General features: G+C 44.5%; 2 protein-coding genes, 3 long non-coding RNA genes and 1 pseudogene across 10 annotated transcripts; 3 read left to right on the forward strand and 3 right to left on the reverse strand.

Annotated features, from left to right (window-relative positions):
- Positions 1–4,299: 4,299 nt before the first annotated feature.
- Positions 4,300–11,703, forward strand: LOC123157429 (G-type lectin S-receptor-like serine/threonine-protein kinase SD1-13; annotated as a pseudogene).
- Positions 11,704–13,274: 1,571 nt separating this feature from the next.
- On the reverse strand, positions 13,275–17,178 carry LOC123157427 (actin-related protein 2/3 complex subunit 3). Of its 5 annotated transcripts, none has more exons than XM_044575708.1 (7): positions 16,950–17,178; positions 16,234–16,308; positions 15,992–16,147; positions 14,999–15,107; positions 14,639–14,908; positions 14,113–14,281; positions 13,275–13,656 (listed from the first exon to the last, which is right to left on the reverse strand). In XM_044575708.1, the coding sequence occupies exons 3-6, from the start codon at positions 15,992–15,994 to the stop codon at positions 14,139–14,141; spliced, it is 525 nt and encodes a 174-aa protein (XP_044431643.1). In that variant the 5' UTR covers positions 15,995–16,147; positions 16,234–16,308; positions 16,950–17,178; the 3' UTR covers positions 13,275–13,656; positions 14,113–14,138. The 5 variants fall into 5 exon arrangements, with proteins under 5 accessions (XP_044431643.1, XP_044431644.1, XP_044431642.1 ...); XM_044575709.1 differs by having other exon boundaries at positions 13,275–13,678; XM_044575707.1 differs by lacking the exon at positions 13,275–13,656 and having other exon boundaries at positions 13,948–14,281.
- A 7,360-nt stretch (positions 17,179–24,538) lies between these two features.
- On the forward strand, positions 24,539–25,054 carry LOC123162460 (uncharacterized). Its single transcript, XR_006481289.1, has 3 exons — positions 24,539–24,691; positions 24,780–24,928; positions 25,018–25,054. It is a non-coding gene; the product is annotated as an uncharacterized lncRNA (long non-coding RNA).
- Positions 25,055–26,920: 1,866 nt separating this feature from the next.
- Positions 26,921–31,003, reverse strand: LOC123163103 (uncharacterized). Its single transcript, XR_006481718.1, has 3 exons — positions 30,796–31,003; positions 30,464–30,661; positions 26,921–30,349 (listed from the first exon to the last, which is right to left on the reverse strand). It is a non-coding gene; the product is annotated as an uncharacterized lncRNA (long non-coding RNA).
- Positions 31,004–31,254: 251 nt separating this feature from the next.
- On the forward strand, positions 31,255–33,273 carry LOC123163102 (uncharacterized). The gene is made up of 5 exons (XR_006481717.1): positions 31,255–31,544; positions 31,802–32,132; positions 32,232–32,299; positions 32,439–32,649; positions 32,871–33,273. It is a non-coding gene; the product is annotated as an uncharacterized lncRNA (long non-coding RNA).
- Positions 33,274–37,473: 4,200 nt separating this feature from the next.
- On the reverse strand, positions 37,474–42,681 carry LOC123161095 (BAG family molecular chaperone regulator 6). Of its 2 annotated transcripts, none has more exons than XM_044578949.1 (6): positions 42,532–42,681; positions 40,006–42,107; positions 39,593–39,883; positions 39,357–39,497; positions 39,100–39,243; positions 37,474–38,997 (listed from the first exon to the last, which is right to left on the reverse strand). In XM_044578949.1, exons 2-6 carry the CDS (start codon positions 42,025–42,027, stop codon positions 37,639–37,641), a joined length of 3,957 nt encoding a protein of 1,318 aa, XP_044434884.1. In that variant the 5' UTR covers positions 42,028–42,107; positions 42,532–42,681; the 3' UTR covers positions 37,474–37,638. The 2 variants fall into 2 exon arrangements, with proteins under 2 accessions (XP_044434884.1, XP_044434885.1); XM_044578950.1 differs by having other exon boundaries at positions 37,475–38,994.
- Between the last annotated feature and the right edge of the window lie 29,237 nt (positions 42,682–71,918).

A 71,918-nucleotide genomic window follows, 5' to 3' on the forward strand; every position in this document is an offset into this window, starting at 1 on the left:
GAGCTCTTTGTCACCCCCATAAATGAGAAACACATCCTTAGTCCTTGTATTTCAGGATGTTCTTGACCGTTGTCCAGTGCTCCACTCCTGGATTACTTTGGAACCCCCCTACTATAATATAGCAAGGCACACATTAGGTCTGGTACACAGCATTGCATACATGATATAACCTACGGCTAAAGCATAGGGAATGACTTTCATTTTCTCTCTATCTTCTGCAGTGCTCGGGCATTGAGTCTGACTCAACTTCACACCTTGTAATACAGGCAAGAACCCTTTCTTTGACTGATCCATTTTGAACTTTTTCAAAACGTTATCAAGGTATGTGCTTTGTGAAAGTCCAATTAAGCGTCTTGATCTATCTCAAAGGCGGCGGCAGGAGGGGAAAAGGAGGAGGAGGCGCTGGGGGGAAGCGGGGAGAAGGCCCCCGGTTGCCCCGCTCGGGGAGGCGACGCGAGGGTTTATAGTGAAGGGGTGGTGGGGGAGGGTGGAGAGGGCGAGCGGGGCGGGTCGGGCACGCGCCGGCGGCCGATGGCGGGTGGAGGGGAGGGGGAACCCTAGCGGGAGCTCGCTCGCCCCCTCGAAGACCGACCACGTATGTTTCCAACCTCCCAAATATAAGAGTTCACATAATACCTGAGATGTGAGCACTTTCAATATATATACACTCTAAATGGGTTAAAGACTTTTACTTTCTCTTATACTCCCTCTATTCCATAATGTAGTGCATATAGATTTTTTGAGAAGTCAAACATTACAAACTTTGACCAAATTTGTACGAGATGTATTTGCAAGCTCCCTGTGCACCTCTCCACCGCCACACCACATTTCCCTTCCTCGGGTAGTTTGTAATTTCCTCTCTGCTTTCGATATGCAGTCTGTTGGCAAGGGACATGTATTGAGATAATGTAATATGTAATTTGACTAATTTCTCTATGTTTAATTTCATATGGGTTAGCTAAGACAACATGTACTATACCTTATGTATATCTGATTTTCTTGTGGCATAACAAACATTTTTTTTTACTCTTTTTCCATGTGACAATTCTCAAGGACGTTGTTTCATAAAATTACAAACTACATACATGATAGTAGAATCTAGATAACAAGTTTATTTGAGTAGACTAAATGTGCTAATCTTAAAGGCAAAATCAATCATGCTTAACTTTTTAAAAGAGTTCAAATGTGCTAAAATAGACAAAATGTGTGAAGGTTTTCAAAGGCAGGAGTAATGTTTATATCATTGGTTCATTCATGTCCTTAATATTCTATGTATTTTGAAAATTATTCAAAGAATATAGGATCGAGCCACCCAATAATGTAATTTTATGGTAACTCAACTTCTAAAGCAACTTCAAATCACATGATCAACTGATAATATTTGTGCCATACAAGCAATAAACTCTGAAGGTATGGTCATGCAAAGCATTGAGTGGCAACAACAAGGAAAAGGTAAGCAGCAAGGAACCTCTCTGATAATGAAGAAACTATTAATTGTAACCTTTATTTATTTATTTATTAGAAAACTTTCAATCTATTCATCTCCAATCATGGCAGTACAACGAACACTAGAAATAATAAAAATTACGTTCAGATTCATAGACCACCTAGCGACGACTATAAGCACTGAAGCGAGCTGAAGGCGCGCCGCCGTCATCACCCCTCCATCGCCGGAGTTGGGCACAGCTTGTGGTGATAGACAGTCGAGAAGTCATCGTGCTAAGGCATCATAGGACCAACACATCAGAACAACAACCGTCGCCAATGAAGAATAACGTTGTAACTTTTATTCTGTTCATTACTTGTTGACTTGTGCTTTAAGGCTCTTGTATTAGTGTTTGGGCCGGTAATGGCAGTGCACCTGTGCTATTAGTTGCCTGGCTGATGATTTTTTTTTTCATGTTGATTTCAACGTTGGGTCTATTTTCTGGGATGAAGCATCTTGATGTGTCTTGTTTTATAAATGGAGGAAATAGAATTGCCTCATCCATTAATTAAGCAGAAGACAGTTGCCCAGTTAATTGATGGAAAACCACGTGAAAACCATCACAGACTGTTAAGCAGCACTCGCTCAATACCCCCCCCCCCCCCCACACACACACACACACTTACACTTCACATGGAGGGCCTCGCCAAGATCGCACACCGGCATCATCATCATCGCTTCTCCCGACAGGCATCATCAACCTCCCTAATCTCTTGCAGGGGTTGTGCGGAATCACAAGAAGACATGTGCCAACCTCATTCACCCGCACCGAGGGCATTGCAACCCTGGCTCTGAAGGATAATTTTGAAGGAGAACTATGCAAGGCGGGCGCCGTGAAAGACCACCAAACTGACCATCTGCTGATGTCATCGTCGCCACAGGGGGCCCGCCGCCACAGCTACAACTTAACGGCAATGAAACAACCCGAGGCCGACAAACACGTTCCGACTACCACAACCATTGTCACGTCTCTGACATCATACAGTCCCATCATCGTTACCACAGAAACCCCGACGCCAACACCGCCATGTTCATCGGTCCTGCTTGCCAATGACTAGCTCCAAAAAAATGAAGCCCTCGAGAGGGGATACGATGCCAAAGCACCGTCAACGTCCGAGCACACGAACCTAGAGTTTCCTCCGAAGCTACACGGATTGGGGTTGCGAGCACCTCAGCGATGCCCCACAAGAAGGAAACGGCGATCAAAAGCGTCGCCGTCGCCGGCTCCAGACATGTTCATGAGAATATTTCGCCCTGCAACCTCTGAGGCCTGTGAGGCAGGTAAAAAAATAATGTATCTTCATCTATACCCTCCTTAAAATAAAATATCACGTCTATTGTGATGATATACCCCCCTTCCTAATATAAAATATCACATCTATTGTGATGAATAGACTGTGAATTGATAATTCTGTTGCAATGACTAATATCACGTCTATGATGCTTCATATGTTGTGAAAGCAAACTGTGGGCTATTTTCAGCTTTTCGTGTGCTGCTTATCCTGTCTATTGGGCCTGAGATGGGATTTCCGGCCATGGGCTTGCACTTTTTCTGAAGCAAAATTACAGTCTTATTTTTTTCGCATTTTGGGAGTTGGGTTTTTGACTTTTGGTTTTTATTTTTCTTAATGTTGGTCTTGCAGGCATATTCTTCCCGGTCATTTCCATGGTAGCGACCCTGTTTCACTCGGCCTTGAACAATGTAATGTTTTTTACCATATGTTTTGTTGTTTGTTGTTCTTTTCTAGAACTAGAGTCTTCTTTAATTGTTTGTGTTTTGACCCATTTGTGTTCTTTAAAGTATAATAGCAGTTACGATAAATGAGACGGAGTCAATGGCGTGGCCAGGGCCTTGGCCCCGTGCACGTCAGAGACGCAGCCGAGCTAGTAATGAAAAAAGAATGCCATAATGGTTAGAGCATGCCAAAAGCGCAGCTGTACAAACAACCAGAAAAAATGCCTTAAGTTCTTGTCATCATGCATCTTTTTTTTCCTTTTGGATCAATGTCTTTAGTTTGAGATTTCTTTCATTGACTGTTTATGAATTTGCTGCTTTCATCATTCACGCACGTGTTCACTTTATTTTATTTTTAAGGAAATGTGTTGAATTTGGTGGTTTAGTTGCCTGTGTGTGGTTGACATTGAAAGATGCGGCCCACAGCCCAAAGGCCGAAGCAGAATCTAGTCAACTAATTAAGGAGGCCAAAATTCTCAAAAAAATAAATTAAGCAGGCCATAGCTTCAGCAACGTAATAAAATAGCTAAAACAAGACAAATTCCCTAAAAAAATTGCTAAAATAAGCCAAAAATACGGATCTGCTGAGAAAGAAGCTTTTGTTCTCGAGAAGCAGGATCAACGTTAATTAAAAACTAACGGCTAATTGATGGGTGACTGAGAAAACGTTGTTTCTCAAGCACCTGAGCAGTAGGTAATCTTAAAGTATAAGAGGCAGTTCGAGAAGTGGTCAGACCATCTATGCACTGTATTCCCTCTGTTCCAAAATAAGTGTATTTAGTACAAAGTTAGTATACTAAATCAGTGACACTTATTTTGGGATGGAGAGTACAAAATTATTGCTTAGTTCTTCAGTAATGTACAACTGTCACCTCCAAGAAACAATGGTGGAAATATAGTCTGGATTAGATTGGTACCTTGACCGAGACTGATGGATGAATGCAGCGACGACTTGGAGCGTAGCATTGACCGGACACTCAAGCCATGAGGAAGTTTCTGGCGCTTGTTGAAACTTCAAAATCATGTAATAACTCCGTTGATAATACAACCACGTCGACTTCACAGCGACGGAGAGAGGGTGCCCCAACCACACATTCATTCAACCCCTGCAGCCCAACTGTGTTGGCAAAAACCGTGTCTGGTCAGTCGTACTCCCTCCGTTCCAAATTATTCATCGCTGAAATGGATGTATCTAAAACTAAAATACATTTAGATACATCCATACGTGCGACAAGTAATTCGGAACGGAGGGAGTATCTATTATCTGTACTCTGCTATTTCGTCGACTTACACACAAGCAGACCAAGAAGACACTATCCTTGAGTTCATTCTGCAAATCCGATATGGCCTGCATCCCCATTTTGATTCTACTATCGTTGAGTTCATTCTGCAAATCCGATGACCAGCTCACATATGCAAAGCCACTCGCCTCAGGCGACACTCTCGTCTCCAAGGGCAGGGACTTTGCGCTTGGCTTCTTCTCCCCGACCAGCTCCAACCGTAGCCTCTACCTTGGCATATGGTACCACAACATCCCCAAACACACGGTCGTGTGGGTTGCAAACCGCAACAAACCAATCACCTCCTCTGTTTCCGCAGAGCTTGCCATCAGCAACACTTCTGGCCTGATCTTGTCCGACTTCCAAGGCCAAACTGTTTGGGCAACCAACAACAAATCACCGCTGGAGATACCGGAGTTGCTGCGGTGATCCTCGGGACGGGGAACTTGGTCCTCCGGTCATCCAACGGCACAGTCATATGGCAAAGCTTTGATCACCCGACGGACACCCTCCTTCCTGCCATGAGGTTCGTGCTGAGTTATAAAGATCGTGTGGTTGGGCGTCTTGTTACTTGGAAGGGCCCTAATGACCCTTCCGATGGAGATTTTTCTCTTGGCCTTGACCCCAGTTCAAACCTTCAGGTAGTAATTTGGCATGGAACTAGATTGTACTGCCGCACCATGGTTCGGAACAGTATGACTGTTGGTGGAGGAACATATCGGAGCAACACCAGCTCCATCCTGTACCAAACAGTCACTGGCATAGGAGACGAATACTACGCTGTGATCACAGTCTCCGATGGCTCACCGTATGTGCGTGCGATGCTTGACTACACTGGAAAAATGAAGACATTGATTTGGAGCAACTCCTCGTCTTCATCGACAGTCCTCGGCGAGTACCCCACTGCCTGTGACTTCTATGCCTCGTGTGGCTCATTCGGCTATTGTGATTTCAGTGGAACTGTCCAAAAATGCCAGTGCCTTGATGGGTACGAGCTTGATGGTCTTGACTTCTCCAGAGGATGTCGGAGAATGGAACCTCTGAAATGTGGAAAGCCGAATCATTTTGTTGCTTTGCCTGTGGTGATGGTCCCGGACAACTTCTTGCACATCAAGAACAGAAGTTTCGACCAGTGCGCGGCTGAGTGCAGCACCAATTGCTCGTGTACAGCATATGCATATGCCAACTTGAGCAGTGATGGCACATATGAAGACCCGTCAAGGTGCTTAGTCTGGACAGGAGAGCTTGTTGACACATTGAAGCTTAGCAACAATGGCGAGAATCTGTACCTCCGGCTTGCTGACTCTCCAGGTATGCACCATCGAGCCCTAGCATTATTTTCTTCGTGCCCTTAAGGTGCTGTGTAACTGCACTTGACAGGTTTTATGTCAATCAAGTAGCATTCACATCATTTGACACCAACTCTTTGGCAGGGAGTGCTAAATGTAAATTTCTTGTGAACTTAACAGCATAACAGTAAACCTTGAGGTGTTTGTAGAATGGGTAAATTTGCAAGTATTCGGTATATGAGAGGGAGACGCTATTTCAGTAAATCTCATACATGTTTTCATGTGCACTCAGTTAGTAGAGATCAGTCATGGTACTATGTAGTCTCGCAAGTAATGCTTGATGTCTATCCCTGAAAAAGTAATGCTGTAATTTTTGCAGATCAAAAGAACAACAATTTGGTAAAGGTTATAACCCCGATTATTGGAAGCCTGGTGATACTGTCATGCATAGCCTTTGTAACGGTATGCATATACAGAGGTAGAACAAACATGAGTTCCTGATTACAGAATTCAACTCTGTTGTCTAAGTGTTGACAAAAAAAAACATGATGTTTATTAGGCAAGTGGCGAAACAAGGAAATCAAACAAAGACAGATGTTAAGATATGTCGGCTCTTCAAATGAAATTGGAGGCGAATATTTGGAGTTTCCCTTTGTTAGCTTCGAAGACATTGCTACAGCAACGGATAATTTCTCTGACTCCAACCAAATTGGAAGGGGAGGTTTCGGCAAAGTTTACAAGGTAACATAAAGTTTTACTAGTGTGCTCATTTTAAGGATAATTGTCCCAGTGAAAAACGCTCACTTTCAGCATCTTACATTTAAAAATGATGCAAACATGTAGGGATTGCTGGAAGGTGGCAAGGAAGTTGCTGTCAAAAGGCTTAGTGAGGGTTCTAGGCAAGGTATTGCGGAGTTTAAGAATGAAATAGTTCTATTTGCTAAATTGCAGCATAAAAACTTAGTCAGACTTCTTGGCTGCTCCATTCACGGAGATGAGAGATTACTGATCTATGAATACTTACCCAACAAAAGTTTGGATGCTTTCCTTTTTGGTATGTCCTTATTCGATTACACATCACTAAAAGTTCTTACAACGTAAAAAGGTATTTTCAAGATGACTAATGGTATACTTCATTTGATATTTATTATTGAAAGGTGCTGCAAGACAACTCCGCCTATGTTGTCTCAACATAGCCGGTCCCAAGCCCGGGTAAAGGAGGAGGGTTGTGATAGGCTTGGCGAGCCAACGTAAAAACTCAGCCACTCTTATGGAGATGAAACCCAAAAGATTCTCGTTGGGGCGTAACCCTCTCAGCGACGCGCCACATCGGAACCCGGGTGTGGTGGAAAATGGGCAAGGGCCGGGCCGTCACCCCCCAAGTGGCGCGCCGTATCTTGATCCGGATACGGTGGCAAGTGAGCGAGGATCGGGTCGTCACATCCTTAGTGGCGTGCTACATCGGCGCCCGGATGTAGTGGAAAATGAGCAAGGGTCTTCGCATTTGACTCGACGAGTGCGAAGGGTAAGGAAGCTAGCCGAGCCTAGGAGGATTCGCTTAGGTAGCTGGAACGTAGGGTCTCTGACAGGGAAGCTTCCGGAGCTAGTTGATGCAGCAGTGAGGAGAGGTGTTGATATCCTTTGCGTCCAAGAAACCAAATGGAGAGGACAGAAGGCGAAGGAGGTGGAGGATACCGGCTTCAAGCTGTGGTACACGGGGACGGCTGCAAACAGAAATGGCGTAGGCATCTTGATCAACAAGAGCCTCAAGTATGGAGTGGTAGACGTCAGGAGACGTGGGGACCGGATTATCCTGGTCAAGCTGGTAGCTGAGGACTTGGTTCTCAATGTTATCAGCGCATATGCCCCGCAAGTAGGCCACAATGAGAACACCAAGAGGGAGTTCTGGGAAGGCTTGGAAGACATGGTTAGGAGTGTACCGATTGGTGAGAAGCTCTTCATAGGAGGAGACCTCAATGGCCACGTGGGTACATCTAACACAGGTTTTGAAGGGGCGCATGGGGGCTTTGGCTATGGCATCAGGAATCAAGAAGGAGAAGATGTCTTAAGCTTTGCTCTAGCCTACAACATGATTGTAGCTAACACCCTCTTTAGAAAGAGAGAATCACATCTGGTGACTTTTAGTAGTGGCCAACACTCTAGCCAGATTGATTTCATCCTCTCGAGAAGAGAAGATAGGCGTGCGTGCCTAGACTGTAAGGTGATACCTGGGGAGAGTGTTGTACCCCAGCATAAGCTGGTGGTTGCTGACTTCCGCTTTCGGATTCGTGTCCAGCGGGATAAGCATGCCAAGGTCGCTAGAACGAAGTGGTGGAAGCTCAAGGGGGAGGTAGCTCAGGTGTTCAAGGAGAGGGTATTTAAGGAGGGCCCTTGGGAGGAAGGAGGGGATGCGGACAATGTGTGGATGAAGATGGCGACTTGCATTCGTAAGGTGGCCTCGGAGGAGTTTGGAGTGTCCAGGGGAAGGAGAAGCGAAGATAAGGATACCTGGTGGTGGAATGATGATGTCCAGAAGGCGCTTAAAGAGAAGAAAGATTGCTTCAGACGCCTATACCTGGATAGGAGTGCAGACAACATAGAGAAGTACAAGATGGCGAAGAAGGCCGCAAAGCGAGCTGTTGGTGAAGCAAGGGGTCGGGCATATGAGGACCTCTACCAACGGTTAGGCACGAAGGAAGGTGAAAGGGACATCTATAAGATGGCTAAGATCCGGGAGAGGAAGACGAGGGATATTGGCCAAGTCAAATGCATCAAGGACGGAGCAGGCCAACTCTTGGTGAAGGACGAAGAGATTAAGCATAGATGGCGGGAGTACTTCGACAAGCTGTTCAATGGGGAGAATGAGAGTTCTACCATTGAACTGAATGACTCCTTTGATGAGACCAGCATGCGTTTTGTGCGGCGCATCCAGGAGTCTGAGGTGAAGGAGGCTTTAAAAAGGATGAAAGGAGGCAAGGCGATGGGCCCTGATTGTATCCCCATTGAGGTGTGGAAAGGTCTCGGGGACATAGCGATAGTATGGCTAACCAAGCTTTTCAACCTCATTTTTCGGGCAAACAAGATGCCAGAAGAATGGAGACGGAGTATATTAGTACCAATCTTCAAGAACAAGGGGGATGTTCAGAGTTGTACTAATTACCGTGGAATTAAGCTGATGAGCCATACAATGAAGCTATGGGAGAGAGTCATTGAGCACCGCTTAAGAAGAATGACAAGCGTGACCAAAAATCAGTTTGGTTTCATGCCTGGGAGGTCGACCATGGAAGCCATTTTCTTGGTACGACAACTTATGGAGAGATATAGGGAGCATAAGAAGGACTTGCATATGGTGTTCATTGACTTGGAGAAGGCCTATGATAAGATACCGCGGAATGTCATGTGGTGGGCCTTGGAGAAACACAAAGTCCCAGCAAAGTACATTACCCTCATCAAGGACATGTACAATAATGTTGTGACAAGTGTTCGAACAAGTGATGTCGACACCGATGACTTCCCGATTAAGATAGGACTGCATCAGGGGTCAGCTTTGAGCCCTTATCTTTTTGCATTGGTGATGGATGAGGTCACAAGGGGTATACAAGGAGATATCCCATGGTGTATGCTCTTTGCGGATGATGTGGTGCTAGTTGACGATAGTCGGACGGGGGTAAATAGGAAGTTAGAGTTATGGAGACAAACCTTGGAATCGAAAGGGTTTAGGCTTAGTAGAACTAAAACCGAGTACATGATGTGCGGTTTCAGTACTACTAGCTGTGAGGAGGAGGAGGTTAGCCTTGATGGCCAGGTGGTACCTCGGAAGGACACCTTTCGGTATTTGGGGTCAATGTTGCAGGAGGATGGGGGTATTGATGAAGATGTGAACCATCGAATCAAAGCCGGATGGATGAAGTGGCGCCAAGCTTCTGGCATTCTCTGTGACAAGAGAGTGCCACAAAAGCTAAAAGGCAAGTTCTACAGGACGGCGGTTCGACCCGCAATGTTGTATGGCGCGGAGTGTTGGCCGACTAAAAGGCGACATGTTCAACAGTTAGGTGTGGCGGAGATGCGTATGTTGAGATGGATGTGTGGCCACACGAGGAAGGATCGAGTCCGGAATGATGATATACGAGATAGAGTTGGGGTAGCACCAATTGAGGAGAAGCTTGTCCAACATCGTTTGAGATGGTTTGGGCATATTCAGCGCAGGCCTCCAGAAGCTCCAGTGCATAGCGGACGGCTAAAGCATGCGGAGAATGTCAAGAGAGGGCGGGGTCGACCGATTTTGACATGGGAGGAGTCCGTTAAGAGAGACCTGAAGGATTGGAGTATCGACAAAGAGCTAGCTATGGACAGGGGTGCGTGGAAGCTTGCTATCCATGTGTCAGAGCCATGAGTTGGTTGCGAGATCTTATGGGTTTCACCTCTAGCCTACCCCAACTTGTTTGGGACTAAAGGCTTTGTTGTTGTTGTTGTTGTAAAGGTGCTGCAAGACAGTCTGTGCTTGATTGGCCTACAAGGTTTAAGATAATTAAAGGTGTAGCAAGAGGGCTTCTTTATCTCCACCAAGATTCACGATTAACTATCATTCATAGAGATCTCAAAGCAAGTAACATTTTGTTGGATATAAAAATGAATCCCAAAATATCAGATTTCGGTATGGCAAGGATCTTTGGTGAAAACCAGCAGCACGCAAGGACTACGCGAGTTGTTGGTACATAGTAAGTAACCAAATGTCCTAGCCAACACTTAACTTACTTCTTTTTTCTGTGTACTGTTTTGCTAACACTGTGCACTTATTGGTGTTGAATTATGTAAACAGCGGTTACATGTCGCCAGAATATGTGATGCGAGGTGCCTTTTCTGTAAAATCAGACACCTATAGCTTTGGTGTACTACTCTTGGAGATTGTAAGTGGTTTCAAGATCAGCTCATCAGAACTCACGACCAACTTCTCCAACCTTATAGCTTATGTAAGTATGTTTGAAGCGCAAAATTTCATGGACCCAAGCAATATAATGATAACTTGATCATAACTCAAATCGGTTGCTGGTTCAGGCATGGAGACTATGGGAAGACGGAAAGGCCGCTGAATTGGTGGAATCTTCAGTCGTAGAGAGGTGTCCTCTGGAAGAAGCTGTACGGTGCGTTCATGTAGGACTCTTGTGTGTTCAAAACCATCCTGATGATCGCCCCCTAATGTCGTCCGTTATATTCATGTTGGAAAACGGAAGTGCACTGGTTCCAGCACCAAAGAAACCCGCGTATTATGCTCTAGGTAATTGTGAAGTCGGGGAGATGGAACAGATGGAAAATTCTGTGAATGGGATAAGCATCACAACTCTAGATGGCCGTTAGATGTTTGCCAGCTTTTAGTAGAGCTAGTTGTGTACTGTGATCTATTCTGTGTGGATCTTTAATGTGTCGGTTTGGACATCAGTATTATTCTCGGTATGTCTTGGTTGTTCTTATCTTTGATGTGCAAATACGCCTGCTAGAAGCTACGGCGAGCACCATCCTAACTCCCCAGTCCTAAATCCAACGCCGCTGGAGTTTGTCGTCAGATCCGTTCAGCAGCAAATCACCAAACAATGCGGGCCACTTCTGGGGCAGCTTCAGTAGGCGGCATGGACGACGGGAGTGCAGCTTGACAGCCTCTCAACGACTAGCGAAAGTGCAGCTTGCCGTGAGGTTTCCCTGTCGCCCTGTTAAGTCTTACATCAAGCTCCAATCTGAATCCGTAGTAATGGTTTTCCTTTACGCGTGCAGCATGGTTGGAGAGTCATGAGGTACCCATTGTTTAGCATAGGATTAAGAAAAAGTATAAGCTTCAGTTCAAGAAGTTGTCAGACCACCTACTGTAAGAAATGTGTGCTTCACTCTTGAAATGATGTACTCCTGGACATATACTTTCTGCTTTACTACTGATGGAGTACTACTTATGTCTGTTTTACCTGGAAGACATATATTGTCTGTTTTACTACTGATTGAGTACTACTGATGTCTGTTTTACCTGGAAGACATATATTGTCTGGAATCTGGATTGAGACAGCAACAACCTGGACCGTAACACTGATCGGGACTCCAAGTTGGCAGCAGAAACTTCCTAATGAGATATCCATGGTTCAGTATATACGGTTAATGAATAGTATAAGCATCAGCTCAAGAATTGGCCATGCCACCTACTGTAAAAAAATGTTTTCTATTCTTGAAATAATGTAGTACTCTACTGTTTTAGCTCCAGGAAATATACAAGTCTGGACTGAGACTCGTGGATGAAGACAGCAACGACTCTTGAGCGTAGCACTAACCCTGCTGCACCCACAAGGGGAAATTTTGTTACTACAGATTCAGATTGGAGAGGGCGACAGGGGAAACCTCTCGGTAAGAGGCTGCCTTGTTAGTCGAGTCTCGGACGCCGATGGAGCCCTCTAGGCGCCGCCGCCTGAAGCTCCCCCCTTATCTCTCCAATCATCATGCTTGAACCAATCATCATGCTTCTCCACGGCTTTTGCAATGGCCAGAAAGAGACTTGTGTGCATCTAAAATTGGCGGAGAAAATACTTCTCCGGATAGATTTGATTAGGGTCGAAATAATCTCTCATAATCTTGGCATGGCCCTCCGCTATCAAGGTTGAGTTGCATGCGGCCAAACAATCCTCTCCTCAGCTGCCATATATCATCGTTGAAGATCATCCCAACGACCATTTCGAAGTCATCGCAATCTTCTTCCTCCTCCGATGATGAAGAGTCCTCAAAGATCATCTCTCTCAGCCTCTTCATCTTCAATTTAAACCATCGGTTGAATTCAACGGACAAAAGGAAAAGCGAGAATAAAAAGCTAAAAAACTCACCTAGGCAAATCGTCGAACAATTGCAAGGCAGCAGAAGTGTGACTGCCGGCCAGCGACGTTGACTCGATACTAGCGTTCGGCGAGGCATGGAGATGACTGGCAAAGCACGACAAGGTGCCGGTGAGGCTACGAGGAAGATCCAAGGCGCTTTCTGAAGACGGGGTCGATGCTGCGGCGGTGTCGTTTCAGCTGGACTCCGGCGAAGGCGACGACCACTCGGACTAGAGCAGAAGGCGGCGAGGGCGAAGAGAAGCGGCGGCGAGGGCGAAGAGAAGCAGCGGGGTAGCGGCGGTGGCGGTGGGTAGTCGCCGATAGTGGGGGTGGAGGCGTAGAAAAGAGGCTACAACTTTTACTCGGCCAGGTGGAGGCCGGGTATATTTAGGAGCCGCGGTGCCCAAGAGTAAAAAATTACTCACCTAACGGTTTTAAGAGTTCGGCTAGGTGTAGGTTAGAGGAGAAAACCGGGATTTTACTCCTCTAACAGTTTTTATGGGATCGGCTAGAGTTGCTCTAAGACCCCTACGCAGTTGTCATCAACCTCTAGTCAGTGGAGCAAGTTCCAATGATGAGCCACCACACATGGCCCGTCATCGGATCTATTCACCAGTTAACCGTTAACAGCATATCTGGTGATTGGTGAAAGAATCAGGCACATATGGCATTCTACAGAGAACATTCAGGACAACATCTGCTCCACAACACAGGTTTAATAACATCAACAAGATCCATTGTTTTATGAGAATGCCTCGTCCCGAGCTTTATTGAATATCAGAGAGACATATCGGTCAATACTGAAATCAAAATAAAGCTAGGAGGGTCACCATCCAAATTAAAACTAGACTTGTAATCAAATGCATATTTATTAAGTGTGCGCCAAACGATTTGCATCCCTGGGCCAGTGTTTAAAGGAGATAGCACCCACCAAATTAGCACGATGGAAACAGCCGACCAAGATCGCCGTGTAGGGCTCTCCAGGAGTTCGAGACCTCTCTGGAGTGCAATGACTTCTACATCGCTGCATGGAAAAGTAGGTAAACCTGAACAAGGTCCAAATGTGCCTGTCAGGCCATTCAAAAGATTTAAGCAATTGTTTCTCCTGCTAACAGTAACATAGAGTAATACCAGTTTTTCACTTAATATACAACTGTTAACCTAGCCCCAAAGAAGAACTTGTTAACTAGCCAGTTCTTCGTATCTAAACTATAGCGTCGACACCAATCTTGAGAACTATAATCAGGATAGATTATTCACTCTGCACAACAGTGCATCGATGGCAAAATCGGTCCGATTTCGAGCCAGACAAACAGGAAGAGAATGAAGAATTAATTCAGCGAAGGCCGCAATAGCAGCAGTACATTGCAAGAAACTGTTTTTGGCATTTTATACTTCAATACTTCAGAAGAAAGATTATTTACATCATCATATAAATAAATGTGCGAGTGAAATAAGGATATACAAAAACACATCTAACCTGTTGCTGAAATGCTTAATTACACTCTAAAGGATGACAAGGTTCATGAACTTCCTCTTTGCAAAAGCCAACCACCATTTGTTTGGAGTGCCATTAGCTCTGTATGCACAGTTGAGCAGCCTCCCGCTTGTTTCCTCCCTTATCTGCTTGAGATAGTTCCTCAACAATTCTGCATTAGAGCGGAGAAATGCTTAATTGAGGATCACAATCCATGGGAGTAAGACTATTCTTCTGTTAGACTTGGCATCTACTCCCTCCGTCCCATAATGTAAGACGTTTTTTGACACTACACTAGTGTCAAAAAACGTCTTACATTATGGGATGGAGGGAGTACCAATTTATAGCTGAACTAGCCTACGGCTTTATTAAAATACTACTACTCGCTTCTCTCAAGAAGTAAATCACGTGAAATACCAAGCAAACAACTTATTACTTCTACAGAGAAGAGTTAGCTTAGTTGCTAACTTGCTATCAATAAAGCACATGCAAGTGCAAATATGCATTGAATTTGATGGGAGCTATATACCTGCTTCCTCCTGGGACTCGGGAAGAGTGAAAAGTCCAGGGAAAGGAAACCCCGGTTCCCCGGGCACAGGAACAGTTTCCAACCCAAGGTTAATGATTGCCTTAGTTCCAACAGCTAGTGTCCGGCAGCTTTCTAGTCTTTTCAATGCAATATTTATGTAAGATGTCAGATAGATAAGCAACTTGTCTGCTGGGCTTTTGACATGGAAGTTTTTGAAGAAAACATTTGCTCGGAAGAAAGTTATCGCTTCATCGACTATATCTGCTTTATCTGTAATAGCATCAACATTAGTACGCAGTTTGGCATGGTCGTGCAGGAATGGAAGTACATCATTAAGTGTGTCTGATGATGTACCAGTACCTGAATCTGAGGCTGGGGCTGGGCCCTTGATATGAGTTTTTAGTGGAAGCAAAGGACACCCACAGGCTTTTGTGATCCCATCATCGTCAGTGAAACTAGAGTGATAAACCTGTCCTCAAGGGAGAAATACATATTGTGCTCACATATCGCTAGTTAACATTAACCATGACCAAACTAGAACTAACAAAACTAGTATGGGAAACTAGAGCAAGCGATGAGCACATTTGATAGTTATTTGCTACCATCCATATTACATTTGTCAAACGCCTAAACCCATGAAAGGTGTCCCTAAAGGTGTAACTCTAATTGAAGTACTTTGATACCACAAAATTTATGTCGCTTTATTACCTTTCGCCAGTTTGGACTACCTTGGCTAGTATAAGCAGAAGGCACCATAAAACTATATGGCTTATATGTCTGACGTGCAAATGGAAGTGTCATATAGCTTTGCCATTTGATTTTGAAATAAATCAAGTGATAAAGTTGTACTTCAATAATGAGAAAGGGATTCCATTAGTATGAGAATCAAGAATGGAAATTTACATTTTTAGGCTTAAAGTTTTGCTTCATTTCAGAAAAGTTTTGTCATCTCAAGTATTGCTTCCTCTGCTAGTTATGTAGTATGGCTGGCAAAATGTGATGGCGTCAAACCAGAATTTTCTAGTTGTTGGGCTCTACTTTTAACATCAGCTTCCAGGACCTTCCCAAACTTTCTCTGTGAAGTAACTCCAAAATATGAACAGGAATTTTGTGATAACTAATGAGGCACTGAGGTGCACTGCATTGGTCAGTGGTAGTATCGCCTTCAGTAATGAAAAACAGAGCATTCAAAATGGCACCAATCTTTGTGTACCAACTTGTCCAACAATAAACGTTCAAAATGGATCTTCACTTTCAATTTGTCCTAGCCAGATTCGGTGGCTGCCCAAATTCGGCGACAATGGCATCCAGGGAATGACAAGGTCTGGACTAAGGAGAGGGCAAGTAATTCACCATGGCTATGGAGGACCGCCAGGTACAGTGCGCCGAAGACAGACAGGAATCTCCACCTGTGCAGATCTGCAGAGTGTCGTCTATCTGGTAGCGAGGCGGGATGGGATGGAGGCCAGTCGCCGGAGAAGGAGGTTCGCCCTAGTACAACCGTGGAACCTAAAAGAAATGACAAGGGGACTGAATACTGGACTAGTTTTTCAGCAGATTGCATACAGATGCAGGAATTTTAAGAAAACACTTACAGAAGAAGACTGGCTCCGAATGGTTTCCTCAGAAGCTGGTTAATGGCCCCCACCGGCAGCAAGCTATGCAGGACTCTGCATCCAAGATAGAAGCTACGTATGTTATAGGAATATAAGTTGGGAGCTGTGTGATGATAAGCACAAAAGCAGCAAATAACAGAGGCAAACTTGCCGGTGACAAATTGAATAGCTGCAATAGCGTCTACATCATATGCAAGACATTCATAATGGAAAGAATTGAAAGGAAATCAAGGTAATACTCCAATATTTCACAAGGATCCGTTATGAAATGTTTTTTCCTCGCAACGTCAAGCCCAAATCTCAAAACAAAATTCGGAGCTGTTATTTCATCCGATTAAAAACTACGTAACAGAACCCAACGGATACTTTGAGCAGACACCGGGAGCATGATGATCTCCACACGGAATAAAAAAAATGACAAGACTGTAACAAGATTGAAAGGAAATCACGGTACAATGGCTCATTTGGCTGTAGGGGCAACACATCGGACTCCCAGATCCACCGGCTGCAACCAAATCGAATCCCAGAGACGGCGGGATGGGATTGGATCGAACTGAACGGAGCAATGGGCAGGGACGGGTAGATCTGGACGGCAGGGGACTGGGAGGTGAGGTCGTGACGTCTCGCCGGCTATTGGGATGGACGGGGCGGAGGGTGAAGGGGGAGGGATGAGTTTGCGAGGTGAGGCTCCTCACCGGAGAAGGCGAGCGGCGGGGTCGCTGCTGGTGCCAAGGAGATGAGGCGGGCGGCGTCGCTCGTCGTAGAGGAGATCGCAGGAGGGAGACGGGGTCGGAGGGGAGCGGGTCGGGTCCGGCCGTGGCACAGGAGGAGGGAGGAAGAGGTCGTGGCTCGCGAGTGGGAGGCGGGGAGATTTGCGTGCGTCGTTCACGGCTCCCCCGATGTCACGGGCGTACTACACTTTACCGATTGGGAGATACTCCTAGCTTTGTTCTCGCATGTTGTTTCCTTTCTCCCTTCTCCTTGTAATTTTGTCCAAATTTTGGAGAAATCTGACCCTGGTTAATTTTGTCCAAATCACGAGAAATCTGACTGGTCTTGCGGAATTTCTGCTCTAGTTAATTCGTTGAGACGACTCTACAATCTTCACGGAGTGGTTTTGAAACTACATTCGAATGCGCTGGGAATGCTTTTGAAATTTGTGCGATGTGCAGTTTTCATCGGTACAAAACTCAACTGGAATCATGTCGTATTCGTATTCGGGTGGGATCCAACTGGAACCGTGTGAAATGTGCATTGAGTATGTTGAGGTATGCACACGTGAGGTACGAAATTCAACTGGAATTATGTTGACCTCGGCTAGGCGGTTGAAAACTTGATAGGGAATGGAAAATGGATGGGTCTTGCATTTGCTGTTGATTGGGCGCCTACATAGCTCATGCTATGGTCTTCTCTCTGCTTACATGTTGTTTAGCTTCTTCCCTCTTTCCCTCCCTTGAACTGGAGATTTTTTTTTTAAGTCTAAAGTTCTTATCTGGCCTTCAGATGTCGGATCTTGCATGATCCTGTCTTTGGCTGGTGAGTTCTTCGTGCCTTTCGGTTTGTAATGTTTTTGTTTCTTTTTTAGCTTCTACTCCCTCCGTTCCCAAATACTTGTCTTTCTAGGCATTTCAAATGGACTCAACATACGGATGTATGTAGACATATTTTAAAGTGTAGATTCACTCATTTTACGTCGTATGTAGTCACTTGTTGAAATCTCTAGAAAGACAAGTATTTAGAAACGAAGGGAGTATGTAGCAAAGCAGGTCATCTGGTTTATTATGTGAAATCGGAGAGGGTGGCCTCTCTTTTGCTAAAGCCTGCCAGAAGGCGTGCGGCACGAAGCTCATGTACAACCTCTGCATCCGCATGATGCGCCAAGGCCACGCCGACATGTCCCCGTCGCACAAGGTGAGGGCCACCGCGTACGCGTTCCTGGCGGCGCACTCCGCTTCGAATTCCTTCGACGACACGAAACTCGCCGGGAGCAACCAGCTTAGCCATAACTCCTCGCTCTCCGGCCAGCAGACACTATTGAAATTTTCACGTACGCCGGGTGTAATGCTCTTCGCCGAGTGCTAAAACACGGACACTCGGCAAACCCACCTTCACGGCAAACTACACTCTTTGCCGTCACTGCCTCACGGTAAAGAAGCACCGCACGGCAAACTCTCTAGACGCCGAGAGCCGCTCACGGCAAAGAGTAGTCATGTGGCATGCCCGTCCGCAACAGACGGCTCCGTCAGTTACTGTTAACTTTTCCGAGTGTGGCTCTCGGCAAAGCACATGCAACATCCTTTTTTTTTGTGTGTGTGTGCGTTCTTTCTAACTGACATGTGGTCCCACTGGTCACATTTATCAGTAAAAAAATGACGATATGCTTGCCGAGAGTGGCTCTCGGCAATCCTTCATGGGAGCTGACAGTTTACATAGCTTTGCCGAGAGCTAGGCTCGGCAATGCTCTCCTTTTCCGAGAGCTTCTCTCGAAAAAGTTGTGGCACAACAGTAGTGTCCCAGACGACCATATTTCCGAGAGTTGCTCTCGGTAGTCTGCCTTTTTCCAAGTGTAGCTCTCGGAAATCTTTCCCATCCATTCTGCTGTCAATCTATTTCTTTTCTGATCCCTGCAAATAAAAACCACTACAGTGCATTTTGAGCTAGTCCACGCATATATAGGCATAATTTGATCATATATAGGCATAATTTGATTTAGTCCATAATTTGATCATATATATATATATATATATATATATATATATATATATATATATATGCATAATTAGGGATAGTCCACATATTGTCACACACAAGTCGAATATATTATCAAGTAGACATCACACACAAGTCGCAAATTCATACATATTGTCACTACTTGCAAAACACGTGCACGTCACAGTAGAAGTACACTTGTTCATATATAGATCATCTTGAGGAGGAGAGGCCATCGGGTTAACATTCCGGAGGAGGAGGAGGGGCATCACTTGCACTGCTTCGAGATTGCATAAGAACCTATAAGAGTAGAGTCACGCGAGGGTGGTTCGTCCCTATGTAATGAATCTTCTACTCTAGTTTAGATAATGTTCTACCTGTAGTTGATCCTCAAGCATCTTCAACCTATTGTTAGTGTCTACCTGTTCCTTTTCTCTGGACTCCTCCTCAGCCTTCCGCCGTTGCTCCTCTTCAACAGCCCGCTGGGCCATTAAATCCTGTAACATGACATTAGGCTCATATAGGTTGGAACGGTGCTATTTCGAGGAATGGACATAAATAAAAGGTTAGGATGCTAACCTTGAGACGCGCTATCTCACGTGATGCGGCGGTTGGGCGACTCCGTATGGACGGAGTTGAGCTGGTGCTCGACGTGCATATCTCGTGCAGCTTGCGGTGCCCGGAGGTGGCGATCGCCCCGTTGCAAAGGAGGTGGCGGCCATGGCCCTTCCCCTCGCCAGCAATGATGAGAAGCTCAGGGTCAAGGGGCTTGGACGTAGGTTCGGCTTCCTCCCCGTGCACCTCCTGGAAGACCTCTTTGAAAGTCCACCACTTCTCCTCCGCCGACTCGCTGCAGAACTCGACGCCATCCTTCCCCTTGTGGCCTTCTTTTCAGGCTTCCAGGATGTGGACCTGTCGACCAACCTTCGCCTCCTGCAAAATTAACCATCAAGTTGAATGAACCAAGATGCACCGTGCGAAAAAGTTAACATCTTAATCCACATACCATGTGTTGCTTGAGAGCGGTTAGGTTCCGGCTCCCCTGGACATGAGCCGGGCCTGGCATTTTGGCTCATTCGTTTCCCTTCTCCACATGTTGCGCCTGCCATGCTGGGTCACACCACATGTCAACCAGGGCCTCCCAACAATCGTCCTTCATCCAGGGTTCCTTCACCTAGTCAGACAAAATCGAATAATTGAGGAACAAGAGGGATGAATCAAAGTACTAGCAACCGATGTAGTCACTTACCACTGACAGGTATTCTTCTCGCGACAAGTTGGTCTGGCAAGCGGTCTTCCTTGTCATCTTCTCTCCCTTCGAGTCCAGCGGCCGACACTGCATCACGGCTTTGTACCGCAGCGTGTGCTTGGTGTCAGAGAGTATCTTTCGGGCAGACTTCACGATGCCTTTGATCGCCTTCTGCTTCTCACCATCCACGCAAGCAAATGTTTGCTACAAGAAAGCATATGGCATCTTCTCACCATCCACGCAAGCAAGGATTTGGATATGAAAAAATACAGTGGTCGGCGCTAAGATACTTACAAAAAAGCATTGATGACCCGAGTGGCCATGGTGACATCGTGCTCATCCTTATTATGTACGTAATGCTCCCAGGTTAAACCTAGCGACGGCGGATCGTCATCACCCGGCTTGGACAATCCAGGGAAGTGCTTCCTCAAGAGGGAGCCGATGACGTGGTTCGGCGGGCGTACCCCCTTATGTTGTGTCGGGATAAATTCCCACTGACTGCATGATATAAAAGACAAGCATATGTGAGTGTCAAAGTTGTGGCATCCAAAATATGGTGCAAATGAAATGTTTGCTTACCCCTCTCCTATCGGGCAAATGACAGGACGGTTGCTGGCAGCAGTTGGTTCCGGGACCTTCCCCGGACCACGCCCGGATTTCTTCCTCTTGGAAATGTTGCTCGAGGTAGACCCCGAGCCGTCCGAGGCCTCCATGTCGCCCGACTCGGTGGCGAGCGGATCTAGGTCCACTCCGACATCACCATCCGATGATGACGATGCCTCGGTTGTGGCCTGATGGGAGGCGGACGACTCGGCCCTACCAATCAGGACTCTCCGGTACTTATTACGAGTGCTCTCATCAAAATCTGAAAAACAAAATATATATGGTTACTCTCAGTTCCAAAGCAGAATCTGAAACGAAAGGGGTTGCCCCCCTGCCCCAACTTTTTATTAAAAAAGCAAAAGCAACCAAAGATCATAGTTCACCACTGACAAGGAAATTAATAAGCACAAGTATATAGTTTCATTGATCTACTCTAGTATTTATCTAAAAAAAGCACTCCAATCAGGCATATTCTACATACCTGAGGGCATTATGCATATCTAAGGAGCAACAATATGCATCAGACATATTCTACATATCTAAAAAAAAGCACTCCAATCAAGCAATAAGACATGCATCTACTACTCTAGGCATTACTAAACAGGGCCATCTTCATCTACTAAATAGGACCATCTTCATCTACTAAACAGGACCATCTTCATCTACTACTTTTAATCACATTTGTTCATATTCCATACATTTGTGCAAACTATTCTACATACCTGAGGGCATCTCCAGCTGCCGCGCTACCGAAGAAGCTCTGCTGCGGCGGCCGTCCTTGGGCCGCATCGAAGAATCGCCACGCCGGTTGCCGGCCATGAAGCTTGGGGGAGGTGGCCGCAGTTGGGGACGGTGGAGGAGGGGGTGGCGGTGGCCGCAGTGGGGAGCGGTGGAGGAGGGGTGGCGGCCGCAGTTGGTGGCGGTGGAGGGCAGTGGAGGAGGGGATGGCGCCGGAGGAGGGGCGGCGGCGGCCGCAGTTGGGGGTCGTGGAGGAGGGGGTGGCGGTGGAGGGCGATGGAGGAGGGGGTGGCGGTGGAGGAGGGGGCGGCGGCGGCGGAGGAGGGGCGACGGTGGCCGTAGTTGGGGGCGGTGGAGGAGAGCATGGATCCAGTACACCTTGCATGGATCCAGTACGTCCTTCTTGAAGCTCTCAACCTAGATACCATTACTTGGTTATGAGTTAGTACTGAAATAAATTTCAGCAAAGAGTTGGTCAAATTTTATCGCATGAAAACCTACATACAGAAAAAACGTAACTTGAATCCTCTTTGACAACATAATATCCGTTCAACTTGAAACAACCAAACTTTCTACAATATTTGTTAAAAAATTGAGTAATAACAGTCTAGCCTGATTGGCACACTTCTTCTGTTCTTTCACCTGACACGGAGCCATCACAAGTTTGACCTATCACTAACACGGCAGTGAAACCTTGTTTGACAACCAAATACAATGTCCTAAATTTAAACTCGGCCAGACATATTAAGAACTTTTTATCTCTAGGAATTATATACTGAGAGGGCACGTTCTAAACAAATAGACATTTACAGGAATCTGCAGCAAACATTGCTTTCTGGTAAATAATTTGGCATACCTTGAAACAGTAATAAGCAACATTTGTATTTATGAGGAATGGGAAAATCAAATGGAACAGATCTTTGTGTTCGCGAGGCCAGCTTATAAGTTCAATCAGGTTCACTCCAAATATTAGATAGTGAGTGTACTCTACTAATACCACATGTACTCGTGAATTAGAGCAAAAAATTCATACCTAGTTTATAATCTTCATGTAGTATTACTGCTACTCATGATTGAAAAGGGACCACATGATTTAGAGATAGATAATCTACATAATGTGAAAAATAAATTTTGGATGCTGACATATACTGTAACAAAATTCAAGATACTCACATACTCTATTATATTGTACATGATAATTTGCTAACTCCAGCAAAAATAGCAATTCTTTTGCTTTCAGGCACATAATTAGCTAAGTACAAGAGGGGCGATATCTAGGAAAAGAGAAAATGGTAAGTACTAAATGTTTCCAGCCGAGGGACTTCAGAATCATGTACTTACGCTGGAACCAAGTTGATGCTCCATTCCTATCTTAGCATCCATCTAAAACTCAATAGGTGGTACATATTGGAGTCATTTGATTTATAACATGGAAGAAGTTGTTAAATTAGGTATTGCGATTACACAAAGTAATCGGTTACCTTAAGATTTAGAATAATTGAACTTATAAAGGATGAGCTATATGCTACTCACAACCAAGGCATCCACGTACGCAATGAATAGTGTGCGAGCGAGCGAAGACAAGGGCGCCTCCCCAGGCCATCACGCGATGCCTTGCTCCCGATTCTGTTTAATTACACCTCGCCTCATGCCTTGCTCCCGATTCTGTTTAATTACACCTCGCCTCTTGCCTACTTTTGGTCACTGACGGGAGGGACCCTCTAGGACGTGGGTCCGGTTCAATTTGGGTGAAAACCCTGAACCTCCTGCCCCAATCCCGTGCCTCCCCTCCTCCCCCAATCCCCGCCTTCTCTCCCTCCTTCCCAATCCGCCGCCTCCTCCCCAATCCGGCCTCGATCTGGGGTGGTTCCTTCCTCTTCAAAGGAAGGGAAGGGAAGGGGAGGGGAGGCCCCAGATCGAGCGGAGTGACTCTCAGATCCGCTGCGGCACCGGGGCGCTGTCGTCCACCCGGTAGGAAGCAGCAGCTCGCCTCCCCTTCCTAGGTCCCCGCCACCCCTTCCTTTTTCAATCCCTTTGGTGTGCCTGGTTTCCCTCCATCCTGACTCTTATTTTTCTTCCCCCTACAGGATCTATGAGGTTGTTGCTGGTTCTTGGGGCTCTTGGCTGCGTTTCATCTTTACCCACCAAGGTGAGCTGCCACTTCATTTCCTTCTACCTCCTGTTTGATAAAAAGTTTCCAATCTGAGCAGTTCTTGTTTTCTTCATTTTCTTTCTCACGTAGTGAGGTAGGTGTGGTGATTTTCGTCACTGTAATAATCGTTCTTCACCTACTCTATGAGCAGTGTAATAATCAGTAAATTGTATTTATTTGCACATGGAATTTTTTTTGTTTATATGAGGAGTGTAATATATTTATTTACACATGGAAATATTTTTGTTTATATCCAGAGAAATTTGTAAAAGAGAACAATAAGGTTGATGCTGTTGTTTCACATATGTAGAGGTCTGCCTTTGGGGTAACAAATAATTTTATTCTATTTCTTGCAGGCGGTCACACAATCGTCGCCCAATCGAAGTACTTAGAGTACTAAAACACAACCAGGTGGGTTCCGATTTTCCACCATCGTGGATACTCTTTTAGAATGTTAATGCTTTACCCAAACAGTGTGTTTTTACAGTTGTTGTGGTACGTTCTGTTGTTGTCTACTTGCAACAGTTTTTTATCTTTAACAAACTGGCTAGGTATGACTTCTTTTTCTTTCCTCACTTTTGCTCTACACGAGGTAAACATGGATTTGATATACTGCTCTTGGAGATAGAAATGGTTAGCTGAAAATTATGATGCTTAGTTAGAAAATCATGGTTTAATATTCAAGCAGCTATATTTTCTTACCATCTGTCCATGTTTTGTATTTTAAAAGGCAAATGTTATACATCAGGCATTGATTGTACTGAGGCCTACATCTGATAATTAGGCAGCAATGTCTGGACTACTTCCCACAAAACAGTGATAAGTTGGTTGTTCTTTTGTGTCCACTCCCATAGCTGTGTGACGAAGTCGATGAAGTCAGATGTATATAATGCACGGCGGTGGCAGACCCTAGCGCGGCTTGGGCAAGGGCACAACTGGTGACAACCGTGGGTGGGTGGACAATGGAGGCTGTTGACCATCAGCAGGTACGAGTTCATGTCGTCATCATAGGCTCCTCAAGTTTTTCTCTCCTGCTTGTGCTGAACATATCTCAATTTCTTGATTCTATCGCAGGAAAACAACCCTAGCCTTTCTTTGATGTTCTTGATTGAGACGATCAAGGAGGACCAGTGATACGTACCTAGGCAATCCCATCTAAGGGAACTCATCTACAGTTTTTATACCAGTCATTTCATATGGATACTTCAATGAGGAAGTAATATGTGAGTTTTTTTCACTTCCTTGGTCTTGCTTACTCCAGTCTGTTGTTTACTTACGAATGAATCAGCTGGCATTGCTTCTTGTTCTGCAGTTGGGATTCCAAATGTCAATTGGTTTGCTGTAGAGGGTGATTACAATATTTTGGTGATGGGACTTACTGAGGCCAAGCCTTGAGTATCTACTCATTTAGTTATATCTTGATTTGTCGAGGTAAGCAAGATCGTACCTTTTCCGATTCACTGCTGTAATTTCTCTTTTTTATTATTGGCTGATGATAAAAATATAATGGAATACCACTGGCTGATGAGAAAATTATAATGGCATCACACACTGTACTTTTCTGAATCATGCGTATGCAAGGAATCTCTTAAATACTAACATACTGCAGGTTTCTCTTGACCCCTTCTATAATTTTAGTTTGCGGGCTTGATTTTTCGATTTGCATTATCCGTTGGATGTGTCTTTATACAGATTGCATGGAATTTTTATCTCCGCGAGTATTCTGCTATAACCAATGGTGTTATCCGGAGGTCGACGAATAATCACATTGAGCTACTGGATAAATACAAAGGTATATACCCGTTTCCCACTGCCCTAATATATATTTAAAAATTAGACCATCTTAAAATTATACGGTTCCACCTATTGGTCTATGATGCCTTACCTAACTACTGGCCCCATTTCTACTCAAGAAGAACATGTTCTACGGAGGTGGTCATCTGGTTTGAACTTGTCACTGGTTATAACCTGCAACATCATATGTTAGCTGTCTAATTAGACGAGTAATAGCTCAAAGGTCCCAAACACACCTTTGACTTTGGGAAGCCATGTGATACAGGGCACATAGAACTAGACTGTTATATGTATCAAAATCTGCTCAATTGTTATATGTATCAAATACAGTCTCTCCCAGCGGTGAACCAGAATTAATCTCCCTCTTTCTCGACCCTGCATTTCTAAGCATAGACAAGTTATCACATCGATCACATTATGTGTTCATGTTTTTATTCGCGTGTCAGTACAACGATGGTTGGGGGTCGGGGCACAGGAGAGGATGGTTGAAAATCCTGATTGGAAATGAAGATGGTACTACTGATTCTCAGACCAGGAACATTGTGTTTCCTGAGATCTTCCAATCCATTTTCTTGCTGGTGGTTTCTTTTATTGTATGTACATTATTGTGTTTACCTTGTGGCCTGCCAGTCCATTCTAGCTGTTTCAGGTGGTCGTCCGATATGTGTGGTGCCAACTGCCTTTGCTAGCTGCTTTCAATAGTCTTTTGGTTCATACAGCTTACTGCCTCATCTATACTTCGGCTTACTATGCTTCTGTCCTTTGTTTTGTTTGCCTGTGTACGATCTCGACCTCATCAAACTTCTGTTGCATTCCTCTTATCTCGTGATCCATTCCTCTCCCCACCCAGATCCACAATGATTGATCCAAGGAATGCCACTATGTGTTCCATTCTTCTGTTGTACCCCTTTGGCATGCTTTATTTGAGTATTTGTTCCCCTCTTTTTTCCTTGGATAGGTGGATGTGCTAGCTGTAGATGAGTAGATACAAAGGTTGGACCAGAAATTTGATTAAATTAGTGATTTGATGGTATACTTTGACAGTTTATTCTTACTTTTTTGTTCCTGTTCTAATGGGCTGGAAACTTTGTAAGAAATAAGACATGGCTTCATTATTATAAATATTTAGCTGAGGTCATAGGTGCTACACTCTATGAAGGGGGTGCTAGGCAAGCTTGCGCTAGCCACATAGGCTATGAATAGTGCGCGAGGGGGAGTTGGATCCATCTTGGATAACCATCCCTGATGAGCTTTAATACACACTGATGGTGAAAAATCGATGCCATTGTTCAGGCTGTATATAAAGATGTTCCTACTAGGTATTCTGACGTTGATTATCTAAAAGAAAGAGCAATTCTAACACCAACGAACGAAGTAGCTGGAAAAATAAACGAACGTGTTCTATCTTTAGTGCCTACCAGTGAGAGAGAGTACCTAAGCTGTGATACTATAGGGAATTCAGCTGATGCATTTCGTAATCAGGACGCCTTCTATCCTGTCGAACAAACCATCGTTGTAAATATTGCCGTTGGCCCTTTCTGCCTTATCTCCCTCCTTATGACAATCTCTACTCACTGTAAATGCCGCTTGGCCATGCTGTTTAAACTATGTCTTGTCGTTGCTGTTACACTGTGTGCGCCTCCTTATATCTTCTATTTGCTGCTGGGCTTGCTAATCTAAAAGCCCTTCTCCTTCATTGGTTTACCTTTGAAGGCAAACATCACGCTTCTTCCTGTTAATTCCCTGCTGCAGTTCATCATTCTAGGTTCTTTTTCGCCTTCTTCGCATATCGATAAGGATTCACCAGGAAATCAAAGCCAAGAATTGCCAGCTGAATTTAATGTTCAACACAGAGAAGGTCGATTTGTTTTTGTAGAAGGCCTGCTAAAATCCTCTTCCTTTATTTTCTTTCCGGTCTTACCTGTGTGCTTGGTACAAAGAAATACACAGGTTTAACTTATCAGCAGCCAAAAATATATGTTCAAAAGCTTATTATTTACCTTGCTTTGGTCTTGCCTCCGCATACATAGAAAAAATAACAGTTTTTAGTCATATTCACGTCTGTTTTTGCCTAAGCAAAAAGAAAACATAATCAGTTTATATCCCACTATGGCTATCAATTTTTCTATGTTTTCAGCCAATGTTTTATTATTTTTCCCGTTGTTCTTGCTTTTTAGATTATGTTGAGCAACTACTGTATCTGTTGTGCCTGAGATAGCAAAACCTGTTTCATTTCAGCTATTTCTGCATGTAGAAGATTCATGTGCCTCCATTTACCACAGGTTCCTTGCTGCCCTATCATCTTCATCTTCTTATTTGGTTGCTGCTACGCTGACTATGCTGATTTACTGTCTTCTGATCTTCTCACTACTCAATCAAGGTCCTTTCTGAAAAGCTTCGGGACGATATGTGCGCTAAAAAGCTCCAGCTTGTTGTTGACGCTGTTGGACTTGGTAAGCTTGATGAAGCTGAGGTCCATGAGAAAAATATTATGCCATCATCCTATACCGGTGGGCGTCGCTGCATAACTGAAAACTTCCACGCCGCAATGACTATTTCCCATGTCCAAGCCTCGCCTGATATAATCACAGCCTTCACAACCTTCACGTGTAATCCAAAGCGGCCTGAGATGATGGAGAGTCTTGAACCTGGGCAAAAAATAGTCGATAGGGCTGATATTACCATTCGAGTATATCACATGAAACTTCTTGCATACCTATATACAGAAGATCAGGATCGGAAAGATGTTTGGGACTGTAGTTCCTGGTACCATGCCCAGTGCATTTTCTCCTTTCTTCATTTTTCTTACCCATATTTCTTATTTTTCATGTTTTTCATTTACCCTCCTGTTTTCCAGTTCCACACACACGTGTCCTTGTTTGGCAGGAGAAGGATGATGACCGGGTGGTCACACCAACTTTCATAAATTCTTTTGTTTCAACTACCGTTAGTATTTCTATCGGATTTACCGTCCTCTTTATTTTTTCCTCTTGCATGGTTCCCAATGATTAGCTTGACTCTGTCACAGGGATCAGAACTGGCCGGCATTGCTGCTATGCACTTACTAACACCATGGAAACTGGACTTGCTCAGCCACCTAGGCTTAAGAGGTATGACCTCTCTAGGCAATGAAGTGTAGTTCCCTGTTAGCTACCAATCCAGACTGGAAATATATGCATGAATCATAAAACAAAATAGTAATAAGAAACCCTATGCAGTCAATCTTCTGTTCTTATAGCAATTACAGTTTTGATACCTCTGTTTCTTTGTTCATCTTGTTGGGTTTCTGTTTCTCTTGATATAGGATATAGATATGTGATTCTCATGTGATCCTTTTGCTGGAAACTTGCTAATCTTACGGGTGCTGCTACTGGTGTAAAAAATGTTTTATTGAAAGAACTATAGTAGCTAATCCCAGCATTGAAGAAGTGAAGCAGAGGTTGCGCTATATTGGCATGAAGTCAGAGCAGCGCCTGAAGACTACACAAGATAGTTTCTGGTGACTTTCAGTCTATATGTGCTACCTTTTGTTTCGTATCAATTGATCCAGTATCTTTGCCCTTTTGGCGTTGCTCTGAGCACGATATGTATAGCCTTTAGATTTCCATTCGTGTATGATATTGCATGTACACTTTAGACATTATTACTGTCTATGTGCTCAAAAGAAGCTTGTGATCACTTGTTCTATAAATGTAATCAACTGCCCTTCTACTAATATTTTTAAAAGATTATTTATATATGTTTACACTGGTTAGAGAAAATCATGACATTGCCAGCAGCAATTTTTTATTTCCATATGTTTCAATCTGTCTCTAAATATTTTTATGTGTACTCTTTTAATACTTGGCTTGCTCTCGCCCTTTGTGCCATTGGCGCAACGAGTCATCTAGTAATATTAAGCAACTGACTGCATTCAGATTAGAACATTACAATATGTACAGTAACAGATTTATGATCTGTCAGATAGACGACCCTCCTACTCTAAAAGTAGTCAAGTCAAAATATAGTCAAGGGATTGCCTATTAGTTCATCCACATGTAAACAAAGTGAATTCATTAAGAATCTAGCAAAAATACATTGTAACCTCTTTTGCCATGATTCCTGAAGCAACACATATGCATGCTGGGAGATGAGGTCTACCAACACATTGACATTGAACTTATTTCATGCCTAATTCGAAGGAACAAAGACATAGAACAATAAGAATTCTACCCAAAATATATTTAAAAAATCTTTTCTTGATGTGTAATTAATCATAAAATATTAACCCATGAAAGAAACAGGAAGGAATCACAACTTCAATAGTATAAACAATGGAATCACCATAGAAGTGATATCAATAGGAATTTGACTGGGGTTGAAGGGATTTCAAATGGGATACACGTACATAGTAAAATGCTTGGCTAACACAAAAATCCTAGCTTATAACTGATTAATGTAATAATCTTGCAACAGCAAACCAATAATGACAGACAGTAACATTATCTTCCACTTGGAGCAGATTCAACTCTGCTTCATAAAATAAAACTCAGAGCGGGCAACTTCTTGTATGCAGCACTGAAACGTGATCACTAAGATACTCTTCCTGGTTTTTCAAATTGGTTGTTTCAACACACGAAAACTAAAAAGAACATAACTAAATACAAGTGCATAACAAGACTATGAGGATGATGGCATGATGTTACTAAAACTGCAAAGAGTAAGCCATCATTATATTTTGCAACAACCAATTAACTATATTAATTAAATGATACGATTGCAAAAGGAAAAGTGTTAGGAAGATCTACCAATACCTGAACAGTAGTTTCCTCCACAAAAAATTCCTTTACCTCATAGCAGAACGCTTTGACCTGCAATTGGCTCTACCAGTACAAGAGAAAATTCACAGATTGAATGAAATATTTTTCGGGGATGAGTGGAAGACCGAGAGAAACAAAGTTTGCAAAGTTGCATGAAGGTGTTACCTTGGAGGAGGGAATTTGACATCAACGTGTAGAGGAGAGGGTGTCATGACGTGTATATAATCACCCAAACCAAATCCCTTGATGCTGCTCGTTGTAGCGCGTTTGTGCTGGTTGTGCACCTGCGAGAGGTGCCAGATCCACAAGGCTAGTGTCAGAAACATAGGGTCGGGCTGGATGGCAGCGGCGCCAACGTTCCACCTTGAAGGACGGATCTGAGCATTCCAGGTAGACAAAGAACATGCCGTCGAGGAGGCGAAGCGACAGAGATGGTCGGTGCCGCCATCTGGCAAGCTGGGGGTTGCCGATAGAAAACGAGAACGAGGGAGACGCACCACTGCTCGAGGTCGTGGTGGGCGGCGGTGCCTGGAAGGCGACGTCGCGTCCAGCCGCCCGAATCGCCATGACCCTCGCGTCGGGACCGTTCGCGACCTAGTCACCTAGGTCGACCAGCCATGGGAACAGCCGCCAGCCGCCAGGCGAAGGGTGTGAGAGGCGTTTGGTCTTGGGAACAAAACGGTGGCTTCACGAAGGGGATGGTGCTGCAGGCCCATTAGGCCCAATTTAATCTGAGACGCCGAAAAAAGCGACAAGAGCAGCGGCCCATGACAATTAGCAATCCCTAATGGCGAACGAGGCCAGATAAGGAGCGATTTACAGTAAATCTAACGATTGAAAATGCTCAAGATTGATGATCCGATGGCTACGGGCGCTGATGGCCTGAGACGGCAGGAAAAGTGCCGCAGACCCCCGCCACCGCCGACTGGATCCCGGCCGCGCCCCAATCCCTGACGCCGCGGCCGTATTCTCGATATTGCGCCTGGATCCCGCTGCTCCAGGCCATCCACTGTCCCGTCGTCAATGCCTTCTCTCACCAAGCGCCTCCACATCCCTCCTCTACATTCTTGGTGGCGCAAGCCGGCCCCTCGCTTCGGTGCTGGCTCTCTTTGAACGGATCGGATACATGTGCGGTGGTTCCCCCGTGAGCGATCTTGAACTTTGTCGCCTTTTGGAAATGGAATCCAGCAACTAGACGGCAATAATCAAGCAGCAGCTCACCTCCATAGCCTACAGTGGCAGCAAGGTACGTATGCTCATCCCAACCCCGGTGTTTTCTCTGCATTTTATTTATACCTGCAGCGCCTACGATTTATGTCTTGATGCTGAATCTTGGAGACTGAAATACACTGAACTCAGGACAAGTGCTACTTCCTATTCACGGATCTGCAGTGATTGATTCAATCCCCCGTGGATGTGCTTTAGCAAAGAGTTTTAAATAAAAGATTAATACTCACAGATGATCTATTAGTGGATGTGCTTTGACGGTTGCATTGGATACAGGTTTGTTGATCCACTAATAGACGGCAGTACCCACAAATAATGCAAGACCTTGTGAAAGAGATGTTGCCCAGGTTCACTCCTGGTCAAGCTAAAGTGGTCAAGGAACAGAACTAACTAAACAAAGGGACGGAAATTGATGCAACAGACACTGACTAGCTACTCAGTCGATTTGCGGGTCACTTGTGCATGTGAATTTCCTGTCTTAAGCTGCAGGTTTTACATCAATGTCAATTTGCGGGTTACTTGCGGGTTACTTGCGGGTTACTTGCGCAGGTTTTACATATATAAACACTTTGCAGTTGAGCGAAATGGCAAACCGATTGGACCAAGGGTATGAAGCTCGTTGCGGAAACCTTTCTCAGCTTTACTTGCTCCGACCATAAGTTCAAAATTAACACGATAAATCTTTTTGGTGCGTGAATTCTTACAGGTGAATTCTAAATGGCTTTATATCGTCCTGAGGGGGATGTATTGATGTGTGCACTACATTAGTCAGAGGTATGGAAACCCAGCTATTGTCATAACTGAAAACGGTACTGGAGCTCCATATCTCTTTGTTTTGTTTCATGCCTCTGAATCATCTTGTCATGCGTATATACTAATGTTGTCGTCATGTTGCCCGGAATGGATTAACCAGGGAACCTCACCCGCAAACACTACTTGCGGGATGCCACAAGGGTTCGGTACTACCGGAGTTACCTCAGCGAGCTGAAGAAAGCCATGAATGGTGGCACCAATGTTCTTGGCTACTTTGCATGGTCTCTCCTGTACAACTTCGACTAGAACGGCACCCCTCACATTCCTCTATATTACCTCTCCCAAAAATAACCTCCAATGTTAGGTCGCTGGTGAGCTCTCTATACACCTCTTCAGTTCTCAGATTCCTGAATATTCATATGGTTTGATTTGAAACCTCTGCTATCATTGCTTGCTGCATGTCTTTGTTTCGTTATGTGTAATGTTAGTTGCAATAACTTATGAATCACATGGCAAGTCAATGGTTTATTACAATTTTCTCTTTTGAAAACAAGATTATTTGCGTGAAATGAGGTTGCTTCTGTGCTTGCAGGACTTGAGCGAAAAGGTTAAATTACCTCTTTCCACGTGAGATGACACGAAATCACAAATGAAGATAAGTACAATGCATGCAATGCACTTATATCTTTGAGAATTCTGAAACGGCAAGGAGTCTATTAGTCTGTACAATGCTTAGTAGCTTATTAGTTTATATGTATTGAAGCTAATGGGTGTCACCAATTCAAGGGGGGCTGAACTTTGATCATGTTGCTGTTAGATAATGTTTCCAGACCATATGCCAGCTCAAGGATGCCTGTTTCAGAGAATGTGAAAACATCCACTTGTTCAGTTCCATTGAGCTTGAAACAACCACAATGGTTTTATTTTCTTGTTTCGGTTGTAGCTTCAATCTCTGTGGTTTTATTAATGAAAGTGAGGAGGAATCTGTTACAAAAGTACTGGAACTAGCATCTACGACATCATATTCACATGATAATAATGTCGATTAGCATGGAATGTGTGCATGCTATGTTAGTTGTCCTTGAGTTCGCAACATTTTTCTTTGTATAGTGGAATTGGCCCTCCAACTAGAAGGCTCAGGACCAATACATGTTAAGCCATGGAAACACAATAATCGTGTTGTGTTTTTCCTGCTTGTGCTCTGCAGTTTATTCATTGTGTTTCTGATGTATTTGATGTGTTTGGCTGCTAGCCTGCCATAACTCAGCGATGCACAGTCTTCCTTGTTGGTTTCCAGATGAGCTTTGTAATTAGTTCCCAATAGGCCGCCTTTTCTTTGTATACATGACTATCAAAGTGAAACTTGATTTCCATCAAAGTGTTAGTGAGCTTTCTTTTTGCAAGTTGATTTCCTTAACACTAAAGGAGAACGTGAACTAGAGTTGCAAAGAAAGACACCAAGGACACAATTTGTTGTTTGCATTAAAAATTCAACAAAATATTATATCCATCGTCTAGACCCTTTTCTATGGAAACTCCTATCATTTCATCGCAAACATAGACGGGCGCCGCAACGCGCGCCAATCATGATCTAGTGGTGCATGCATGGATGTCCTTAAATAGCATGAGCTCCAGCAAGTGGTCGTTATGACAATGATGATTGATGCACGAAAGTAGAGTAACAGTGTTCCCTAGATCACTGCTCACCTTTTGCAAGTGCGATCGATGCATGGCAGAAGATAATGAATTAATTAATCGAGGGAGCACATTTTTCTCCTCCGTCCCAAAATTCTTGTCTTAGATTTGTCTAGATACGGATGTATCTAATACTAAAATGTGACTTGATACATCCGTATTTAGACAAATGTAAGACACGAATTTTGGGACGGAGGGAGTACTAAAAAAAAGATGTTTCTGAACTGGGCGACAACGTGACGCTGCAAAACGATTTTTTTTATGGTGAAAAGAGTTTTATTCCATAGATATAGAGCTACAGTCGAGAGGCAAACAATTCTCGATACATGGTGGTCCTTAGTAGGAGTACTAGATTAACCAAACAAATACTGTGGCTAAATAAGAAACTTCCGTTAAAAAACTAAATAAGAAACTAGGGAATTTATAATAAAATAAAATAAAATAACTACAATCGTTTGTTTCGTCTGGTGGGTGTTATTAGCCGCCAGAACCTTTTCAATGCATTAGCTAGCCTGAACTATTTCAAACCCCGGGATACACCGACATACAATGGTACGTCGTGGTACAGCTCTTTTTGGATCTTTTTTTCTTTGAGAATCACTGATGGGGGTGGGGGAGTTCTCCTTAGGCTTTGATCCAATTTATAAAAAAACCGGATCAAAAACCTTAACAAATTAACCCCGTTTTCTAGATAACTGGGTCGAAAGCATACAAATATCAAAGTTAAAGAAGAAGAGAAGAAATGGACGCCCAAGAGAAGGCACGACCTAGCAACAGACATATGATCATCACCACGAGAGGCACATATAGACGAGGGGTGTTGTCGAAGGACACACACAATGCAGGGCATGGACGAGTGAAAGCCAAGCAAACTACTCGTGCTGCAGCAGAATCATTTGTTTATTCCCATTTAGATATGAAATTAATTCACACTAAAATATAAAATCGATATAAATCAGAAACATATCTGACATCTTACAATATCAAACATGCCAATTAATTCACACTAAAGAGACCTGCTAGTACCTAAACGTGTTTTAGTATAGGTCCGACAGCGGTTCCTCGTATCGCCCCAAAGCCCGTGTTGCAAATACTTTGTACGCCAGCGGTGGTTGTCAGAACCACCTCGAATGCTCAGAGCACCATAGGTGGTTTCTTATGATTAACTGCTTCTAATGCTCACTGTCACAGAGGCGTTTCGTTAGGAAACGCCTCCATTCTTATCTTCAAGGCTGTCAAATTCCTTCAATTTAGTACCATGCTTGCTACTAAATAAACATAAAACAACATACTTTTGAACCTTAGACTGCCTCTAAGTTCCATAAAACATCACACAATTCACATACAATGCCACTTAAAACATCACGCAAGTTCAATAAGACACAAACAAGAGTTAAACATAGTGTTAAACACCACACAAATTTCAACTTAAACATAGTCCTAGGGTTCAAACAACAGAACAACAGCCGCAACACCACTGCCTCTGGCATCTCTAGCACCCATAGCACCATGTCGATCGACCGATATGGCATGACAAGACAACGGCCGATCTGATGGCGCTTGCATGGATGCCCATAAATAGCATGAGCAGCTAGCAAGTGGTCGTGCCATTAATGGCAAAAGGCGTTGAGGTGACCTGGCTGGCCAAAAGCCTAATGAAGCTGTCGGTTTGCGCCGAAGAAGATAAGAGCAAAGTACATGCATGCTGATAGTGGCATCGGTTGGTACATAAAGGATGGCCACAAATAAAGGTAGAATTAGTGCTCGAGCACTGCTCAATGTTTGCAACTTTTGCCCAAAATAAAGAATTAGTTAAGCTATACACATAGGTTAAACAAACAACACATAGTAAGTGAATAGAAAACCAGGGAATTTATGCCCAAAATATCAACTTCACATAGTACGTGTTGTCTTAGGTGAACTATGGTGGGTATTTGCCGGTAACCATTTCAATTAAATCAAAGAATCAGAATACGGAGACTTATAATGGGAGCACAATCACACGTAGAACCACAATAAAAGAAGGGTTGGTGTGCTCACCCCACGACATTTGTGTGTCATCGCCATAGTCACAAGGGAACGGCCGGCCGAGACGACACCACAATACCTCTTCTAGTCTCGATCTAATCTAAAGGCCAATAGCAATCGAGTCCACACACGACATTGATATGTCATTGCGTGAATGAAAGACATACATAATGTACCGAGACTACACCCCAAAACACCCCACCCACAAGACTTCATCTGGTATTGATCTAGTTTGAATACATGAAAATCTTTGAAATTCATGAACATTTTTCAAAATTCAAAACCATTTTCAAAATTCACGTTTTAAAAAAAAGAACAATCTTCAAATCCATGAATTATTTTTTTGAAATTTTGGGATATTTTTTTGAAATTTGGGAACGCTTGCTTTAAAACTCCTGAACACTTTTAAATTCATGAAGCTTTTTATGAATTTGCAAATATTTTTAAATTTAAGAATGTGTTTAGAAAACCGTCAAAATAAAAAAAACAGCCAAAAAAATACGTTAGTCCTATAGTTTTTTCCGTTTAGAATGTTTTTAGGGGAATTTTTGTTCTGTTACGAGAAACAGCCAAGCTTAACTCATCAATATTTAACAAAATTGCCATACTGAAATCATTTGTTGTCAGCTAGTCCTGTAGGTGTAAGGCGCAACTGTGTCTCGCTGGTAGCGAAACGTAGGGTACACTCAGTTAGCCACGTCTGTAAATGGCCCGGCCCAGCCCATGGGAGGCCACAGGCCACTACCTTGTTTTTTTTCTTCTCTTTTTTGAACATTTTTATTTTTATTTATTTTATTTTATGTTTATAATTCCAAATATTCTATATATATATATTAAAATTATATTTACATATGTTTTTTAAAAAGTAAAACAAGGATTTGAAAAATGTTAAATGTGAAATTTTCTGAATACATGTTTAATATTTTATCCATAAATATTTCAGATTTTTAACTGATTGATTAACAATTTTGACATACAAGATTAACATTTTTTAATACATGGTCAACATTTTTTTTATATGCACATTTAGCATTATGCTTGATTACCATGTTTCGAGTACTTTTTTAACATTTTCTATAATGCTTGATCAACATTTTTAAATGCATTCTAGTTTCCATGTATTCTAGTTTCTTGGTTTTGCGAACCATCCAGAATGTTCACGTCATGTTCAGGTTCAGTTTTTTTTTTCAAGATTTTTCTTATTTTTCAAAAATGGGCAGAGAATTTAAAACAATGTTTGGCTTTGTAAAACAAATGTTCATCTTTTGAGAAAATGTTTGCTTTTCAAGATTGCTCACATTTTCCAAAAAAGTGTTCATGTTTTGAAAGAATGTTCAGAAATTCAAAAAATGTGTGGATATTCAGAAGGTATTTGCGTTATTCAAAAATTTTGAAACCACAGACCAACCCGCGGTGCATGATTCCAAACTCGAGGCGAGGCGAAGAGAGAAACGGGTTGAAAACTGAAAAACTGGAGGACCAACGCCAACAGTCGTCTCGTCACTTCTGTGCAGTCGGCAAACCGAAAACCATATTGCGTCCAACTGTATATACAATGTTCCCCTCCACGTTGCTGATTGCAGCATATATGGACACATACATACATACATACATACATACGTACATAGACTTAACCATCAAGCGTGGTCATTCTTCAGTGGACGTTGCTGCACCCTCACCTTGGGCCTCCTCCTCCTCTTGTGCACCGCGAGCTTCCTCTCCAGCGACCTCACCTTGTCGCTCAGCTCCGCGATGACCCCCATCTGGTCGTCGCCGGAGGCGAGGAGCTTCTGCAGCATCTCCTTCAGCTTCTGGTTCTCGTCGTCCAAGCCCTTGTTCTTCTCATCGTCGCCGCCCTCGGCCGCTTCTTCTACCTCTGGAGGTGCTCCTTCAGCACCTTCTTCCGGCTTGCCCGCTTCTGGTACAGGCGCTGCAGAATTCGCTCCTGTTGCTAGAGTTTCGGCAGGCACGGTGGCATCGCCCTCGGTTGATTCAGAAACATCTGCTTTACCTCCATCATCATCCTGCTCCTTTTGCTCACCACCATGGCTCTCCGAAGACACCTTGGAGTCAGGATTGGCGTACACCGTGGCACCGCCGTCTTCACATGATGCTCCGTCGCTTGTACTTTCAGGCAGGGCAGGTTCAGCACTCGTTTTACTCGGACATCCTGCATCGTTCAGTGTGTTTTCCATGGTCTCGACTCTGCTTTCCAGTGGTACAGTTTCAGGCTCCACTCCAACTGCATCATCCAGAGTATTTTCAGTGGTCTTGCCTTGGACTTCCAGTGGTACAGCTTCAGGCTCCTCTCCAATTACAGCATTCAGAGTATTTTCCATGGTTTTGTCTCTGCTCTCCGCCTCCTCTCCAGTGGCACCATTTAGAGTATTTTCAGTGGTCTTGTCATCGATTCCCAATGGTACAGCTTCAGTCTCCTCTACAATGGCATCGACTCTGCTTTCCGATGCTATGGCTTCAGGCTCCTCTCCAATTTCATCATCATTCATAGTATTTTCCATGGCAGAGCCACCTTCATTTTGCTGCTCCACAAGTGCTGAATCGTCCATGTGAGAAACCTCACATTGTCTTGTCGCTTCTGGTCCTACCAAACCAAGTTTTTCTTGCTTTGTGGTCTCTGCATTTGCACCGGGAACGTAGGCCATGTTAGCGGCATCGCCAACAGGACGCGTTGGCGTTCCATTTGGTTCTTTGTCTGAATCAACCATGGTCTCTGCAACTTCTTTCTTCAAGTCGGCATCAACGGACTCTTCTTGTTGGTCTGCTGGAGTGATGATTACTATGGAGTCATCTGCCAGGGCTGGATCATTTTCATGTGGATCTGCAGCTTTTGAAGACACAGAAGAATCCTCCAGATGAAGGGATGGAGCACCTGGTTCTTTGAACTGATCTTCAGCAGGGGCAGCATCATGTTTCAGCCACGAGATACCAACGGGAGCAGATTCCTGCACCTGACCTCCTTCTGCCGAACCGTCCTGCTTCATCGATCATACACAATATTTAATATTTTCGCTACAAAATTCCATATTGAAAATATTGGTATTAAACCCATCTCCAAAATAAATAAATTCGAAACTCACATTGGCAGCATCAACTGCACTGTCCATACATGCTTTAGTCATTGCAGTTTTACCATCCTCAGTTGTAAAAGAAACGCCTTGATCTGATTCTTCAGGGTGGCAGTTTTGCTCCGCAGATCCTTCACTCTTCGCTGCGGCTTTCACCTGCTCACATTAACACTGTTAACATCCAATCCATGAACTAAAAAAATTATCTTATTAACCAATGAGCAAAATAGTATATGCCGATCAACAACATAAACATAAATACAGCTTACTTCTTCAGTACATTCTTCCCTCAATATGTCTGGCTCTTCCATTTCGTGCTTCTTCTCAGTGACAAGTCCCGACAAAGCTGCATCATGCATCACATCTGTCGGTGGTACTCTTTGACATTCACCAGCTGCTGCAGCTTTCCCCTACCGGACATGATGCGCGTCAGATATACCACTTCAAAACACAGGGGTTTTGCAATATTAGAATGGCAAGCAATTGAAAACATAGGTTAACTTACTTCCTCTTGAGCTTCTTCTTTTGTAGTACTTGGTTCTTCCATTTGATGCTTCTGTTCAGTAGAATCTCCATCTTGACTCAACTTCAAGGCAACTTCCGATGAAACTTCATCGTGCACAGGCTCGTTGGAGTTAACTGAAGAAGGCAATTGTTCTCCATCCACTCCTGTGGGACTTGCTTCCTCACTCTTAGCTGTCGAGCTTCTCTTGCACAAAGAATCGAGCTTCTCTTGCAAACAAACTAGCTGTCGAGCGACAGACTTCCTAGCCTCCCTCACAGCTGGATGCAAGTTCTGCACAAGTATATGAAGAGTCAAAACAAACACCGTCCAACGACCAAGTACCTAGCCAGCGTGCAATTTTTCCGCACACGAGAAAATGAATCAAATCAAATTAAAATGAAAAGATGCAATACCTGAATGGTGTCAAGGTTCAGAAGTAAACTCATGATGGTCTCATTCATAGCGATGTGCTCTTTCTCTGTCGGCTGCTTTGAAGAAGCTTCAAGGGCTTGCAGCTGCTTTTCCACATCTTGCATCTGTTTATGTACATTCTTGATCTTCCGTAGTTTCTCCAAAGGCTGCCATCTTCGTACATGGTACCCTCTGTATGCAGACTGAATACGAACAGCGGCATCTGGTTCTGATAACTTTATTTCACAGGCATCTGGTTCTGATAACTTTATTTCACAGGCTAAATTTGGAGCTTCACCTCCGATCTTCAACTCATCCTCCTTTCTGTTTTTGTCACACTCCTGCAAGCTACTTGCACTGACACTTTCTTCTTGTGCTTCAGCACTGACGGTAGGTTGCGCCTTCTGATCAGTCACAGTTGTGGAAACTTGTTCCTCTTGCGCGTGCTTCACTGAAGCATCTACCATTGTTACATTCCTAGGCCCTGTACTTTTGGCAACATCATCAGATGATTTCTCTTTAATCGACATCTTACCCTCTTTCTGATGTTCTGATTGCTTTGTCTCCTGGTTCTTGCCTTGGGCCTCTTTAACATCCTTGTCTTTTTCAGATACCTTCCTCGTTGCTGGGTTGGATGACCTTGAAGATGTGTTTCCTGATTTCTTCTTTGGCAAAGGATCCACTCGCAAGCATACTGGGGGTAGTTTTGAAGGCTTAGCCTTTGATGCTTCAACATTGTTGCTTTTCTTACTTTCTCCCTCCTTCTGAACCATGATGGCCTTCTTTTCCTCTTTGTTTCCAGCCATGGAGGATTTCTTCTCATCACTCTCTTTCTGAGGCATAACCGGGATGGTCCTGCAGGTACGAACCTTCTTCTCAACATCCTGCTTCTCCGGCACAACGGAAATAGTAGCAGGTTCATTCCCACTCTTTGGTTTCTCCGGCACAACTGAAATAGCATGTTCATTCCCAATGTTTGGTTTCTTCGGCACAACTGGGATGGTCTTACAGTTTCCATCCACTGTCATGTCATGCCGATGCTCAGTGCCTGCAGGCTGGTTCTCCGCTGATGGTCTTCCATTTTGTTCTCCAGAGCCATCCCTAGCATCAGGCTTCTGATCATGACTATCATTTCCAAACCATGACAAGGGAATGATCTTGATCTTAGGCGAAGGTGGATCTTCTTGCGTGCTCTTTGGACTCTGCTCGATCTCCTTCAGCTCTTTTTTAGCTTCTGGTTTGGTCTCAACGCCATATCCTGGTGGCATCCAAACCATTGGCCACTGAAGTTGTTTCGCCTTCTGACTGTCATCGGCTGGCTTGACATCCTCTGCCCTCTCTCCACTCTGAGGAAACCACTTGCTGAAGAGCTGAGGTGGAAACTCTAAGCTTCTTCCATCATTAGCCTTGTTGTCTTTCATGTCACCGGACGGTAGCCACATCACCGGGTACTGGTAGTTTGGGTTGCGAATTATTCTGGAATTGTCTGCATCCTTCTGTTTACTGTCATCCTTCACTTCAGGCACATGTTCTTCGATTTTCACGTTGCTCTTCTGCCCTCCATCTCCATGGCACACATGGTTCGGACACCCACAGCAATGGCTCTTGAACTTGTCATAACCACTATATGGTGTTTGATCGACAGGATGACATGGTGGGAGTGGGCCAAAGTATGATGGCGAGTAGGGGTTCAGATGATGATGCGGTGGAAATGGACCATGGTAGTATAGAGGAGGTGGTGGTGGAAGTTCTTGGGGCAATGGGGGTCTGAAACTGTAGTAACCAGGAGGGTATGTGTGGCTGCAGCAGCTATGGGAGTGGGACTCTGGAAGGCCTGAGTGATTCATGGTACCACTGTACGGCCAAGGGCCATATGGATATGGTGGCCGACATGGCGAGCAGTCCGGTTCAGGCATGTGCTGGTGCCCAGCTTCCCAGCCAGGAGGGGGGTGATATGGATAGGGAGAATGATGCCTGTAGTATGAGGAGTATGGATCCATGTAGTGATTTGTTGTTGGATACATGATTTACTAGCCTTTATATATACTGGCAGGATAAATGGCTGGGTCTGTCAACCAGATTATGCTCTTGTGATGTCTGCAAGCTGCAAGAAAGAAGAAGAAATACAGATAAGTGTCATGGTCTCCATACAGGGTCCATGTTTTTATACAATATAAAGATCACTGAAACTGCATAGGAAAAAGCAGAACACCCGTCCGCTGAGTGACATGGTAGGTTGGATGAAACATGAAAGGATTTGACACATTGTAAACAACGGGGGACAGTGCATAGATTGTTCCCCAAACAAACAAGAATTGCGCAATGCAAGAGTTTGCAATAGGGACAGGGCCTTTGATTTATCAGTAAATTAGTCACAATATATGCAGGTAGGTGAGAGGCAATGGCGAGAAGGATTCACAAGGCTAGCTAGCTAATCTGATATACTTATGGTAACAGCCTGACGCAGCATTTCATTCAGAGATTATATAAAATGGGGAGGAGGTGAAGAGAAGCAGGGGGGTGTTTACAGTTGTGGGGATCCGATCCGATCTGATCTGGTCTGATCCGAGGAACCACCACCGGCCCGGGACAAATCAATGGTGTGTGCGGGCTAATATGCAGCTGCCGGCGGGCGATGCGCGAGCGCTCTGATTCTCCTCCTTCTTCTTCTTCCTCTGTTGTCTGTAGTCTGTTGCGTCGGTACGGAGGCGGGCGGGTATTTATGCGGGTGCGCGGAGCGGAAGCCGGGGGAGCATTCGGGAGATTTCTCGACCCGACAGGGGTCATTCGCATTTCTTCTGGGCGTTTCCACCAGCCTCTTTCTTTCCCTTTTTTTTTCTGCGGTTGTCTTTCTTTCTTTTCTTGTCTACGCGTCCCCGACGAGACCCCCCGATTGCCCGTGGGCCCAGCCACCGAATCTTATTATGATCTTAACTGGATAGACAGACAATTGCAATATTTTAGTACAATGGTAATGTGATTTACATTGGTCCATACAAATCTTAGCAAGTTTTTATACGCAATCATCATGATTTCGTACCAGCTCAAACAATTGCGTGGTATAAGAACTTATTGACTTTTTTGAAAAAAAAACGAACTTATTGTCTTATCAAATACTCCCTCCGTTCGGAATTACTTGTCTCGAAAATGGATGTATCTAGAACTAAAATACATCTAGATACATCCATTTCTACAACAAGTAATTCCGAACGGAGGGAGTAAAATGTTATTCTATTTTGATAACTAAATGAGATCATGGAACAATTAAGTTGGTTTTAGGAAAATCGGCGGGAAGAAAAAATCAACGATGAAAGAAAAAAATGGAAACGAACGTGAGGTTAGACGAAGAAAAGGTGAAACCGGAACCTTACGTTCTTTTTTCTTTGGGACACAGTACAGATGCAGATGGTCATACATACACACATACACTCATTGCTACTAGTAAATTGTACATGCTCTGCACGTCATTTGAATATGTGTAGACATTTCAATTCATGGATACAAGGCTTGCTCCCTTCAAACATGGTATCTTCGCATGTAAAGCTTCATCGAGTTCATTATTGTAGCCGTACTTATTATTAATATCTCACACTAAGCTTACTTTGAAACTTCTTAAAAACTTTTAACTTCTCCCTGACGCGATTAGTGTGCGCGTTACGGACGCTTAGCCAGTGCGTGTACCTTGACCAGTTACATGCATGAATGAATAACTTTAGGCAACACTAGTAGAAACACAGGGCATTTGTCTCGGTTCGTAAGGGCCTTTAGTCCCGGTTCTTGAACCGGGACTAATAGGTCGTTACTAATGCCTTCCCTCTTTAGTCCTGGTTCTTACACGAACCGGGACAGATGGGCATCCACGTGGCCGCTGCGGGCAGCCCAGACAGGGGGGCCTTTGGTCCCGGTTGGTGACATAAACCGGGATCAAAAGACATTCACGCGTCAGAAGCTGGCTGCAGCTGAGGTTTTTTTTTTTTTTTGAAAGTGGCTGGTTTAGGGGTTTTGGGGGTTAATTTAGGTTGTTATTAGCTAGCTAATAGAGAGAAGTGTCCTCTTTTATCTTCGTGCTTGGTTTACCAACGCTACTGCTATGTTCATTTCACCCGCTGATATATAATAACTCTTCATGCTCGCATCATACATCATCATATATAATAACAAGTCCTACTAATCATGCATCATCATACAAGTTCTACTAAAATCTGCACTATAAACACCGTTCTGCTTCCCTTTGCGCGCACCTTCATCTCCATGCTTGTTTCATCACATAATGTCAAAAGGCCCCCGGAAATCGGCAACGATGATAAAGAGGTAGCTATATATGTTCTCTCAATTTTCAAATTCCGTGGTTGATTGTCGTGTTGACTTGAATATCATTAATTTTCCTTTGTTTCATCGCCATGTCAAGAAGTTTCACAGGGCCAAGGAGTTCAATTTGGAAAGTGCAGCAAGAAGGGCTGCGCTGTCATAGCCAAGACGACGAATATCCAACTCCATCGGTTCTATTGTCATACCATGGATTGAGCAAATGAAGCCACTGTTTGGGATGTGCTTCTGTATGTAGTGAGTGCTACTATGTTTCAGTGTTTTTCCCATGAGCCGTGTGTGTAGTGTGCTCTTTGGAGAACCGTTCTAGTGTGCTCTTTGGAGAACATTGTAGGAAAATCTCGTGAATGGACTTTCATAATGAATGGAATGGTTATGGTGTCCTTTTTCCTAAGGTTGATTCCGTCCAAGGCTGTTTATACAACACAACTTAGCACAGATGTCCTTTGCATTCAGAATACAAGCGATAGTGGCCAACTTAACAGTTAGCACCGCCTGCTAGGCACTCAATAACTCTACACTAGTCATCAACCCGCGCAGCTGCATGGGCTAAAAATAAAGTATATACACAATTTAAAATTTCATATTGTTAATAAGAGTTACCTGAAAAGACAAAATGCACTTTAGGGAAATATTGGTTCAAAATACTTGTTCAAGCCTTCTATGTAATAGCTATGTCACATCCTATGAATTAAGCTTTACTATGCGTACACGTTTTTATTATTCTTGTGTGCATGAATTTCTTTGTGAGTAAAATTAGGCTTTGTAGCCACTCTCTATTACAAAAAAAGTGATGTTTGATAGGCACGCCTCTTCTGCCCTTTAGTTTCAATTTGAAAAATAATTTTGTAAGTAAGAAAATATTGTGTTGAGTCTGTACAGGGTTGTGTGTGCAATTTTTATTTACTTTGGCAGATGTTTCTTTTCCGTGAGATAAACATCTTAATATATCATGCCTAATATATGTAGTATGCACAACAATCATCTATAGGTAATAAACAAGAAACCACACATTATTTGCGAGGAAGTGATGACATTCTAGTCTTACAGTTTTTACTTGCCTTTAAAATTGTTTGTTCCAAAGAGGGCTTACTTTTTATATTGTTCCCCAAAACAAATGGCAATAAGAAAATGGTTGAAAATAATAGAAATATCATACCCTACCAATTTCCAATGATTAGAAAATAATTTGTCATGGAAAAGTGAAAAAATAAGAATTTTATATTGTGTAGTCATGATAACTTTCTCTTTGTATCCTTTTCAGTGAACTATATGCCTTAAAGAAACAATGGCCCTGCATGTATAGTTGTATACTCAACCTTCAACAGCGCACGTCTTCAAAAAAAGAAAAACCTTCAGCAGCGCACAATAATGTTAACAAAAAAAAACTTGCCATCTCTGTGGACAAACTCTTTAAAGCTCCCCATATGTTTGGAAAATGTCTACAAAGTACATATGCTACAGTATTGAGCAAAAACAATGAAAAAATTCATATTGTTTCTAGAAGCGACTGGTAATAAAATGTTATTTAATGAAGAACTATATCTTTCACATATTGTTTACTTGGGTCCAGTTTGGAGGAGTGGCATACCGGAGCACATAGACAATGGCTTATGATAATGCTTTTTTATATGGGGGCGCTTCTGATAATGGTTATGAAGAGTAACAAACTGGTCTGATTACCACCCAACCAATAATATATATCTGGCTCAGCTAAAAAAAAAATCCTGGCTACAGACGTGAGGCAGTAAATTACGTGTTTTCAGGTGAAGATAGTCAATTTGAGGCCACGGTAAACATCTCTCAGCGAAAGTACAACAAAAAAATCTTGATAATAATTGTTTTGATTCCACGAAACTGCTGGATGACATCTTACCAGATTATCACGATTTTGTGAGGAGTAAAAAAATAGGAACTACTGAGGTAACGAACTCTAACTTGGGGTTTATGAATAACGTTGCTAGCATAAAAAGTACAATATTTCTGTTGATGAACTTAGTAACACATAATGATATTGGGCAATAGGGAGGGGAGGGAGAAAGATAACAGCAATTTGACAACGCAAGAAGCCATCATGTTGAACTCCTTGAACTGCGTCCAAAAAAAATCATGGTTAATTAGTGTGCTTAACTTTTGTGTTACTGTGGTTACAAATAAGCCAACTTCCTAAATTATGATACTCTTTGGGAATACAAATTCCGAACATGGACTAATTAATAGTATCATAATCTATATATGAACAGCAAGCCAAGAACTACTTAGTACCAAAATATTTGAGAAAACCTATTAAATTTACTATGGTAGTAGATACCAAGCCTATACTTTAGCAGGCTGCTCCTTGCTGTGATCAGTGCACTACTGAACGAAGATATGGCTGTCGCTCCAGTAGGCATATTAAATGATAGGCTATCTCAAGCAATATGGGCAATGCCAAAATAAAGAGAGGTAACCACGATGAACAACCCATCAGAGTGATTAGTTATAGCATGTTACATGCCAATATGTGTAGCTCGACTGTAAGCAGCCGGCCAGCACAGTAGGCAAGGCATAGTTGGCTGCGGCTGTCGATGATGTATACATCCCATGTAGATTGTGAGAAGAAAGAAGGTTCAAGCATGGGGAATTAGATCGGATGATACCTATAGTGATTGGAAATTCAGGTTTGCCGAGAGGGCTAACACAACCATAATGGAAATTCCTGGTCATTGAGGTCTACCAACATCAAATAATTATGTAATGTGCCGAAAGTTTTAACCATTGAGTAACGTCCAAAAGGTCCTCTAGTTTTTAAAAACAGAAATGTGATTTTGAAATAAGCATGTAGGTGTGAAGAATCAACCATAGATGAATTTTGAGAAGTACAAAACATACAGAGGAACTACTACATGTTGAATATCTTTTGTATAGGCAGTATATCGCATGTATATGTAGGATCATTTTCTACCTTGCCCCGCCTCCTAATTACCATGTATAGTTGAGGCTGTAGGCTACTCATTGTAAATATATACGTGCGTGTATGCACCCAAATCAATTGAGAGTTGCATTGCCAAACAATATGGTATCAGTTTCCCTCACACGATCCTCTTCCTAAAACGTTTCCGCTCCTGCCGCCGCCGCCGCTTCACCGCCGCCGCCGCCCCCTCTCCCTGCCGCCGCTGCTTCCCTCCAGCCGCAGCACCACCTTCCCTCTCCCACCCGACATCGCCATGGCCTCACCCGCCTCCTCCGCCTCCGGTTCCGTCGTCCCCAACCCCTTCGCCGGCCCGGATCCCGTGCTCATCCGCGATCTTGACATCCACCGTCGTGTCCCCGTGTGTCTTGACTACTCCACCTCCACCTACTACGCCTGGAAAACATATTTCTCTCTAGTGTTCCGCGAGTATCATCTCCATGATCACGTCGACGGTTCCGTGGATTCCAGCCTCATGCTTGGTGATGCAGAGTGGACGACCATCGACGCTACACTCATCCGTTGGTTCTACCTCACCATCTCTAAAGATCTCTTCCACACGGTGGTCAGCGACGGGGACGACGCCCTCGCCGTTTGGACCAAACTCAACGGGCTCTTCACCGACAACCAACTCCAATGCCGGGTTTTTCTTCAGCAAGAATTTTTTGGGTCTCATCAACTTGATTCCTCTGTCGATGATTATTGCATGCGTCTCAAGAAACTTGCAGATGAGCTCCGTGATCTTGGCGAAATCATCTCCGATGATCTCCTCCTCAGCACCCTCTCCGCCGGGCTCAATGAAGAGTTCGGCAACGCTGCCTCGAACCTCACCTTGATCCCGGAGCCGACCTTTGCCAAGGTTGTGGCTTACTTACGTCTGGAGGAACGTCGCATGAAGATGGCGAAAACTCGGGCTACCCACGTCGCCCTTGCTGCCGGGACCTCCCGTGGTGGCCCGCCCCCACCGGCTCCACAGGCGCCCGCCGCGCCGCGGTTCCCTCCTCCGGCGGCCTCCTACGGGCAATACCCGCCGCCTCCCGCGGGCCACTTCCAGGGGCCGCCACCCCCGCCTGCCTCTTCCGATCGCCGCCGTGGTGGGCGTCGTGGTCGTAAGGGAAACGGCCAGGGGGGCCAGCCTCGTCAGCAGCAGGCCACCGCGCCTTGGGCCGCGGCCCAGAACCCGTGGACGGGCCTGGTTCATGCGTATAGCATGCCAGTGCCCCGCCCGCCCGCTCCTGGCCTCCTGGGGCCACGCCCCGCGGCGCACCAGGCGCTGATCGCCGCGCCACAGGCGCCGTACGCCGCGCCTCCACCAGCGCCGTACGCTGCGCCCTCTCTAGGCGCCTATGGCATGGCGCCATACACCGCGCCGCCGCCGATGCCTTATGCCGCGGCGCCATACGCCGCACTGTCACCGTCGGCGCCGCCGCTCCCGCCGGCTCCATGGGATCCGGCCCTTCTCGCGGCGCTTCAGTCCGCCCCCTCACCGGCCAACTACACGGGTGGCGGTGATTGGTACATGGACAGTGGCGCCACCTCTCATATGGCTGCCAACCTCGGTACTCTCCACTCCTCTTATCCCGTTCATACTTCCAATCGCATTACCGTTGGTGATGGAACATCCCTTCCCATTACACACATAGGCCATGCTTACTTTCAGTCTACGTCTACACCGATTTCATTATCTAATATACTTGTGTCTCCCGAACCCATTATCAATCTTGTTTCCGTTTGTTCTCTTACTCGTGATAACCCTGTCACCGTTGAATTTGACATGTGTGGTTTTTCTGTCAAGGACGCCCGTACCTGGATGGTGCTCCACCGATGTGATAGCCCCGACGAGCTTTACCCGGTCCACCCTCCCGCCTCCACCAACACCTCTCCGGTCGCCCTCTCCGTCGGTGTGGATCTTTGGCACGCTCGCTTGGGACATCCGAACGACACCACCCTTCGTCATATCCTTCGAAGTTTTTCTTTCACTTGTAATAAGACCGACGGTCACACTTGTCATGCGTGTCGTCTAGGCAAACATACTCGGCTTCCCTTTAGCACTTCCTCGTCAGTTGCATCGTATCCGTTTGAACTACTTCATAGTGATGTGTGGACTTCTCCAGTTGCGAGTAATACCGGCTACATTTATTATCTCGTCATTTTAGATGATTTTTCGCACTATGTGTGGACCTTCCCGTTGCGGCGGAAATCCGATGTCATATCCATTCTCACCGCTTTTTACTCCTATGTCACCACCCAGTTTGGTCGCCCCATCCATGCCATCCAAACCGACAATGGGAAGGAATTCGATAACCTCGCGGTTCGCACCCTCCTCACCACACATGGCACGATATTTCGTCTCACTTGCCCCTATACCTCGCAACAAAATGGGCGCGCAGAACGGGTCTTACGCACTCTTAACGATTGTGTCCGCACCTTGTTATTTCATGCTAATGTGCCACCCCGCTTCTGGCCCGATGCACTTGCCACCGCATCACGTCTCATCAACATTCGGCCTTGCCGCGTCCGCGGCAACTTTGCGCCACACCACTTGCTTTTCGGGAGCCCCCCATCCTATGACGATCTTCACATCTTCGGGTGCCTCTGCTACCCCAGCATCGCCTCTACCACTCCTCATAAGCTTGCTCCTCTCTCTCTTGCGTGCATCTTCTTGGGCTACCCTGCCAACACCAAGGGCTACCGCTGCTACGACCCTGTTTCTCACCGTGTTTTCACCTCTAGACACGTTTACTTTGATGAAAGGGTTTTTCCGTTTCAGCAGGTACCACCGACTGACTCGCCAGCGCCCTCACCTCCTGCTACTGGCAGCTCGGTCTCGGGCCTCCTTGGTGCGCCCCCGCGCCCTCGGGCCTCCCTCGGGCTGCCTCCTAGCTTCGGCCCCCTGCCCGCCTTGCGGGCTGCAGGCTCGGTGGCTGTGGCTTCGGAGGGTTCGGCGCCCCGCTCAGCGGCTGCGGGATCGGCCTCTGGCCCCGCCTCTTCGGCCGACGCCGCGGTGCCCTCGACGTCCTCCGCGACACCCATTGCGTCGACGCCTTCCTCGCCCTCCGCCAGGGCTCCCGCGTCGGGCTCTACAGCGACCTCGCCCACGACACCCACCTCCGGCTCTCCGGCGGCCTCGACTGAGGGTTTCCAACCGGCCTCTCCGGCGCCTGCATCGCCAGGGCCCGCGCCGGGCTCTCCTGCTCTCTTGGCCGGCCCGGTCTCGGCGGGCTCTTCTTCACCCTCGCCCGCCGCACCGGCCCCGCCGCCCTCTCGCATGGTGACTCGTGCCCGGACCGGTGCGCTCCGCCCGAGCCAGTGGTACTCTATCAACGAGTACCTTCTTGCGGACTCCTCGGTGCCGTCCACCTCGGCGCCTTCTCCCCTCCCATCGTCGGCTCGAGTGGCTCTTCGAGACCCTCATTGGCTCGCCGCGATGCAGGAGGAGTTTGACGCTCTTCAGCGTAACCGCACCTGGCAGCTGGTGCCTCGGCCACCGCACGCCAACGTGATCAGCGGCAAATGGGTCTTTCGGCATAAGACCCGGCCTGATGGGACCCTTGAGCGCTACAAAGCTCGGTGGGTCGTTCGCGGTTTTCATCAGCATGCCGGTGTGGACTTCACCGACACCTTTGCCCCGGTTGTCAAACCGGGCACTATCCGCACTGTCCTGCAGCTGGCGGTCTCCCGTGCATGGCCCGTCCACCAGATGGACGTCTCCAACACATTCCTTCATGGCCATCTCGCCGAGCAGGTCTACTGTCAGCAGCCCATCGGCTTCGTCGACGCCACCCAGCCGGATCACGTGTGCCTGCTCTCGCGCTCACTCTATGGACTCAAGCAGGCCCCTCGCGCTTGGTACCAGCGGATCGCTGCCTTCCTTCAGCAGCTTGGCTTCGTGGCCACCCGCTCGGATGCCTCTCTGTTCGTCTACCAGCACGCTGTTGGGACGGCTTACCTGCTGCTCTACGTCGACGATATCATCCTGACTGCTTCCACGACCGAGCTTCTCCGTCAGCTCACGGCTCGCCTCGGCACCGAGTTCGCGATGAAGGACCTCGGTCCTTTACACTACTTCCTCGGGATCGAGGTAGTGCGTCGTGCGGACGGGTTCTTTCTTCATCAGCTGCAGTACGCTCAGGAGTTACTCGACCGCGCCGGCATGCTTAACTGCAAGCCCGCACCTACGCCTATCGACACAAAGGCTAAGGTCTCGCTCTTGAGGGCACCCCGGCGCAGGATGCCGCCTTCTACAGGTCCATCGTCGGGGCCCTTCAGTACTTGACGCTCACTCGTCCCGACCTACAGTACGCGGTTCAGCAGGTGTGCCTCCACATGCACGCTCCCTGTGACTCTCATTGGTCCCTGGTGAAGCGGATTCTTCGTTACATTCGTGGCACTATGGGTCTTGGTCTCACGTTGAAGGCGTCCTCCTCCACGGATCTGGTGGCTTACTCCGATGCCGACTGGGCTGGCTGCCCCGACACTCGGCGCTCCACCTCCGGCTACTGTGTCTACCTCGGGCCCTCCCTCATCTCGTGGTCGTCTAAACGACAACCCACGGTGTCCAAGTCGAGTGCCGAGGCTGAGTACCGCGCTGTGGCTAATGCTGTCGCGGAATGCTCCTGGTTACGGCAACTTCTTCAGGAGTTGCACCTTGGCGTGACCAAGGCTACCGTTGTCTATTGCGACAACGTTTCCGCTGTCTACCTCTCCGCCAACCCCGTTCATCATCGTCGCACGAAACACATCGAGCTCGATATTCACTTCGTGCGTGAGCAGGTGGCTCTCAGACACATACGGGTCTTACATGTCCCCACCGCTCAGCAGTTCGCCGATGTCATGACCAAGGGGTTACCGACGACCATATTTGAGGAGTTTCGGTCCAGTCTATGCGTCACTAATCACGTATCGACTGCGGGGGGGGGGGGGGTGTTGAATATCTTTTGTATAGGCAGTATATCGCATGTATATGTAGGATCATTTCCTACCTTGCCCCGCCTCCTAGTTACCATGTATAGTTGAGGCCGTGGGCTGCTCATTGTAAATATATACGTGCGTGTATGCACCAAAATCAATTGAGAGTTGCATTGCCAAACAATACTACATGTACCCGAAGTCAAATCTTCAGTGCTAGCCTTCAACACTATCATAATTACATACAACAAAGGAAGCCGGTAAAATTCAGTTAATGTCGGACACTATATATAGAAGATTCTATTAAATACTTACATTGTGGATCAACTAATATAAGAAATCCGTAAATCTAGAAGCAGAATAGATCAACATCATATTCGAAGATTTTACATGTAGTACTCAGCCCCCTTTTTCCTCCCTGATAAAAAGAAGCAAGAATTAGAATGGACTCAAGTTGTTCCGTGAAAAAAAAAGATTAAGCATGGGATTAACAATAGATACTTCTGATCAAACTTAAAGTATCTGAAAGCGAAGACATGAGTGTGTGACATAGTTGGGGGAATTTCATACTGTAGTTAGTTATCCTTTTTTCGTTTCTAGGTGAACAAAAGGTCTTGTACTGAATAATATACAAACAAAAAATGTGGATGATATAAGGTACACGGTCATGAAACACTTTATTGTGTAATTTCATTTATATTAGCCAAGTGTTATTCCTCTATCATCTGCAATGTAAAAAGCATGTTCGCTTCCCTCTTCTTTTTATGACGGAGAAATCAAGCAGCCAGAAAAGCAACAAAATTCCGCTCTAATCTGTACTAATGAACACTACTTAGAAAGCATCTGACTAGATTCAACTTTTACAAAAATATTATAACAGAACCACATCATTCATGTTCTTATCCATGTGGAAGCCTATCTGTACTTTCTTTTTGCATCATATTGTAGATATCTATGCTATACGTGCAGAGCCCACACAAAGGAATAGAAGGCGAGAAAATAAGGACCGTACCTTGAATTTGCTCAGCTGCTTGCAGTGCACCGCGAGCGTGACTTGCTAGACAAAAGCATCAGTCGAGCTGGCCGAGGAAATCAAATAGCACAGGGTGTAATACGTGTGTGGTTCCTCCTTTCTTGCTAGTCGAAAAGCCAAATTGTATACTCTTCTTCTCCGAGCAAATCAAGCTAAGCACGGCGAGTTGCAGCCTTTAAATTTTGCTTCACACGTGTTGCAGCATCGTTGGAGCTTGAGGATGGTATATGGAGATGAGAAGATACGTGAGAGTTCAGATGTGCCGGTGGGGGGAGGATTGTAAGGACAGCGTAGGTAATACATATCCAACGGTTAAAGGCTGTTAACACGTAGATCTTAGGATGAATTAACTTTTCTTTCAATGAAATCAGGTGGGACAGTAGGCCAAGAGTTATCAGATGGCTATAGATAGTTAATAAGGAGATCGGATGGTGATGAGGACATCAATACCATTGTTACACTCACAGCCCCTGCTGCTATACATACTGGACCAATCACTAGAGCTCCGCGTGCCAATTGAATTACCAGGTACTTTCGTTTCTTGGTAACAATTCTAATGTTCATGAGAATATGATGCTGCCTAAATTGGATACATTTGTGTTGATTACTAATGAAGAGGCTAGCATGTTACAAGAGAGTAGATGGAGAGAAACATCATAAGATCCAACTATAATAGCAAAGCTCGCGATACATCAAGATCGTATCACCTCAAGAACACGAGGGAGAAAGATCAAACACATAGCTACTGGTACATACCCTCAGCCCCGAGGGTGAACTACTCCCTCCTCGTCATGGAGAGCGCCGGGATGATGAAGATGGCCACCAGTGAGGGATCCCCCCTCTGGCAGGGTGCCGAAACGGGCTCCCAAGAGGTTTTTGGTGGCTACAGAGGCTTGCGGCATCGGAAATCCCAATCTCTCTTCTTTTTCGATGTTTTCGGGGTATATCGGGATAGATAGGTGAAAGAAGTCGGTCGGGGGAGCCTCGAGGGGCCCACGAGACAGGGGGGCGGGCGCGCCCTCCTATCTCCTGGCCTCCTCAAAGGTTCCCTGGCTTGCACTCCCAGTCTCTCGAATCATATTCGTTCCAAAAATCACGCTCCCGAAGGTTTCATTCCGTTTGGACTCCGTTTGATATTCCTTTTCTTCGAAACACTGAAATAGGCAAGAAAACAACAATATGGGCTAGGCCTCCGGTTAGTAGGTTAGTCCCAAAAGTAATATAAAAGTGTATCATAAAGCCCATAATCATTCAAAATAGATAATAAAATAGTATGAATACTTCATAAATTATAGATACGTTGGAGACGTATCAGTCCATACGAACCGCGACCAATGCCCACGAGGCCCCGACCGCCCCCCTGGGCTGACAAACCGGGATGAATGCCCCCATGGGTCCCGGTTCTTGACTGAACCGGGACTAATGGGCTAGCCAGGCCCGAACGAAAGCCCTGTTTTCTACTAGTGAATATAAAAGAATACGTAAAAGTTTAAGGGTTTACAAATACAAATGTAAACAGTCTCAGAAATTCAATACCGCCTTCGTGCATGTTCTGTGGCTAGAAAAAGGCAACATTTGCCTTTTTATTTCAAATGCTGATGAAATTTATGATCATGATTATTATTGATACGCATGAACATTTGGGTGGCAATATTTTAGTCCTTACTCAATCTCGCATTATGTTTGTAGTTTCACAAACATTTTTAACATTTTACTATAATTATAATCGGTTCGAGCACTACTAGGTGAATGAAAATAATATTTATATTATATATTTATTTGACTCCATTGCAATATTTTTTATCATCAGATTGGTAGTCCCTGATGCAGAATTTGAAGTTGATACCATGTGAAACATCAACTGGAGCACCAACGCCTTCATCTCCCTTGTGTGCGTCATCTTTGGACTTCCAAGGGTGTGCAGACCTACTAGATGGCTTATTATACTCCATTATTGTATTGTTGGGTTGAATATATGACCTTCTTGCATTTATAGCCACCTGCTCTAGTTGGTACGCCACATTCATCAGAATCATCTAACTTTTTCACACTCTTCCCACCTATTATTTTCAGGAACTATACCGACAAGACATGCTCAACAAACTCAGACAACGGGAACACATGGGAGCTCACTGCTGCCACATATCCTAGTACTCCTTTGTGTCACTTGAGCCATCAAATTAATTTGGACAAAACGGCGGTTATCAAATGTATTCATGGTCATGCTATATTCTCCCCTATAGATCCCTGGTCACTATGGACATTTTCACTCATACTACGACTGTATCTCCACCTTGCTAATTGATTCAACCCTACAATAGAACCTTCATATCTCCAGAAGCGTCGCCGAATTCATACCTATTTGTCAACGGCCTGCACTCCATGTACGCGTGGTGATTTGGAAGCCCCTCTTGGTTACACTCCGATTTCCTATATTCACATTAGATCCAAGAGATGGTGGCTTTCAAAGGCCAGGTCAATACGAGGATACATCAACAGATGTACAACATGCATTATGCACACAAGTTTCTGGTTGAGGTACTAAAACTCGCTTATGGCGATTATATGGAACCGCTCATGCTTCCCAGAGATTTGGTGGCTTGTGAAACACATTCTCCAAGATGGTTGTAACGGGGCAGCCTTCTCCAACGACTTTTCAACTGAACCTGCAAAGTACGTGAGGTGAAAGATGGAGGCTAGAAAAATGGGTGTTCTTCTTCGGGGAGAAACTTATTAGCAATGCTTAGTGAACCTAGAGAGGATGGGGTTATGAGGTGGCCATATCTACCAGTTGGATGAAAATTCTCGAGTATTTTCAGTTGGGAGATAGAAACTTAATTTATTCAACTCATGACACATGGCCTCTTCCTCCCCCTTCGCTCCACCTCGCATCGACCACCCTAACTCTCCCTAACTGACTGTAGACAATGCATTCAAGCAACTCTATGCGCCCATATCCAATATTCTACTATAAATGACAAAATATAGTAGGAAATGAATAAAAATATGTATATCCATATTTAAAATATGTTCACCTCATATTTTTACTATGGACATCACATATTCTAGAAGAATTCATCACCAATTTAAAAAAAATGTTCATCACATATTTGAAAGAGTGTCATGTATAAATATGATTTATTATATAAATACATAAACAAAAAATGTTCATCTAGTATTTCTAAAATATTTATTGCATATTATAAAAGTGTTTATCATGTGTTTGGAGAATGTTCATCACATATTTGAATTATGTATAGTTAAAATTAATGTAATAAAATTTCATGCATGAAAAAAAAGAAACGAAAATTGTTCAACTCATATTTGAAAAATCTTTATGGATAAAAACTTATATTCATGTCATAAAGCTAGAAAAGTACAAAAAATATATAGATAAACAAAAAAATGAACGGGAAAAGGAAAAAAAAGAAAGGCTAAACCACAAAAACAAAAAAACTCATTTAAACACACAAGAAAAAAGGGGAAAAGGACAACCATGGCACGTCTTAGGCTATCCGCGGACTATCCCCCTACCGGTGCTAGGAGTAGGTTTCATTGGGATCCTTATACTGAGCCTGACCTTCTCAACAAGGTTGTAGCCGAAAAATTACAAATTTTGGTTTTTTTATTTGTATGACATGTATAAATTTTGCTCTTTACTAATGGGTCTTGTATAACGTTGATGCATTTTGCGTGTTCTGGACATTAGACTTTGTTCACCTTAAAGACACGAAAAGAGAGCCTACACATCTTCTCTCTCTCTCTCTCTCCCTCCCTCCCTCCCTCCCTCCCTCCCTCCCTCCCTCCCTCTCTCTCTCTCTCTCTCTCTCTCTCTCTCTCCAAATCCATGTTGACTATGCTAAAACCGCCCATGGTTTAGCGGTAGATGATGCTTTGAGGAAACTGTCTGGGCTAGCACTTCTGCTTCTATCCAGGTCTAGAGTCATACATCAGGAGCCTAGTTGTGTCCACGTCTAGATTCACCACGGGCCACTACGTCACAGTTTTGGAGCCAAGACAATGAATTGTGAGGCAACAAACCACGTCACAATTTTGAACAACCATATCTTACCATAACTAGCATTGGAAAAGGTGGCTACATTCTCCACTGCTACACCTTCCCTTGTGAGCATCCAAGAAGGTATGATGAAAAACTTACCCTTTTTCTTATTTATTTTTCACGAATCTTTTAGTTCAAAAGTAGTAGATTCTCGAAAAAATTATACTATATGAAACAATAAAAAAAGTTCAAGGATTTATGAATATCAATGTATAAAAATCTCAAAATTTCAGTATTGCCTTGATGCATGTACTATGGCAAAAAAATGCAATACTTGCCTTTTTTTACTTGAAATGAGGATGGCATTTGTCATGATATATTTTTCTTGAGGTGCATGCATATTTTGATGCAGTATTGTAATATGTACTCTATTATGTATTATGTTTTTAGTTTCATAAACATTTCACTATGTTGCTATAGTTATTAACGATTGTAGTAGTACTAGGTGAATGACAATTGTGATAGTGATTTATATTATATATTTAACTAGGAGTCCATTACTATAAATGCTATCCTTAAATTGATGATCCCTGATGTACAGCTTTAAGTTAATACAATGCAAAACATCAACTGGAGCACCAACACCCCCATCTGCATGCTCCACGTGTCCACGTCATGTTTGGACCCCCGAGGTTGGTCTACTCCATCAGTGTCCTACTGGGTTGAATCTGTGACCTTATTCCATTCATCGCCATCTGCCCTACTTGGTATGCCACATTCATGTCAGTCAAATCTATCTTCGGCATGCTCTTCCCATCTATTATATTTAGGAACTATGACGACGAGACATGCCTAGTAAACTCAAACAATGGGAACACGTGCGAGCTCATTGATCCCACATGTCCTAATACTCCGTTGTATTGTTGTAGCCCTCCATGTGTTTTGGGAAAAATGCCAGTTGTCAAATGCATTTATGGTCATGCTATCTTCACCCCTCACATATCCCCATTATATATGGACATGTTGATACGCACTACCATTGCAGCTCCACCTTGCCCATTGATTCATCTCTAATCTAAAACTTTCATACATACAAAAGCATCTCTGGATTAATATCTATTATTCAAGGGCCCATGATGCCTGTTTTTGTGATTTGGGGCACCCCTCCTGGATGCATGCAATATCTCACATTTGAACCAAGATATGGTGGCCTTCAAAGGCTGGGGTATTACATGGATTCATCAGAAGATGTATGACGCGCATTCGGCACATTAGTTTTCTCTTTTAGGTACTAAAAGTTGCTTGTAGAGATCATATGAAACTGTACACACATTCCGACATTATGGTGCCTTGCGAAGACACGCTTCCCCTACTTGGTTCTAATAGGGAAGCTAACTCCATCGTCCTATCGGCTGAACCTACAAAGTATGTGCGGGGTGGCAGATGGAGGCTTGAAGAAGTTGGTGTGGATGCTTTTCTTTGGCGAGAAACATATTAGCTGGCCACGATGTTGGTGAACCCATAGAGGATGTGGTTAAGGAATGGTCATGTCTACCAATTGGATGAAAATCCCGATTATTTTCATATCTTGTTGATGGAAAGAAAATGAGGACTCGGAGCCGGAACCTTAATTTCTTCCTGTTGTGTCGCATATGCTCTCCCCCTCCCCTCCATCTCTGTGCTCAACACACTAATACTCCTTAAGTTACAGTAGATGATGCATCCAAGCAATCATATGGACCCATGTCCAGCTTTCAACTGGATTTTTATTTTTAGGAATGTTTTATTTTACATATTTTTAAAAAGTACAATAGGTTTTCAATGGAAAAAAACTATATTGCAAAAAATGACGTTCTTTCATATTAAAAAGATGTTCTTTCATATTAAAAATATGTTCATCTCATATTGTAAATGTGGTCATCACATATTCTGAAAAGATTCATCCTGTATATAAAAAATGTTCATCACATATTTAAAAAATGTGTCATTAAAATATGTTTGATTGTATTAAAAATCGATGTTCATGGACATATTCCGAAAATTATCCGTTGCTTAGTGTAAAAATATTTACCAAGTATTTGGGAAATGTTCATCACATATTTGAATTACTTATAAAAAATAATAATGTATTCAAATTTCATGTCTCAAAAAAGAAACAAAAAATGTTTAGCTCATCTCCGAAAAATCGTGATGGATAAAAAGTTATATTCATGTCATAAAGTTAAATTGAATGATAGAAAAACTCAACTGAAAAATGAAAAAGAAAATGATCAGGAAAAGGAAAATATGGATAAAGTCTAAACAAGATGAAATAAAAAAATGTTGTAACACAAAAGTAAAATGGAAAAAGGATGACCATAGCTCCCGCGCTTAGGGAGTTCGCTGACTATCCTTGGCATGATTCTTTGAGTAAGATTCATCGTGATCCTTCTACCGAGCCCTACCTTTTCTACAATGTAGTAGCTGAACATGCATGCATTTTATTTTTAAAATTTGTAGGACATGTATAAATTTTACTCTTTCCTAACATGGCGCATATCATGTTGATGCCTTTTCTAAGTTTTGGACATTGGACTTTGTTCAGCTCAGAGAGATAGAGAGAGAGCATGATAAAACTCGCCTCTCTCTCTCTCTCTCTCTCTCTCTCTCTTCACACGCGCTCCTCTCCATGTCCCCTCCATATCTATGCTGATTGCTACTCTAAAACTGCCCATGTTCAGTGGTAGATCATACTTTGAGGCAACGGCCTGGGCTAGTACTTCTGCTCCATCTAGATCCGGAACCACCGCATGCGAAGACGCCCGATTCAACATAGATTTGTAGCAAACACAATGCAGAGTGATAGAGCAAATCACCCTACCGTCTCCTACGGCCTCATCTTAGCACGACCCGCATCATAGAAGGTAGTTGTGGTGTAAACCACTTCACACACACACACCCTACCTTGTCAGCACCTTAGAAGGTATGATAAACAACTTACCCTTTTTTATTATTTATTCCATAGAAAGTTTTAGTAAAAACTAGTTGATCTTCGATTTCTTTCTATACTATCTAAATGAATACTAGAAAGTTCAAGGGTTTACATATATCAATGCAAAACAATCTAAGAATTTCAATATTGCCTTCATGCATGTTCCGTGGCAAGAAAAATACACATTTATCTTTTTTCATTTCAAATGTTGATGAACTTTATCATCATCAATTATTCTTGAGGCTTATGCACATTTGGATGGCAATAGTTTAGTCCTTACTCAGTTGTGTATAATGTTTATAGTTTCACAAACATTTTCACAATGTTACTATAATTCAATGGTTCTAGTAGTACTATGTGAATGAAAATAGTATTCATATTATATATATTTAACTGGAGTCCATTGCTATAATTTTTATCCCTAAATTGATGATCTCTAATGCATAATTTGAAGTTGATACTATTGAAAACATCGATAGGAGCTCCAACCCCCCATCTCCATGCAACATGTCATCTTTGGACCCCCAAGGCTAGGCAGACCTACCATATGGGTTGTTCTACTCCATTATTGTCCTGTCAGGTGCAATCGTGACCACCTTGCATTCATAGCCATTCAACTCAATCAAATCTACCTTAGACATGCCCTTTGCACCTACTCCCTCCATTCAAGAACGTACTGCATATGGATTTTTTTGGTAAGTCAAACCTCACAAATATCCACAAAGTTTGCGAAGAAAAACATTTTAAGTCTAGAATGCCAAACATATATCATTAGATTCATCATAAGATATAGTTTCATATTTTATATTTTTGGTATTATAGATATAAATAGTTTTCTCTATAAATTTGGTCAAAGTTTGACTTTTGAAAAAAAAATCTCTATTCACTACATTATGGAAAGGAGGGTGTGTTATTAGTAGGTAGTGTGACCGGTCATGCTCAGCCGACTCAAACAATGGAAACATATCGGAGGTCATTGATCTCGCTTATCCTAATAGTCATTTATGTTTCTTGGGCCCTCCAAGTATTTTAGACAAAATGGTTATTGTAAAATGTATTTATGGTCATGCTACCATCTCCACTAACAGATCCCTAGTCACTATGGACGTTCTCACTCGCACAATGGTTGTAGATCCACCTTGACAATTGTTTCATCTCTACAATAGAACCTTCATATCTCGATAAGCATTGCAGGGTTCGTATCTATTTGTCAGCAGCCCACACTACATGTACGCTTTGTGATTTGGGAGCACCTATTCGCCGCACTATTATTTTCCAAACTCACATTTGATCAAATGGTGGCCTTCAAAGGCTGGGTCATTACGGGGATACATCAAAAGTTGTATGACATGCATTTGGTATAATTAAAGTGTAAAATTGGTCATTGTACCGATAGGACAAGCATGACAAAGTGTATTGCCACATAACACTAACCATGCCTTGTCACACAAGCTAACAACAATTTCCTCTATACAGAAATCTTATACGTTGTGCATGTTGAACTGAGGTGCTAGTTGTATGATGTGGAACCTTCAGAAAAATCAGGGAAAAAATATGACCATTGAAAAGCACAATCTGCATAATGCATTTACCACCGAGCCCATGAGCGTGCTCATGATGAGGAGTTTCTTCCATCTACCACTGGACACATGATAATTTTCGAGAAATTGAGGGGGCACGAATTGGGTGCATTGGGTGTAGCCATAAGTATTCCATACTAGATTCCGAGCTCATGTTGGATTTGATGTTAGGAGACTTCTACTTAGTACAAGTGTACAAATTAGTTGGGACGCGGTTCTCCCGATAGGAGAAGATAATATGCCCATATGAGCATCTCAAATATAATTGGCAATTTGGTCTATTTTGAGACACCGAATATTGAAGAGATAATTTTCTCTCAGCGTGATCACTAAGCATCAATTGAAATTCCTTAAAAGGATGACACAACATGGTTGCTCCACCGACGGATATAGCAGAATCTGTTTTGAGCCAATGACATCAACATTTTGGTGAAATCAGGTTGTCCGTAAGGTGCGGACAATGTTGAGGACGTACAGTCCATGCCATCGAGCATTTTGATCCGCATGCACACACACACAAAAGGCAAATCGGCAGAAAGAACTAAAAAATGAGGTAGGTTGTTAATGCAAGCCTACACAATAAGCAGAAGTACAATCAGATCAATGAGAATGTCAATGTATTTCAAGAAACTAGTATGTAAGAGCAACATGTTGCACGACTATCTTTTCCTGTGCTCCCTGCAAGTGGCAGCGGCGGCTATAGATCTAATCGCTTCCAGCTCCGTCGACCAGCCCATGGATTCTCTGCCCTTTTTCTTGCCACCACGGCGGTCGATGGTGGAAGGGGAAACCTGATGGTGCTTTTCTGGGCTCCGATTCTCCTCAAGTTCGTATATTAGAATGTATTCGATGGAGCTCGGACGTAGATTTCTGCCGCGTCCTCGGGGTGACGAAGGAAGGATTTCTCACCGATGTTCGCGATGGAGACAAATGGCGTCAAATGCTTCTGATTGATTCAAGGAATCAACGGCGGTGACTGCAGTCCTAGCATGTTGGTCCTTAAGGGCACGTGCACAAAGACTTCCTAGTTGTCATTGATAAGATTACTAGATCACTGAAGGCGCGCGTTGCTGCGCCCGTCCCTTTTTACAATGGAAAGGTAGGTTTTATAAATGTCTGAAAGCATGATTACTAGCCAGATCCAAGCCATGGATCTTCTGGTGGACGGCTCACACCGATGTGATATTTACTTTCAAACATACCCACGCTTATTGTAGATCTTTGAAGCTTTTATTTTCACCTTTTTTCACTTTCAGTTGGACCATTTAAGCTCGAATCCTCTTGTGAAGAGGGGCATCATAGTTCTAATCGGGTTGTGCCCTTAAGCCGCCGTGTTCCGGCAGGACAAGCCCTAGCCTGTTCTTTCCTAGATCTGGAATGAAACCCGCTCAAATTCGCCCCTGAAACCGAGTGTTTTTCTCTGAAGATGATCGACGGTAGTGACTAGATCCTATCAACTTCACAAGGGAAGTATAGACTTTGCAAGTACGGAACATCGTCCACAAGCTTTTAAAATGTGTATTGAATTCTCAGTTATAAATGGTAGATTCCGTATAATCTCATTGTTGGAATTGCTGCCTCGGAAAATGTACTCTGTGTGTCTTAGGATTTTGGATTTAAATCAGAAGAAGCATAAGACACATCATCTTGACTGCAATAAGTTTGGCTAATTTTCGCGTAGAAGGTGGGGTCCCTCCTTTTGATCCAGCCAATATTGCTCAATGTTTTCTGATGTCTTGCCTGATACCCCCTCCGTCCAAAAATACTTGTCATCAAAATGGATAAAATGAGATGTATCTAGAATTAAAATACGTCTAGGTACATCCTCTTTTACCTATTTTGATGACAAGTATTTCTGGACGGAGAGAGTATGTGTTTTTTAATTAGGTTACTTGAATCTTGTTTGCCCTGGTAGTTTGGAGTAATTCTCTCTTGGTTATGAGGAGCCTTGGCGAAGGTTCCTGGTACTTTTGGAGAAATAGAGGAAGCAAGTGTCAAATAGGAGGGGAATACATTTTTTTTCGATTTCGTCGACATAATTGGCTATTGGAAACGACATGTTAAAATTTCAAATGAAGTATTTCTTCTGCCAAATAAGCCACCTTAACCGAAAAAGGCTTTCGCTCCGCTTTATATATAAAGCACCGAACCACAAATACCACGATACAAACTTGCGGCACCACTGCACACTACACACACCCAAAGTAAGATACAAAGATGCCGAGCACCGTCACATCATCCCAACGACTACCAAGCCACTACATATATGCAACGACGAACGCTTGGAGCCACCGAAGACCTCCAATCCTCCGTGGAGAGGTGAGACGAAAACGACGGAACAAGGACTCCAAGATGGTGTATCCAAGAAGGGAACGACCACTGGTAGCCGCCACCATCCGATCCCAAAGATCGGGTTTTCACCCGGAGCAACTCGAAGGAGAAAGGCCACTGCGACGGAGCCTACATGAAGGATACGGTGTCCACGGACGCCGACGTCGTCGGCCAATACAAGATTGGGCAAGTGATGTACCCCAACACGCCCACACCTCTGATGCAACCTAGCTCCGCCACCCACCAGTGACCACCCACCCGCGTGGCCATGGTCGCTCGCCCGCACTCGAGGCCAAGTTCCGCGCGCGAACGCCATCCCTCACGCCGCCAGCGCGGCCGCCCTGCATCCAGACACCCCAAAGACCGACCAAAGAGAACGACTTTGGGCCAAAGGACACACCCGGCCAAAGAGATCGCAGCATACGTCCCGCCTCAAACAATGTTGGAGCTGCGTGAGCCCACACACGGTCGGGGTGTTGGGGAACGTAGCAGAAATTCAAAATTTTCTACGCATCACCAAGATCAATCTATGGAGATACTAGCAACGAGAGAGAGGGGAGTGCATCTTCATATCCTTGAAGATCGCGATGCGGAAGCGTTACAAGAACGCGGATGGGGGAGTCATACTTGCGGCGATTCAGATCGTGGTTGATTTCGATCTAAGCGCCGAACAACGGCACCTCCACGTTCAACACACGTACAACCCGGGGATGTCTCCTCCTTCTTGATCCAGCAAGGGGAGAAGAGAAGTTGAGGGAGAGCTCCGGCAGCACGACGACGTGGTGGTGGAGCTTGCAGTTCTCCGGTAGGGCTTCGCTAAGCACTACTACTACGGTGGAGGTGTTGGGGAGGGAGAGGGCTGCGCCAGGGGCAAGGGTGAAGCTCCCATGTGCCTCCCCACTATATATAGGGGTGGAGGGGCTGGTTTCTTGCCCTCCAAGTCCATTGGAGCATTGTCAAAGGTGGGAGGAAAGAAATCCCATCATTTCCTTCCCCACCGATTGTTATCCCCCCTTTTTAGGGATCTTGATCTTATCCCTTTGGGATATGATCTTATTCCTTCTAAGGGGGGATCTTGGTGCGCCTTGACCAGGGGTGTGGGGCCTTGCCCCCACTACCCACGTTCATGTGGGTCCCCCCATGCAGGTGGGCCCCACTCCGGAACCTTCTAGAACCTTTCCGGTACAATACTGAAAAATCCCGAACATTTTCCGGTGGCCAAAATAGGACTTCCCATATATAAATCTTTACCTCCGGACCATTCCGGAACTCCTCGTGACGTCCGGGATCTCATCTGGGACTCCGAACAACATTCGATAACTGCACACTAATTCCCATAACAACTCTAGCGTCACCGAACCTTAAGTGTGTAGACCCTACGGGTTCGGGAATCATGCAGACATGACCGAGACAGCTCTCTGGCCAATAACCAACAGCGGGATCTGGATACCCATGTTGACTCCCACATGTTCCACGATGATCTCATCGGATGAACCACGATGTCAAGGATTCAAGCAACCCCGTATACAATTCCCTTTGTCAATCGGTACGTTACTTGCCCGAGATTCGATCGCCGGTATCCCAATACCTCGTTCAATCTCGTTACCGGCAAGTCACTTTACTCGTTCTGTAATGCATGATCCCGTGACTAACTACTTAGTCACATTGAGCTCATTATGATGATGCATTACTGAGTGGGCCCAGAGATACCTCTCCATCATCGGAGTGACAAATCCCAGTCTCGATTCGTGCCAACCCAACAGACACTTTCGGAGATACCCGTAGTGCACCTTTATAGCCACCCAGTTACGTTGTGATGTTTGGCACACCCAAAGCATTCCTACGGTATCCGGGAGTTGCACAATCTCATGGTCTAAGAAAAAGATACTTGACATTTAGAAAAGCTTTAGCATACGAACTACACGATCTTGTGCTAGGCTTAGGATTGGGTCTTGTCCATCACATCATTCTCCTAATGATGTGATCCCGCTATCAATGACATCCAATGTCCATGGCCAGGAAACCATGACCATCTGTTGATCAACGAGCTAGTCAACTAGAGGCTCACTAGGGACATGTTATGGTCTATGTATTCACACATGTATTGCGGTTTCCGGTCAATACAATTATAGCATGAATAATAGACAATTATCATGAACAAGGAAATACAATAATAAGCATTTTATTATTGTCTCTAGGGCATATTTCCAATAGTCTCCCACTTGCACTAGAGTCAATAATCTAGTTCACATCACTATGTGATTGTAATGAATCGACACCCATGGGGTTTGATCATATCTCGCTTGTGAGAGAGGTTATTAGTCAACGGATCTGAACCTTTCAGATCCGTGTGTGCTTTGCAAATCTCTATGTCATCTCCTAGATGCAGCTACCACACTCTATTTGGAGCTATTCCAAATAACTGTTCTACTATACGAATCCGGTTTACTACTCAGAATAATCCGGATTAGTGTCAAAGTTTGCATCGGCGTAACCCTTTACGACGAACTCTTTTACCACCTCCATAATCGAGGAAATTCCTTAGTCCACTAGTTACTAAGGACAAGTTTGACCGTTGTCCTGTGATCCATTCCTGGATCACTCTTGTACCCCTTGACTGACTCATGGCAAGGCACACTTCCGGTGCGGTACACAGCATAGCATACTATAGAGCCTACGTCTGAAGCATAGGGGACGACCTTCGTCCTTTCTCTCTCTTCTGCCGTGGTCATGTCTTGAGTCTTACTCAATACTCACACCATATAACACAGCCAAGAACTCCTTCTTTGCTGATCTATTTTGAACTCCTTCAAAATCTTGTCACGGTATATATTCATTTGAAAGTACTATTAAGCATTTTGATCTATCCTTATAGATCTTGATGCTCAATGTTCAAGTAGCTTAATCCAGGTTTTCCATTAAAAAACACTTTTCAAATAACCCTATATGATTTCCAGAAATTCTACATCATTTCCGATCAACAACATATACTCATCAGAAATGCTATAGTGCTCCCACTCACTTCTTTGGAAATACAAGTTTCTCATAAACTTTGTATGAACCCAAAATCTTTGATCATCTCATCAAAGCGTATATTCCAACTCCGAAATGCTTACTCCAGTCCTTAGAAGGATTGCTGGAGCTTTGCACACTTGTTAGCATCTATCAGGATTGACAAAACCTTATGGTTGTATCACATACAACCTTTCCTCAAGAATATCATCGAGGAAACAATGTTTTGACATCCTATCTGCAAGGTTTCATAAATCATGCAGTAATTGCTAATATAATTCCAACAGACTCTTAGCATCGCTACGAGTGAGAAAGTCTCATCGTAGTCAACTCCTTGAACTTGTCGGAAAACATCTTAACGACAAGTCGAGCTTTCTTAATGGTGATACTTACCATCATTGGCCGTCTTCCTTTTAAAATCCACCTGTACCCAACAGCCTTTACGACCATCAAGTAGTTCTTCCAAAGTCTATACTTCGTTTTCATACATGGATCCTCTCTCGGATTTTATAGCCTCGAGCCATTCGTCGGAATCCGGGCCCACCATCGCTTCTTCATAGCTCATAGGTTCATTGTTGTCTAGCAAGATGACCTCCAAGACAGGATTACCGTACCATTCTGAAGTAGTACGCATCCTTGTCGACCTACGAGGTTTAGCAGTGACTTGATCCGAAGTTTCATGATCACTATCATAAGCTTCTACTTCAATTAGTGTAGGTGCCACAGGAACAACTTCCTTTTCCCTGCTACACACTAGTTGAAGTGATGGTTCAATAACCTTATCAAGTCTCTAACATCCTCCCACTCAATTCTTTTGAGAGAAACTTTTCCTCGAGAAAAGACCCATTTCTAGAAACAATTAATTTTGCTTCCGGATCTGAATTAGGTGGTATACCCAATTGTTTTGGGTGTCCTATGAAGATGCATTTATCCGCTTGGGGTTCGAGCTTATCAACATGAAACTTTTTCACATAAGCATCGCAGCCCCAAACTTTCAAGAAACGACAACTTAGGTTCCTCTAAACCATAATTCACACGGTGTCATCTCAACGGAATTACGTGGTGCCCTATTTAAAGTGAATGCGGTTGTCTCTAATGCGTAACCCATGAACGATAGTGGTAATTCGATAAGAGACATCATGGTATGCCCCATATCCAATAGGGTGCATCTATGATGCTCGGACACACCATCACACTATGGTGTTCCAGGCGGTATTAGTTGTGAAACAATTTCCACAATGTCTTAATTTTGTACCAAACACGTAACTCAGATATTCATCTCTATGATCATATCATAGACATTTTATCCTCTTATCACGACGATCTTCAACTTCACTCTGAAATTACTTGAACCTTTCAATAATTCAGACTTGTGTTTCATCAAGTAAATACACTTAGCATCTACTCAAATCATCTGTGAAGTAAGAACATAATGATATCCACTGCGTGCCTCGGCACTCATTGGACAGCACACATCAAAATGTATTACTTCCAACAAGTTGCTATCTTGTTCCATCTTACTGAAAACGAGGCTTTTCAGTCATCTTGCCCATGTGGTATGATTTGCATATCTCAAGTGATTCAAAATCAAGTGAGTCCAAACGATCTATCTGCATGGAGTTTCTTCATGCGTATACAACAATAGACATGGTTCACATGTCTCAAACTTTTCAAAAACGAGTGAGTCCAAAGATCCATCAACATGGAGCTTCTTCATGCGTTTTACACCAATATGACTTACATGGCAGTGCCACAAGTAAGTGGTATTATCATTACTTTCTTATATCTTTTGGCATGAAAGTATGTATCACTACGATCGAGATTCAATAAACCATTCTTTTTAGGTGCAAGACCATTGAAGGTATTATTCAAATAAACAGAGTAACCATTATTCTCCTTAAATGAATAACCGTATTGCGATAGACATAATCCAATCATGTCTATGCTCAACGCAAACACCAAATAACAATTATTTAGGTTTAACACCAATCTCGATGGTAGAGGGAGCGTGCGATGCTTGATCACATCAACCTTGGAAACACTTCTAACACATATCGTCAGTAAAGGAAAAAGAATTGCCGACGGTGGCTCTCGGCAAAATATTTTCACGGCTTTTAGGAGAAGTGACGTGGCCCTCCCCTATTGGCTGAGTTTACCGGGAGTCACACTCGGCAAACATAGCGTTTGCCGACAGAGGCGCTCGGCAAAGTTGGCTCTCTTTGCCGAGAGTGGCGCTAGGCAAAGATGGCCCTCGGCCTGTCGGCCTGGCCCCACGTGTCAGGAGCTGACATGTGTTAGCCACCTACTGGTTGTCTTTGCCGAGCGTGGCTCTCGGCAAAGATGGCCCTCGGCCTGCTCCCGCTGGTCCCACGTGTCAGGAGCTGACACGTGTGAGCCACCTATTGGCTGTCTTTGCCGAATGTGGCTCTCGGCAAAGATAGCCCTCGGCCTGCTCCGCCTGGTCCCACGTGTCAGGAGCTGACACGTGTCAGCCATCTACTGGTTGTCTTTGCCGAGCGTGGCGCTCGACAAAGATGGCCCTTGGCCTGCTCCCCCTGGTCCCACGTGTCAGGAGCTGACACGTGGCAGCCACCTACTGGCTGTCTTTGTCGAGCGTGGCACTCGGCGAAGATGGCCCTCGGCCTGCTCCCCTTGGGCCCACGTGTCAGGAATCGCCGTCGCCGTCTGCTATCCGTTAGCTACTTTATTTTGCCGAGTGATACTGTTTGACTCTCGGCAAAGTCTTCGGCAAAGTCTTTGCCGAGTGCCCGTGTTCTGCCTCTCGGCAAACTCCTGTTTGCCGAAGAGGTGTACGCCGAGTGGCTTTTGCCGAGGGTGACACTCGGCAAAGGCTTTGCCGGCGGTTTTCGGCCCTTTGCCGAGTGTCCATGGCACTCGGCGTACCACAGGATTCCCGTAGTGAGAGGGACGCCTACGAGGGGTGCATGAACGACTACGCACCGGCGGACAGCTCCATTGACCGCAGCGCTGACGAGACGCTCCCCAGCTGCCGCTTCACGGGCCTCGCCGACGAGTACACGCGTGTGATAACCAGTGTGGAGAAGTGTAGGGACCGGCTGTTGTCGCCGACTCTGTACCCCATGGTGTTGGCCGACCGGAACAAAGCAGTGCTAGCGAACATGCTTGGCAAACTGTTAGGCATATGAGTGTGTGATGCATGGTAAACACCAGGGAGCAAACAATAAATACCGGCATTGAGTACACCGCTACGTAGTGTTACATGCATGACCAGTGGCGGTGCCAGGATTTTAATCATGCATAGTCAACTCAATCTTGTGTAGTCAAGATATATGTACTTTTACAAATTTTGTATTATTTTTTGCATGATTCGTGCTTATATATGATACTTTTTCCACAAAGCTATGTAGTCATTTGACTACACAGTCTATACACTGGCTTTGCCACTGTGCATGATGTATTGTCAGGGGTGGATTTAGGATTTCGTGCCAAGTTAGGCTAATCTGTTGAGTTATTAAGCTTCTATGAATTACAGGCTCCTGATGTGTCATGGTGTTAGAAGTCGGTTGTTGGCTCGATTATAACGGTTTGCTTCGCTGGTTTACTGTGTCTGAGACTACAACCCAGTTTTCATGTGCACGGATCATATTGGAACATTTCTCGAGTCCGAGAATGATTGTGTTAAGCGCCAACTGGCTACTATACGACCAAAGTTGTAATCTACTCCCATTTTGTAATTTATTTGCGCGCTGACCCGCATGCACGCGAGCATGGTGAGCGCGATCGATCATGCGAGATGCACGCCGTTGGCCTCGCCCTCACCCCATGTTCCCGGGAGCACTCGAAAGCACATGCTCGTACCTGGTGGCCTTGGGGTCGGGCCGGGCCGGCCGGGAGGAACAAGATAGCAGGACTTGACCACATTTTTAGTCCTCTATCAAAAAGTAAAGCACTTCTAAGCTGGAGATTTCTTAAGAGAAATAGCAAATGGATTGGAGATGCAACGATCGTAGAGTACAACTTGCGGCCATGATATTTCTTTTCGCAGTCTATATATCTGTGCTAGATAGATTAATTAGGAGCGTTGGATAGTCAGGAGAGCATGCAGAGTAGTCCAAGTAAATAAACAATTTGATAACGAGGTGCTCGTTTGATGATTGCATATGACGGACATTCATAAAGAACACACAAATATAGTTGGAAAATCTCTCCCATTTTTTAAAAGAGACACGGTGGAGGGCGACAGGGAGGACATGGAGGGCGACAGGAAGGGCGACGCGGGGCGCCGTCCGGCGATCGCTGGGCCTGTGCTTTCGGGGGCGGTGGTTCGTCCACGGGTTGGCGGCCGGTTTTGGGCGCTAGCCGGATCCGATGAGGACGAGGCGGACGGAGACGGCGACGATCCGGCGGCTTCTCCGCCAACGCCGACCCCTTCAGATCTTTTTTGTGATTTTTTCAATTCGGGTTATGATGAGGATGAGGTGGCCTCAACGGTGGACAGGATTTTGCCGGTGGACGATCCGGCGAGGGTTGGGCTACACGCGGGCAAGAGGAAGGAGATGGTGCGGTGCGTCGTGCACCGGAGAACGGCGGCGACGGCTGTCAGGCCATGGAAGGGACCGCTTCTGAAGGTTAGTCTTCCAAACCTCACCCTATTCGATTTGATCCGGCCGGATTCGTGGAGTAAAGTTCAGAGGAAGAAGAAGCCGATCCGTTCTGGTGGTGAATCCCGGCGGCCGGCGGCGGTCATGGCGTTGTCGCCGGCGAGGCGCCCGATCGGGATCGCGCAGGTGCGGGAGATGCGTTTGAATGCTCTCCTGGGCCG

This window comes from Triticum aestivum, chromosome 7B, assembly GCF_018294505.1.
Source record: "Triticum aestivum cultivar Chinese Spring chromosome 7B, IWGSC CS RefSeq v2.1, whole genome shotgun sequence".
NCBI classification, from domain to species: domain Eukaryota; kingdom Viridiplantae; phylum Streptophyta; class Magnoliopsida; order Poales; family Poaceae; genus Triticum; species Triticum aestivum.

Coding starts and splice junctions, on each gene's coding strand:
- LOC123157427 (XM_044575708.1), bottom strand. Junction 14,909..14,998: donor AGCCCCAGCCTCAGATTCAG/GTACTGGTACAT, acceptor ATGCTATTACAG/ATAAAGCAGATATAGTCGAT. Junction 14,282..14,638: donor CGAGTCCCAGGAGGAAGCAG/GTATATAGCTCC, acceptor GCTCTAATGCAG/AATTGTTGAGGAACTATCTC.
- LOC123161095 (XM_044578949.1), bottom strand. CDS start 42,027: ATGTATCCAACAACAAATCACTACATGGATCCATACTCCTCATACTAC. Junction 39,498..39,592: donor AAGAAGAAGCTCAAGAGGAA/GTAAGTTAACCT, acceptor CATGTCCGGTAG/GGGAAAGCTGCAGCAGCTGG. Junction 39,244..39,356: donor GGGAAGAATGTACTGAAGAA/GTAAGCTGTATT, acceptor TAATGTGAGCAG/GTGAAAGCCGCAGCGAAGAG.